Genomic DNA, 72,089 nt, shown 5'->3' with positions numbered 1-72,089 from the left:
TTGTTGCCTGCCAACTCTCCCTTACCAATGGCTAAGCTGCTGTGACATTGTGAAATGCTCTCAAATATTCCAATGTCCCAGACAAACAATATTCATAAAAACTTCCTTAATATCCGTATGTCCACTGCAATTCAGTGATGTTAATCAGCTGAGGGTGGGGAGAACCATTTGAGTTATAGCTGTTAAGACATAAGAACACCTATATGCTGATGAATGTATTGATGAAAGCCTTCTGTGACTTGGACACAGCTATCCACTCCTAGCATAAAACTGGAATAACCATAACTGATATTTTAACTAATACAAATAACCATAACTAATATATTTAACTAACACAGAACCAATCTGCATTCAAAAGCTGTGGGAACCATAACAATGTCAACTTTAGTCAACAAAAGAATGAAAGCAACACACACACACACACACACACATGCACAGCCCCACCCACCCCCTGAAAAGAAAGCTGAATGAACTCAAAGCAACACACACACAGCCCCCAACAGCCCCCACACGAAAAGAAAGCAGAATGAACTCAAAGCAGCACACATACACACACAGCCCCACCCACCCACCCCAATGAAAATAAAACAGAATGAACTCAAAGCAGCACACACATACATAGAAACCCCTGAATGAAATGAAAGCAGAATGAACTCAAAGCAGCTTAACCTCCTCTGCAGAGCCTGCAGGGCCAAAGGAGGAAGGAATCACATGGGTAGATTCTAGAGCTGCTGGAATGGCGTTCTGGAGCATTCCCCCTCAAAAAAGCCCTGGCTGTAATTCATACGTTCCACTACATTTACTGTCTGAATAAGATGTGAGATTGAGAAGGGAGGTGGGAATAGGAAAGAAGAAGTGCCCTAGTATTTTCTGACTAGGCAACCAAAACAAGACTTAACTTAGACATAGCCCAGCTTGATTTTTAAAAATGTCTTGTAATTAGTCATATATTCAAAGTACTGATTTTTAGTTATAAGACTTGGGGCTAGAGTACTATGAAGACTGCCTCCTCCCATATTGTCCACCGTCCGCCCTCCATGAAGATCCTCTTCCCAAATTCTGCTCTTTGTCCCCCTGCCTGCAGTGGTAAGTGGCAACAAGAGCAGGCTTCCCAGTTGCCCAGCAGTGGCAAGAAATCTCCTGGGAGTTTGCCCCGTTGCCTGCTGAACGCTGGCAGTTGGCGGGAGTTGGCAACCCCCCTGAGATTGCACATCATTGGCAGGCAGCCTGGGAAAGCATGCACAGAGTGTGCTTCCAAGGTGGGTGCAATGATGTCACTTCCTGAAGTGATGTTGTTGCGCCAGCCATGGGCATGTTCCTACACTTCACTGGAGCCAATTTTGGCCCCAAATTGGCCAGAATTAGCCCTGTGCAAAGTGCAGAAGCACGCCTCACGTGATGATGTCACTTCTTGGAAGTAATGTTATCGTGCCTCTCTGGGAGTGTGCGTATGCAACGCGCATGTCCAGGGAGCACAGAGCAGATAAGTCCCAGGTCTCCCCCCCTTGACAAGAGGGTATAGGGACTTGAGAACCCTAGACAATAGCCAGGGCTCCTTCAGTGATGGCACCTTGCCTACATGAGGCTCCCCTGGTACTTGCCTTATTCTCTTTAAGGTGTCAGGCCAAAACTCTTACTCTAACCCAGGCTTTTAACTGAAGAGTTCTATCGTTTTAATTGCTCTATGTTCTTCTTCTAGCCTCCATTGTATGGAAATCATTCAGGTGGCTTGCTGTTGCTTTAAACTGTTCTCCTGCCCTGCTGGAGTTTATGCTATTTTTATGCCTTGCCTGGATTATATGGTGTTTCTGTGCTAGTGCTGGGTTTTATGGCTGACTGTTATTCATTTTTGTGTTTCTAAATGATTTCACTGTATTATTTGACTTTGTGATCTCCTTTGAGCAGGTGCAGGAATTCCTGACCCCCAGAGCATTTTGTGTTAATAAACCACCAGGAATCTTGTTCAGGAGACCAGGTGGTGACAGTGGTCTCTGGAGAGGCAGGGTATATATTTTCTAAACAAACTGTCATGATCCTCAAGGAAGCTTGAGGCCTTGCTGTAAATTCCCAGGCCTGGCTGCCTGGGATCCTTCCCAGCTGAAAGATTGGACTTAGGGAAATTGGAGGGGAAGAGAACATCAGTTGGTACAGAGGAGGCTGGACCAAGGGAGAAACAATATCACCCCCCCCCCCAGTGATCCCCTTCCCTTGGTGGGGGAGGAGGATCCCTTACTCTCAGCTTCTGCCCTCTGCCAACTTTCACCTGGCTGGTGGAGGGGGGGGGGAGAGGTATGTGAACAGGTCAACAACCGTTATTCCTAGTGCGACGCAGAAACTCAGGGGAGCACTAGGCTTCCCAGTTGCCCACCAGTGGCAGGCAATCTCCCAGAAGTTTCCACTGTTGCCTGCCAATTGCAGCAATTGCTGGGAAGTAGCAAACCCCATGGAAAGCAACCCGGGAAAGTGCACATTGAGTGTGCTCCCAACGAGGCACAACAACCGCACTTCCTGAAGTGATGCCATTGTGCTGGCCATGGGAACGCTCCCGTCCTTTGCTGGGGCCAATTTTGGCACCAAATGGAGTGTGGGAGCATGCCCATGGCTGGTGAGATGGCATTACTTCCCAGAATAACATTCCCAGGATGTGACAGGTGAGTGCCAGTTCCCCCCTCCCACCAGGAATGTATAGGGATCTGGTAACCCTAGATAGCGCCAGGGGCCTACCCTGATGTGCCTCCAGAGGGCGCTACCATGGCGGGAGGCCCAGATGAGGCAGCCCGTCCCGCCAGAGAGCGTGCCGTGGTGGGAAGCCCAGGCCAGGATCAGGCACGGAGCAGGTGGCAATGCCTGTCCCCTGCCTTCACCCAGCTGGGAACAAGAGCAGACAAGGTGGTAATGCCCGACTCCCACCTTCACCCAGCTGGGATCATGAGCAGAGAACTGAAACAAAAGAGGCAGCCCAGAAGAATCGAACCCATAGAAAAGTGGGAAAGCCACTATCTGAGCAAAAACTAATGTTATCACTATGATGAATTCTCAACTAGTATATTAAGTTAACTAGTATATTAACTAGTATATTAAGTTAATATGTTCATAAAAACAGGAGAATAAATATCAATATCAATACATTCCACAACTATTTACAGCATATAAACAAGTTTAATAGTCGTTCTGTTAAAGGTAAAAAGTCCCATTATCCAGAAAGTAACTTTTTCTTCCTTTGAAGATACTAAGTTGAAGGTATTATCTAAGTTAACTAGGAGATGCCAATTGGTGCAAAATGCTGTGGCTCGACTGTGATCAGGAGCGAGCAGGAGCATGAACATCACTCCCATCCTACAGTTGCTCCATTGGCTACCCATCAGTTACCGTGCTCAGTTCAAGGTATTTGTTATTGCATACAAAGTTCTTCATGGCTTTGGTTCGGCATACCTATGGGACTGCCTCCCTCCCTATGTTCCTCCACGGCAGCTTCGCTCATCTGAACAGGGTCTCCTGCAGGTGCCAGGCTGCACACAGGTGAAGTCAGCAGCAGCCCGTACAAGGGCTTTCTCTGTGGTGGCCTCTACCCTGTGGAATGACCTGCCTGAGGAAGTCAGAAGAGCCCCCAATCTCCTGGCTTTCCACAAACAATGCAAAACCGAACTATTCAAAAAGGCTTTTTACTCAAATGGGAGGGCTGTATTGTACGGATGGGGTCTCAGATGCTTCGCTAATGAGTTAGGGACTGTAGACTTCATCATTATATTGCCTTACATATTATCTATTGCTTAAAATATGTACTCCTATGTACCACTGGGGCTCCATGTTGTCTAATAGAATTATGTTCTGTTTCAGTATTTTTTCTACTCTGTATTGGATTCTTGCTAATACAATACAGATTGGATCTATTTGTATCTTGTATCTATTTACCCTATGGCATTGTTTATGGAAATGTCCTTTACAGTACTGATTGTGCTAATCTCATACTGTGTAATCCGCCTTGAGTCTCAGTGAGAAAGGCGGACTATAAATGACATAAAGGATACATTGTAAGTTTGTAAAGCAATTTTTATTAACAAAATTACTTTCTGGATAATGGGACTTTTTACCTTTAACAGAATGGCTATTGAACTTGTTTATATGCTGTAAATAGTTGTGGAATGTATTGATATTGATATTTATTCTCTGCATTTATGAACATATGCACCTAGTCACTTTGTATATTAATATACTAGTTGAGAATTCATCATAATGATAACATTTTTTGCTCAGATAATGGCTTTTCCGCTTTTCTGTGGGATTAGAAGTAGTGCAGGTGGCAATGTCTGCACCCCGCCTTCACCCAGCTGGGATCAGGCATGGAGCAGGGGGCATTGCCCGCCCCTTCACCTAGCTGGGATCAGGAGCGGAGCAGGTGGCATTGCCCGCCCCCGCCTGCACCCAGCTGGGATTACGAGTGGAGTAGGTGGCACCCGACCAGGATCAGGCGTAGAGTATGCATCCATGCCCCTCCCCCTTCACCCAGCCGAGATCAGTCATGGAGGAGGAGGAGGAGGGAATGCCCACCTGCCCCCTCCCCTTTCTAGAGCCCTTTGTATATTTTCCCACAGCAAGCTTTGTTACTAGTAGCAAAATATTTAAATTATATTAAATTTTATGGCACACACTACTTTTTTTTTCACTGAATACAGCTTATGACGTGTTTACGTATGGGAGGAAAGAGATTAATCCACCGTCCCTGCTTTCACACAGCTTAAAAATGTCATCGGTGGAAAAAAATGTTCTAAGGATGGGCATTTGAGGAGATTGCAGAAGAGCAGTGAGAAGGACCAAGGAATGATTGGAGGTTATAGCGCTGCAGATGGATGAACCCTTTTCATTTAAGATGACGGCTTACATAAAAACCGGGATGTGGTTGACAGATGAAAGATCCAAGAAGCAGATTAACAAAAATGCTAGCAATGATTATTTCTGACAGAGAATGCATCACGTGGCAAGGAACGTGTGGACTTGCACCTGGAAGAGATTTTCCAGAGGATACAAACAGCATAGGCATTCCTGGTCCTGGAGCTGTGGAAGACACAGAAAGTGATTTGCTCTGCTGTAACTTTTCTGGTGTATTTGAATCGCTGAATCTGAGAGATCAGCCAGATCCCAATACTAACTTCTCCTACCAGAGGAATAAAGGACCAAAACCTGATGCATGCCGCAAGGTGGCCTCATTCAGAGGATGAATTTGATTGGAGAGAAAATCAGAAGTATCCCTCGGAAGAGGACCTGGTTGCTCTTTGGTGGTGGCAGCCCATGTCCCTCAGTGTGTTGCTCTATCCATGGCTAATGGGGACAAGCCAAAGTGCCTCTCCCTGCGGCAAAGAGTGCATTTCAGCACCTTCTTCTGGACCTCCAACCATCTGTTGACGCTTCCCCTCTTTGGGCTCCCTGCCTCAGTCTCAGTAGAAAGACAGAAGTCCTCCTTTACTTTACATGTAAAAAACCCGAATCTGTCTCTTGCACAGCAATTCCATATTTCAGCATCGAGAGGGTCCAGAGTCATCACTTGAAGACTCCAGCCACAGTTTTAATCTATAGTATTGCCATATGTGCAAATGCTGCAAGTAAGAGTCTGACTCTGCAAAATGAGCAGTTCATAACTCAGTTGTGTGGGTGGAATTAACTGCGTGGTTTTCCATGCAGGAAGCTAATGCTAGTAAAAAGGATCCTACTCTTTAGTTATCTAAAGTATTAAAATGTACTCTGCAATAAAACAAAATCTGTGTTGGTAAATGCATCAGAGATTTTAGTGGTGAATTAATGAGATAGGGATGCACCCCTCTGGCATCTCAAATGTCAACGTGCCAATCTCATAAATTCAACAACACCCCAGGAAGCCAGTCTTCAGGCTGGACAAGCAACAACCTCTGGAAGCATGTCTCAGTACATTGTAATTAATTGAAAAGACAAGGAAAACTGAATTTCGGAAGGCTTTAAATATATTTTCCCCCGTTTTCTGCTTCAGCCTACCAGAAAATTAAATTCTCTATCACTAGCAGTGCTGTGGCAATTTTCCAATTTCTATCATAATGATGAAGCCACCATTTTCAGCGGACTCTGTATATAGTGCTAACTGTGGATTTTGCTCACACTCCGCCTGGTATTTAGAGGACAGAATGGTCATTTGGAGAGAAATACTGACCGCAGCTGGCTGAAGTGAATGTCTACCAAGTCTCTCTCAATATTGTATTACCTGCCCATGTCTTCTCTCACAGCTCCAACTCATTGCAAGCCACAGCACGGCACTGGCTCCTCAGAGAGACTGTAATCTCCGCAACCAGGGGCCAAGTAAAAACTACGTCAATTGTGATTTTAAAAGGAAGCATGCTATACATATGCCCAATATGAAAACCAGCTGTATTCGGAAATAAATTTGGTAATAATTTATATTGGGTTGAATGGGAAACAGAGTAGAAATTAGCATTTGTAGTGAGATAAGAATCCTCTGTCTCTGTTCAGCCCCAGGGTCTCTATTGTTCTGAACTTGTTCAAAGTACAATTAAAATTAAAGCAAAAGAGTTTTCAGCTAAATGTCAGGAGGAACTTCCTGACAGAGCCGTTCCTAAGCAGAACAGGTTCCCTTGAGGAATGATGGGCTCTCCTGCCTTGAGGGCCTTAAAGGCTAGAGGGTCACCTGTCCGCTATGTTGATTCCATGGTTCAATATAAATGTATGCCGAGAGGAAGAGGGAGGTCATGAAGGCATGAACCACTGCAAGGCTCTTGTCACCCTTCCTCACCTGCCCAGGGTAATGCCGATCACCACTTGGGGGTCAGGAAAGAATTTTTCTCCAGGTCAGATTTGCCAGGGGTCCTGGAGGTGTTTTGCCTTCCTCTAAGCATGGAGCAGGGAGCACTGGGGGAGGTGACGGGGGGAGGGGGGAGATAGCTGTGAATTTCCTGCATTGTGCAGGGTTAGACTAGATGACCGTTGGGATACCTTTCAGCATTACGTTTCTAAGTATTTTTGAACTTGTAAATGAACTCAAGTTCAGCAATCTCATGTTGTAATCTGCCCTTGAAGCTTATTTGTCTGAGGATGGCTACTTTTAGGTCAGAACTGGAATATCCTAGAAGATTAAATTTATGTCTATTTATTCTTTTGTGTAGTGACTGAGCAGTTTGCCTAATGTAGAGAGTGGAAGGGCATTGCTGACACTTGACGGCATAGATAACATTGGAAGATGAGGAAGTAAATGAACCTGAGATGGCATAACTGGTGTTTTTGGGGTCAGTGATTGTACTGTCAGAGTGAATATGCGGGCACAGTTGGGTTCACAGTTTATTGCAGGCCCTTGTCCCAAAGTCCGTGCCCATGTTAGCAAGTACTTGATTGTGAGTGAGAAGCTCTTTAAAGTTAGGGGGCTGCCTGTGGAAAAGAAAAGGCTTCCCTCCCAACGCTTGTGAGAGAGGAGTATCATTGTTCAGCACAGGTTGCAAGTCACTAATGATGAGTTGAACTGGTTGTAGCTGAGAGCTGTACGTGTCCGCTGGTGTTGTTCTGTTGTTGTTTCATTTGGGCCAATCTTGTGGCAGGCTATCCCTTGGTATCATTTTGGCTTCATCAATTTGTTTCCTTGCTACACCAGGTGGGTATTGTAATGTCAAAAATGTCGGCTGTCGATCCTGCAGGTGAGAATCTCTGTCGGAGGGATTGGAACAGATGCGGCTGTCACAGAGGGCTTGGCAGTAGCTGAAGGATTGTTTAGGATGGTGACTGGAGGCCCAATATCACTACTATCGTTTATTACTGCGCTGGAAATTTTGGCAGCGAGAATCATACGAGACAGTAGAATCGCTGGAATAAAGGAGTGGAAAGAAATATATATGATGAAAAGCTACGCAGATGAGGTGGTCATATGAGTAACGAATCCACACACTTTCCTTATTTATGTACTGGAACAAATATTAAGATTTGGACAGTATTCTAGATACAAATTGAATAAGAAGAAAACAAAGATAATGTTACTTTTGACAACGACAGAGGAATCCCAGAATCACAGTGTTACGCTCCCTCTCACCTCCTGGAGGCGTCGGTGGGTCCTCCTCCGGCAGAGACTGGTCAAGTGGGTCCATCTCCCCGCCCCCCTCACAGCCTACTGCCAGCTGCTGACTCCGGGTTGTGCCATCTCTCCTCTGGGCACAGCCCGATGGGGCTCCCCTGTGGGCCTCAGAAAGGGTGGCCTGCCCTTGAGTTCTGGCACTCTTGAGTCATGGCTCACCACGGGCAAGCCCTGCCCCAGTTTAGAGGACGGGCTACCTTCTCTCTCCTCCCTGGCCCAGGTCTGGAGCCCTCCTAATATACCCTCCCCAGTTACCAGCCCCTACCAGCCTCCCACATGCCGCCCCCAAGGTGCTCCCCATCACCATCGCCAGCTGGGGCTACACCCTTGTCCCCCCCAGCCACTTGCCCCCATTGGCTGCCCTGTCTGCCTTTCCTCCCCCCCCCCCCATCGCTCTCTCCCTCCATGAGCAACAATTGCTCCTTCCAATCATGGGCTCATGGAGCCCTAGGCAGCCCTGACCTGCTGGAAAGGGGCGGCTGTCAGCACGCCTGTGCCCGGACACTTCCCAGCTGGGGAGGGTGCAAGTGGCCGGGCTGCACCTGTGCTGGGCACTCCTTCGGCTGGCTCCTGGTGTTGGCTGGGGAGGGGGCTTTGGAGTCCGAGGTGGGGAAAGCCGACCCCGGACAGACAGAATCACAGAGTTGGAAGGGGCCATACAGACCTTCTAGTACCAACCCCCTGCCCAAAGCAGGATGAGCCTAAAGCATCTCTGACAAGTATTCATCCAGCCTCTTCTTGAAAACTGCCAGTGAAGGTGAGCTCACCACCTCCCTAGGCAGCTGATTCCACTTTTGAACTACTCTGACCGTGAAAAAGTTTTTCCTAATATCCAGCCAATACCTTTCTGCATGTAATTTAAGCCCATTGCCTCGCGTCCTACCCTCTGCTGTCAACTGGAACAGCTCCCTGCCCTCCTCCAAATGACATCCTTTCAAATATTTAAAGAGAGCAATCATGTCCCCCCTCAACCTCCTCTTCTCCAAACTAAACATTCCCAAGGCCCTCAGCCTTCCCTCGTATGGCTCAGTCTCCAGACCCCTGATCATCCTCATCGCTCCCCTCTGCACCCTCTTGATTTTGGCCACATCCTTTTTGAAGTGAGGCCTCCAGAACTTCACACAATACTCCATGTGCGGCCTGACCAAGGCAGTATAGAGAGGGGCTATGACCTCCTGCGATTTCGACGCTATGGCCCCTTTGATACAACCCAAGATTGAATTAGCCTTTTTTGCCACCGCATCACACTGACTGCTCATATTTAGTTTACAGTCCACTCTTACCCCAAGATCCCTTTCACGTATACTACTGCCCAGAAGTGTATCCCCCATCCAGTATTTGTGTTTCCCATTTTTGTGGCCCAGATGTAATACTGTGCACTTGTCTTTGTTGAATTGCATCCTATTCACAGCTGCCCACTTCTCCAGAGTATTCAGGTCTTGTTGAATTTTAATTCTGTCTTCTTGAGTGTTTGCTACCCCTCCCAATTTGGTATCATCAGCAAATTTAATGAGCAGCCCTTCCACTCCTTCATCCAGATCATTGATAAAAATATTGAAAAGTACCGGGCCCAAAACTAAGCCCTGCGGCACCCCACTGGACACCTCCCTCCAATCTGATGAAACGCCATTGACCACCACTCTTTGGGTGCGGTCCTCTAACCAGTTCCCTATCCACCGAACTGTCCTATAGTCCACTCCACAGTCTTCCAGTTTGCCCATCAGAATGTCATGGGGGACCTTATCAAAAGCTTTACTGAAATCCAGATAAATCACGTCAACAGAGTTCCCCTGATCCATTAAGCTGGTCACTCGATCAAAGAAGGAAACGAGGTTGGTTTGGCAAGATCTGTTAGGAAAAAAACCATGCTGACTTCCCCAGATCACCAAGTGGTCCTTCAGATGCTTACAGATTGATCCCTTTAAAATCTGTTCTAATATCTTCCCAGCAACAGAAATCAGACTGACCGGCCTGTAGTTTCCCAGGTCATCCTTCCTCCCTTTCTTAAAGATTGGGATAACATTCGCTCTTCTCCAATCTTGTGGCACATTCCCAGTCCTCCAGGAGGCCTTGAAGATGATGGACAGGGGTTCTGCAAGTTCTCAGGAAAGTTCTTTCAGCACTCTTGGGTGCACCCCATCCGGCCCAGGGGATTTGTATTCATCCAGTGCAGCCAGGTGCCTCTCCACAACCTCTCTGTCAATGTCAATTAGCCACTCAGGTGTCCTGCCACATTTTCTACTATCTCTAGCTGTGCTTGAGTTCTTCAAGGAGAAAACAGAGGCAAAAAATCCATTAAGCCTGTCTGCTTTTTCTCTGTCCTGCATCAGAGTTTCTCCATCTACTCCCAACAATGGTCCAATTGCTTCTTTTACCTTGCGTTTGCTTCTCACATATCTGTAGAAGTTTTTCTTATTGTAGAGAGCCCTCCTGGCCAGACCCAGCTCTTACTGAGCTTTGGCCTCTCTGGTGGCTGATCTGCAGTGCCTATTAACCCTCATATACTTGTCAGGACTGTGACCCACAGCCCTTCCATCTTGCTTTCTCATTTGCTGTACTTTTCCAGTATTGTTTTTGTATGTAGGTTCACAGGAGCAGCTTTGGTTCCCAAGACAGGTTTATCTGAGATGGCTCACCGCAGCGACCTTGGAGCAGTTGCTTTCACATTCCCAGCTTCCATACTAACTTGGCAGACAAAGGGGGAGACGGACTGGAGGGTTTGATATACTGTAACCAGCCATTAACACGTCATTCTCAACAAGAGTTCTGTGTACAGCCAAAGCTTCTTTCAACCTTTGGATTATCTATGGACACTTGTGCCTTCTGAATATATATGCTCTCAAGAAATAATCTTTGATTCAAGAGACCTTGGATTTCTTGCTGCAAGGGGTGGGAGATGAAATCAGAGTATCCTGCTTTCCCTAGACTGACAATACTCCTCTTTAGAGGTCTGTCCTTCTCTCCATTTCTGGAACATTTCCTTTTTCTCCCTTAGCTTATTCTGGAGCTCTTTGTACATCCACATCGGTTTCTTGGAGCCCTTACCATGTTTCCGTCTTGCTGGGATAGTGAGGGCTTGAGCTTGCAAAAGCTCATGTTTGAGAATGGCCCACCCTTCACTCGCTCCTTTTCCTTCCAGCACACTCCCCCACGGAATGACTCTCATCAAGCCTCTGAGTTCATCGAAGTTGGCCCTACGAAAATCTAACCTACGAGTCTGGCTACGAACTTCCTTGGCCCCCCACAGCAACTGGAATTCAAGGAGGACATGGTCACTTCCCCCTAAGGTCCCCACCACCTTCATCTCATCTACCAATTCTTCCCTGTTGGTTAATATCAAGTCTAGTATGGCCGAGCCCCTTGTAGCTTCCTCCACCTTTCGAAAAAGGAAGTTATTGGCTAGGCAGGTCAGGAAATTGCGTGATTCATGACGCTTTGCTGAGCCTGTCTCCCAGCACACATCGGGGAAGTTGAAGTCACCCATAATTACAAGGTTCTGATGTTTGGATACTCTACCAATCTGTTCAAAGAGGGCAGCATCCATTTCTTCTCGCTGGGCAGGTGGTCTGCAGCAGACTCCAACAATAATACCCTTTGTCCTTCTTCCTCTTATTTCTACCCATATGCTTTCCACTGGGCTGTCCACCCCATTCTCCATGTATTCTAGACACTATACCAAATCCCTTCCAGGTGTGAAGGCCCCTCCCCCAGGCAATTTTAGCAGCACTTCCCATGGGTCTGAGAGTGAAAGGCTTCCCTCACATCCCCCAGGTCAGTGAGATGGGTCAACACCCGGAAAACCTCTCCACAAGACTCAGTGGCTCAGCATTAGCACAACAGGCTGGCTACCAGCACCTTTCGAAATGGTCCATGTCCTGAGGACCTTTTAGGACCCCACCGACCTCTTCCTCTCTTATGGCTACCACATTGTTGAGGTGGGTTTGGGAGGATGCTGCATTCCTTGCTGTTGGAAGGCTTCCCTTATGGATACGGGCACACCCTTTGACAATGTCCCGTTGAGCATGCAGCGCCCCAGACACCGCTGGGGAGATCTCTGTGTGGAAGCCATCCGTTCCATTCTGTTCCATTGGGGGAACCACATCGGTGAGGTGGGTCTTGCTGGTGCTGTCAGGTTCTGACAGGTGACCCTCCAGATACTCCACTGCATCAGACCAGGCTGAATGAGTTAAAGCTCTTTTATTGGATCACAAGTTTATGCCTCTAACAAGGAATTGACAGGAATACTGGTACAAAGCATTCTTCCAAGTGGTGTGTGTGTGTGTCAGGCGCTGCCAGTTAGATCCCCAGTTACTTCACTGAAGACACTTCCAGAGTCCAGTTAAAGTTCCTTCCTTAGAGATCCATCAGTATCAGGGCACTCAGACAGCAGCATTGGCGGAAGTGACATAAAGGGGAAAAGCAATGTTAGTTATAGGGCAGGGTTCCCACCCTGGGATAAAGACCATTAGAATTTAGGCTCGCAGGGCCTAGAAGGTTGGAGGAGGTAGGGGAGGGGGAGACAAAGATGAGCTCATTTCATGTCTCAGGGAGATAAGGCTCTGGCCGGTACCTCAAGGACACTTTCCCATGCTAGTCAAGAAAGTGAAAGCAGCCACCTGCAAGATAAGCGGCTCCTGGCTACACAGTTAGACAGCCTCACAGACAGTTCTTTACACATTCTCAGAGGCTACAGAGAATAATAGGTCCTCATGGCAGATTAGCAAGGCACATCTGACAGGGGGCAAAGTTTTCTTCCCCCAGGCATAGGTAGGTGTCCTCTTGAATAGGGGAGCCGAAGTCTCCTTCCCCCAGGCATGGGGAAGGGTCATCTTGAATAGGGGAGCACAAGCCTCCTTCCCCCAGGCATGGGGAAGGGTCCTTCTGAGTAGGGGGGCCAAGGTCTACTTCCTCCAGACGTGGAGAAGACACCCTTCAAAGGCAGATGTTCCATTCCTTCACAGCAACTGCATTGGCAAGGTGTCTTTTGCCATTGACCGTCCAAATAGGGGAGCCCAAGTCTCCTTCCCCCAGGTGTGGGGAAGGAACCCTCCTGGGCCCGCGAGGAGGGGGTGGCCACCGATGAAACCCACCTCAACAATGTGGTGTGGCCTCCTCTAGTCATAGGGGGTGTTTGCGGCCAGTCCATCTCCTGCCATAGGAGCCCGTGAACGCCTCCCAAGCCCTCAAGGAGGGGGCAGCCACTGACAAAAGTCACTTCATGAATGTGGTGGCTGCCACCCTGTCACAAAGGGGGGTTAGGGGCCACCCCACCCCCGCTACAGGAGACATTTGCCCCTGGGGGTTGGAATGGCAGTGGGCCCTTGAAGCCTCCCACATCCATGAGGAGGGGGCGGCTACCAAAGAAACCCACCTCTCCAATGCAGCAGCCGCCCCTCAGTCACAAGGGGTTTTTGGGAGGCACCCCACCCCCCACTACAGGAGCCTGTCGCCCCTGGGGAAGGAAGAGTGTCAGGCCCCTGACCTCTTCCATGGCCCTTGAGGAGGGGATGGCCATCAATAAAACCCACCTCACCTTGGTGGCCACCCCCACAACTGGAGCCCGTGGCCCACGGGGTAAGTAAGGGAGGCAGGCAGCACTTGACCGCCTCGTGGTCACGCGAAAAAGGGGCAAGGAAGTCATCTACTCCAGGTGGCCACCTCCCAGACACCTGGTGAGGTGTTGGGGGCCACCTCCACTTCAGGAGTCTGTAGGTCATGATGAAGGACCAGTAGTTGTCTTACAGGGTTGGGATGGGAAGGGTGACTGAACGGCTCTGGTGGTTATCTGGTTGCAATGCACAGGTTGTTCCCCCTCTTGAAAGTCTTCTAAGGGCCCCTTGCTCCTAGAGACATCAGCCACCTCCCCGCCAGTGCAACCTCCATTCCTCCTCGCACAGGTCCGGCTTCCTCCATTGGTGGAGCTTCTCATTATGGAATGAAATCTTGACATGCAATGGAGACCTGCTGATGCCTAGCTGTCCACATCTGCCTCCTCCCAGTCTTGGTCTGTCCTCCACAAAATCCTCACTTTCATTCTCCTTTCCACGTATGTCCCATAAAGATGTCTGCCCCCCAAGAGTCCTGTCTTTTAGTCTCCCCATGCCCAGGTCTGCCTCCTCATGATGATTGTTCTCCCTCCATTTCCTATACAGGGATATTCTTGTCTCCCAAAAGAAATCCACTCCCTCCCCCCAAATTTAACCTCCTCTCATAGATTGTCTCTGTCCTCCTGTCCTTTAAAAGAATACTTCTCCTACTGTCTCCCCAAAAACATCTGGACTGTCTCCTCAAAGAGTACTTCTCTCCTTCCCCATTCCAGCCCCAGAGCAGGTTTTCTGCTCTGAGGAACTGTCATTCCACTCTGAAGGCCGTCATTCCATTCTCAGAGGAAGATTCCCCAACTCCATCCCACGTTTTCATTACAATTTTTTGTTGCTGCAAGCCAATGCAAGTTACGGCTCCTATTCTATGTACAGGAAGTTTCTTGGGAGTGGCCGCTTTGGGGGTCTGTAACTCAGCCATCTGAACTGCAATTTTGGCCAAACTTGGAGGATGGTTGGAGGAGAGCCTGCTGAAGATTCTCGGTGAGTTTGGCATCTGTGAATGCGAAGGGGGTGGTCCCAGGGTCCCCAGAAATGATGGACCACAGACTGATGAAGCAGTCCACGAATTGGGGGTGGGTCCCTGAGTGGTCCATGGTCCGTAAAAATCGATGGACCACGGATCAATGGTCTGTGGGGTTTTCCCAGTACTAGGAAGAATCTCAGCTGTCAAAATGAATATTTTACCTAAATTGAAATTTTTATTTCAAATGATTCCAATTTATATAGAACAAAAGATTCTCAACAAGTGGCAGAAAGTAATAAATGACTTTATTTGGAAAGGAAAGAAATCAAGGATAAGATTTAAAGTACTACAGGATGATAAAAACCAAGAAGGACTGGAAGTACCGAATATCAAATTCTATTATCAAGCAGCGAAGTTAATTTGGATAACAGATTGGATTATAAATCCAAGTAGCAGACAGATCAGATTGGAGACAGTGGACTTAAAGAAGGCGTGCACAATTATTTATGGATCAAGAAATCATGGAAAACTATTCACAAACAGGATGGGACCCATATTATAAGGGATGGATTGCTTAAAATGTGGTTCCAATGTGGAAATAGATTTGAGTCCACTAATCTCCCCACTGAAATCGCCAATTAATGCTAACTATGATGCAGCCATGAGGAATAAAATAGATCATCTCAGCTATGAATCAATGATGGACAACAAAGGAAATGTAAAAACCAGGCTAGAAATCCAAGCTCATGGCAAAAATATTCCATGGCTGATGTATCATCAAACAGTATCAAGATTAAAGGAACAAACTCTTAAAGAACATGGTAGATTGAGAGAAAAAACGCAATATGAACTATTAATATCTGGAGATTGGAAGCATCTCTTGGGGAAGATTTACAAAATCTTATTGTAACATCACACAGAAACAGAGCAAGTTAAAACTTGTATGATAAAATGGATGGAAAACTGGAGAAACTATCTGATTGAACGTATGGGAAAATTTATGGTCTAAGGACATAAAATTAATAGATTGTCAGTTATTGAGAGAGAATTGGTATAAAATGTTCTTCAGATGGTACACTAACACCAAAGACATTGCGAGAATTAGAAAGGGTTACAGAGGATACTGTTGGAAATGTCAAAGCATGGATACAATATTTTATCATACGTGGTGGAAAATATTGGATAAAGATACATGAAGAGATGCAGAAGATTCTCAAACTTAGATATGAATTAAATCCAAAAAATAAGCTCTTAAATATCCTACCAACTTAGAAAAGAACAGGGAGAACTTTTCTGTTACATAGTGACAGCACCAAGAGTATTATTTCCAGGAAAATGGAAAATAGATATCTGTCCTGATGTGTTAGAGTGGAGAGATAAGATTCATGAATATGCATCAATAGATAAACTCACTATCTACATAACAGACTGATAGCCAAATTTGGGGGGAAATGGAAGGATTTCTTTGACTACTTAGGTAGAAATTAACTTAAGGCAACTTAGTATAAAGACAAAACTGATATTATAGTTTGTAGGGGTGAAACTAACCAAGGAGAGGGAAGGAGGGATGGAGAGGGGAGGAAAACTGTATGCAACTGTTTAGGTATATCAAATTTTGAATGTATTCCTTTATTAGTTTAATGTAAGTTTAAGTGTAGTGCTTATACAAGTCTTAAAACAATTTTATATGTACTGTTTATATAAGATTGTATAAGTCTCAACTCAATTTTCAATCTAGTATTTGTATAATCTTTTATTATGCACTTTCTATTTTCACATATTCTTTTAAAAATAAAATCTTTTTAATTTTTTTTTTAAGTATGTCTTGTGTGGATTGATTCATGCTGAAGTTGATGGTGGGATGGAAGTTGCTGAAGTCCTGGCAATATTCCTCCAGGTCTTATTTCCTGTGTATCCAGATGATAAAAATGTCATCAATAAATCTCAAGTGCAGGAGAAGAATCAGCGGGTGGGAGCTGAAGAAGCATTTCAGGATATTAATCTACGGATTACAAGGCAAAAAGTTTCTCCAAGAAAGAAATGCATATTAGATTTAAACTCTTTTCTCTGTTTTGTTTTGTAAACTTAAATTCTAAGCACAACCCCCCTTACTATAAAAAGGGAAAACAAATATTCCAAAGGTCTGTTTTTTAAGACAACAGAAACGCAGACTGGTAGAATACTCAAGAGTCCAGGGGAAAGAAGCTCTGCAATCTGAAAAGCTGTCTAACTCAAATACAGGGAGTACCGAAACACAAAAGGCATATTGTTTTCTCTGTCAGTTTATTTCTCCCTGTACCATTGTTTGACTTAGTTTTCTGCATATAGTGAGACATTTGAGACAAAAGCATTCCCTCCAGAAGCCTCAGCATTAAATATATTTGCATATGTAAATTCATTTATCACTGAGCCTTCAAGGAAGAATGCCTTTTTTGCTTCAAATTCCTTACTGTTAGGGGAAAGCTGAACCAGGCAAAGATAAGAAGACAGGGAGAAAATAAAGGCCCTTTGTTGTTGCTTTACTGTGGGAAGTTTCTAGGCCCTTGATTAGACAAGTTCTTGCATTTTATTGCCCCCTCCCACCCCATGCACACACAATGTACATCAGTGGTATTCACTCCATGGCTTGCAACGCCACATTCACAACTGCCATTATCCCAAAGAGCCATCTTTACTTTTGTCAGAACTGTGGCTAGATAAAATCCTTACTCCAGGCTGCCTTCTGCAATTAGACAAAAGTCCATTGTTTCCAAAAAGCATTTAATGAAGAAAAAGATTATTATAGTCCACTGGCCTGAATGCAATATCCAGGTTGGTACATATGCATTGTTACCAATGCCAGGCAAAGCAAGAGATACATATTAAATATCATAGCTGGCCCATCCTCCCCCCACAGTTCCCAAAATATTCCCTTTGAAGCTGCAAAAGCGAAAGCTTCCCCAAGGCCGGTTCTTGGTGGAACGTCGGTAGCCAAAATAATGCTGGTCTGTGAGATAGCTGCCTGGGAACCTCTGCACCTGGGGAAAAAAGCACTGAATACTGACAGGATTAAATATGGAGTCGGTTAAGCATAGGTATACAAAAGAGCATTCTGATCCTGACATTCTGCCCCCCCTAAGAACCCCCCCCCCGGCTTATGTGGGTAGCGAGAGTGGAATGCTTTCACCAGTCTAGGGGCATGGACATGTACAGCACTGACCCACTCATCAAACCCAGAATCAAAGTCCTTCCACCTAATTAGGTAAAACAGCTGGTTCCGTTTAATTTTTGAGTCCAGTATTTGTTGTACTTCGTAGTGGGTCTGGTCATCGATTAACGTTGGAATGGGGGGGCCTTTGATGTGCCACTGGTTATCTGTTGGAGCCTTTTTTAGGAGGCTGACGTGGAAAGTATCATGCACGTAGCGTAGGTTCTTTGGCAAATTTACAGCAACAGTCACTTTGTTGATTACTTTACGCACTGGGAAAGGTCCTAAAAACTTCAAAGCTAGCTTCCTGCTGGTTTGAGATAATTTTAGGTTTTTTGTAGACAGATAGACAAGATCGCCTGGTTGTAAATCCCATTCCGCCGCACGGTGGCGGTCTGCGTATTTCTTGTAGTCTTGCTTGGCTTTGTCGAGGTGTTTTTTGATTAGAGTCCATTGTTGAGCTGCTTCCCCCCACCACTCGGTGACGTCCTGAGAAGCTGTAGTTGGCGGGGGGAGCGCTTCGAACGGGAACGGCTTGAAGTGGAAGCCATAAACTACTTTGAAGGGAGTTTCTCCTGTAGACGTGTGTACACTGTTATTATAAGAGAACTCTGCTAACGGGAGCAAATCAACCCAATTGTCTTGTTGGAAGTTGATGTAGCATCTTAAAAATTGCTCTAATATCTGGTTAGTTTTTTCGGATTGTCCGTCTGTTTCTGGGTGATGGCTTGAACTGAGCCCTTGTTCAATTCCCAGTAGTTGCAAAAGCTCCCGCCAGAAGTTGGCAACGAATTGCCCGCCGCGATCCGAAATCACCTTGGGCCACGATGTTGAGTAGATCTTTGATGAGTGGAATGGGGTAGGCGTTGCTAGCGGACACAGTGTTTAGTCCCCGAAAATCAGTACACAGTCTCAAGCCCCCATCCTTCTTTTTCACGAACAACACTGGGGCTGCATGGGGACTATTTGCTGGGCGGATGAACCCCCTTCGCAAATTGAGATCAATGAACTTTCTAAGTTTGTCTCTTTCGTTGGGGCTCATAGGGTATAACCGACCCTTTGGCAGTGAAGCCCCTGGTAAGATTTCCACAGCACAGTCTGTCCTCCTATGCGGAGGGAGTGTATTGGCCTCTTCTTCGGTGAAGGCTTGAGTGAATGCCCTATATTGTTTAGGTATTTGGTTAATTTCTTCTTGGGTAAGTAGAGCTGAATCAGGTGTAGTGGGATTTCTTCCCCAGTTTTGATCCCAACGATGATTTTTACAAGATTCATGGGTGAAAGTAATACTCCCTTCTGCCCAATCGATGTGGGGGTTGTGATCACATAACCATCGGCTTCCCAGTATCAGGGGATATTTAGCTGTGGCACTAATGACAAAGGATCTGATTTCCCAATGTGATCCCAAGCCGGTTATGATCGGAGCAGTCTCTGTGGTAACCGGATTCATGTTAGTGCCATCCATTTGTTCAAAAATGACGGGTATATCCAATTCTTTCACTGGGAGCACTAGTCCATTAACTAAGGCAGGTGCAATAATGTCTCTAGAGCAGCCCGAATCAATGAGGGCTTGCACACGGATGTGCATCTTCTTATCCGCATTTACTAGCGTTACAGGAATGAACAGTATGGACCCCGGGGGTCGGTTTAACACCGGACCAGACTTACGTGTGATCTGCCGTTTGGGTCCTTTCATGACAGATCTATTTCGTTTCCCGACTCCGGGCTCTCGGGATTTCCTTCCCCGCTCAGGGCTGTTTGACCGTCTTCGGTGATCTCCTCCATCTCTAGTCCTCTGTCTGGGAAACTTTTTCTTGGCGCTCCTCTACTCCTTGGGGCAGTTCTGGGTACCGGAGAAGGGCGCGGCAGTGCCGGGCTGGTTAGGGGAGCTGGGCGTCGTAATTGGAGCGGAGGTCTTTGCACAGGCTGATATGGGCATTGCGCTGCGAAATGGCCACACTGGCCGCACTGTAAGCACAATCCCTGTTGCCATCTAGCATCTCGCGCTCCCCGGGTGGCATACCCAGTTCCCCTGCTCCCTCTCAGAGACAAAGGTGTGGAGGAGCGTCTTTGGCTCGGAGGTTGCTGATGTTGTTCTGCTAGACAAACTTCCAGGAGCCGATTTTCAACTTCGCAAGTCAACTGTATCCATCCTAACAGTGTAGGCGGATTGTCTTGCATGAGCGCTCGGTCTAGTAATTTTGGATTCAATCCTTGTTTATACAAGATGATCTTGGTGGACTCCTCGCACCTCGGGCATTTGGCAGCGAGCTGTCGGAATTGTGTGGCATAGTCTCTAGCCGACATGCTGCCTTGCCTAATTGCTTGCAACTCCGTCCTAGCCCGAGTTTCCTCCAAGGGATCTTCATATTGCGCCCGAATAGCATCTACTAACCCTTGGAGAGTTTCTAACTCGGGGGCCCCCACATTATATAGCCCCACGTACCAGTCAGCAGCTTTACCTTGGAGACGCGATCCCAGATGCTCTATCTGGCTGGCTTCGCTTCCAAACAGGTGCCCCCAACGATTAAAAAATTGCACCACTTGTACCAGGAAAAATCCCAATTTGGAAGGGTCTCCATCAAACGTAGCGTCCAGTTTGACCCATCCCATGGGTAAATCTTGTCTGGGGGTTTGGTCTGGCATGGGATAAACGTCCATTGGCCCCGGTTGCAGCGGAGGCTGGTGAGGGTGTGGATGCGGTTGAGGTTGGGGGACCGGTTGCCTTGGCGTCGGCTGCGGGTGCAGAGGTTGTAGGGGCGGAGGGGCCACCGGCCCCGTTAGCGGTATTGACCCCGGAGACGGCAGGGGTCCCCTCGGCGTCGGCTGGCGAGGCGTCGGTCAGGTTGGCGCTGGTCGAGTGGGGCGAGGTCCCCTCGGCGAGGTCTGCGTTCCTTGAACCATCCGCAGCGTAATTGGTTGACTTGCTTGGGTTGTCGGTGGGTAAACTATCGGGGAAGTTGGCCCGCGTGGTTGTGCCGGCAAAGTTCCTGGAATCACCGTCGGTGTGGTGGGCTGACTCGCTTGGGTGGTTGGGGGAGGAATTATAGGGGAAGCCGGTCTGCGTGGCGGTTCTTCCTCCTCCTCCGTCTCCTCGCTGCTGCTGGTATCGGTGGTTGTAGGCTGGTCTGGGTACCGGTCCTCCGGACGCGGTTCACCACCTTCTCCCATCAAGAGGGATCCCCCTCCAGTGGCCCCAATCTCCTCACCCGTTTCCGACGGTTGCTGCGGCCATATCTGGTCTTGCAAATCAGCCAGACTCTGGCTAATGCCAGACAGGCCCGTTGGCGGGGCCCTGTCTCTGTCTCCCGCCACTAAAACTGAAAGCAGATGTACAGCGTTGGCTAGACTCTCCTCCATATTCTGTAGTCTGTTCTCCAACCTCTGTACTCTGTCTGTAGACTGCTGCGGATCCCCCATATCCCCAGTAGCTGGAGGGGTTGTCGGGTGGTCCGTGCTCAGCGTCTGTTGCCACGGTAGGGGTGCTTCTACCCCTTGTTCCTCCTGCGACCGCGCAGCAAGTACACCTTTGGTTAATCCAGTGATTGCTGAAATCCCCGAATCGATGGCAATAGTTCTACTCTGGAGCTGTGCCCATTGATGCTCTCCAACATCTGGTTCCCCCGCTCTCGGGGTGACTTCGGTATAGTCCCAGCTCAGAGCACTTTGTTGGGAAGTATCCCCTTCCATTCACTCGGCCGTCCGGTTCCAGAACAGCCATGGACGGCCCTCAGCTTGCTCCGGTATAGATCCCAGGCTACGCCGGCTATCCAACTGTATTTGGGTGAACATCGCGCTAATCCTCCGCTCCCTCGTTTCTCTGGGCCGGGCACCCCACTGCGTCGGGGTCGGCACGCTGAACAATGGAATGGCTGATGCGCTGGGCCTCGTTCCCTCCGTACTGGGAGCGAGGGTAAAAATGGTTGTAACCGTGGATCCTTGTCTCCTTGGCACAACTTGAGAAGATTCCGAGCCTCGAGGACCGGGAGAGACATACGGATCGAACAAAGGATCCCGGGGCGGGACAGCTTTGGAGTCCGTTTGATCCGGTTGAGGCATTGGAAAGATGATTGGTAACAAAATGTCAGAACTGTGGCTAGATAAAATCCTTACTCCAGGCTGCCTTCTGCAATTAGACAAAAGTCCATTGTTTCCAAAAAGCATTTAATGAAGAAAAAGATTATTATAGTCCACTGGCCTGAATGCAATATCCAGGTTGGTACATATGCATTGTTACCAATGCCAGGCAAAGCAAGAGATACATATTAAATATCATAGCTGACCCATCCTCCCCCCACAGTTCTCAAAATATTCCCTTTGAAGCTGCAAAAGCGAAAGCTTCCCCAAGGCCGGTTCGTGGTGGAACGTCGGTAGCCAAAACAATGCTGGTCTGTGAGATAGCTGCCTGGGAACCTCTGCACCTGGGGAAAAAAGCACTGAATACTGACAGGATTAAATATGGAGTCGGTTAAGCATAGGTATACAAAAGAGCATTCTGATCCTGACAACTTTCACCCCTGTCATGAAGCTGCACTCTAACTTGTTCCTGCAGCAGTGGCTATTTCAGAGTGGAAACCATCTGCCAACCCCAAGCCCCACCAGGGAAGGGACTTTTCTGAAACAAGGGGCAGGTACCACACTGGGGAACAGTGTTCAAAAGAGCCACCAGCGGCTCCTGAGTAGAGATGGGCACGAACAGCATTATGAATGCAAAAAAGTGACGAACAGCCCGATCGGCGGTTTGTGAACAAGCTGTTTGTGAGACCCCATTCTAGACGAACAAGTGGTTGTCGCAAGCCTCGTTCGTTGCGTTCGTCCGCTGTTCATGAAGCCAGACAGTCAGGCACATTCAATCAATTCCCTTGGCAACAGAGGCAGGGACTGCCTGAACTCTGTCTGCACTCCTGTCACCCTGGAAACCCCAATCTTAGCCCAATTTAGCTTGATGGGCAGGTCTTCCTTCCAAGTGTGGACTGGAGCTCCAAATTGGTTACAATTGGTTACATGACACCAGAAGACACCAGGGGGGAGGGAGGGGGAGGGGTGTTTTGTGGCCATGGGAACTCCAATCTCATCCCTGCAAACCCTATTAGGCAGTTCTGACTGCCAACCACAGACCTGTGTTGCTCTATGGGACCTCTGGTGATAAAAGGCACTGTGCTACCAGGCTGGCTTTCAGTTTCAGCAGGCAGTGGAGTGGGACAGAGCTGTTGCAAGCCTTTTGGGAGAGAGACAGGGAGTGTGCATTGGAGCTGGGATTTTTTGTGTGTGTGGTGGGATAGAGATCTAGCCCCTCTGGTTCCAGGGCTGCTGCCAGGCCCTGGGGCCAACCTCAGTGGGCACCTCAGCTGAGGGCTCACACTGACTATTATTATTATTAGTGCCTGATTTGATCAGGTTTCTGGGACTGCTGGGCTAGGGCTCTAGCCCCTCCCTCTGGTTCCAGGGCTGCTGCCAAGTCCTGGGGCCAAGCTCAGTGGGCACCTCAGCTGAGGGCTCACAGTGTTCTCTCCTTTTCTTTCCTCCTTAATTCTTGTTTGCTGGCACAATGAGGCTTCAGGCAGGGACCAAAGGTGGTTGTGGGGGAAGTAAAAAGATTGTCCCGGTTGCCCCGCAGGAAGCAGTACTGGGCAGGGCTCTGGGGCAGCAGAGACTCCTGCTCCCCAAAATTCACCTGTGGAGGCTGTGGAGGGGGCCGAAGAGCTCTTGCTGCCAGGGGAAGAGGAACTCTTTAAACTGTTTGAGGAGGAGGAGGGCAAGGGATTCGTAGAGGAATGGTTGGGGTTCGATGAAACATCCATCCCGTCTCCATCCCAAATTCCTGGTGCTGTCCCTGCCTGCAGTCCACCCCTCACTCCGTTTTCCGTTGCCAGCTCCACAGCATGACCAGTAAACCTTCGTCCTCCTTCCCCTGGAACAGTTAGTGGGCCACGGTTCAAACTCTCTGTACGGAGGCACTTTAGGACTCTTCTGATTAACCCCCTTGTGGTGCAGTCCCGTGCCTATGATGGCCTGGTGTGCAGGGGCAATGACCTGAAGCACCTCTCATTGACGGTCCTGACCAGGCACCTGAAGACGCGCCACCTGAGCCTGTAGTCTCTGTCCTTGGCCAGCAAAACATCCAGTGGGGGGAGACAGAAGGCTACCAGCTCCTCTGAGCAGGGATCAGTGGGAGGGCCATAGAATCCACCCCAAGCAAGAAGGGGAGGGGGACCCCGAGCACCACCTCTTCCAGGACCTGCCCACCCACTGGAACTCCACCTATGATATGAAAAGTCATCTGTTGGAGCAGAAGGGCCCGTTGCAGGACATCCTGTCATCTATGGACGTTCTGAGGAAGGGAGAGGAGCTCAGCCTCAGCTCCGTGGAATGGAGAGTCTTTGAAAAGCTGCCCTGGATGCTGAAACCCTTTCAGGAGGCCACCGAGCTCTTGTTCTTGTACGAGGCAAGCCTGGGTTGGGTCATCCCTCTGATCCATGGGCTCGACCAGTTCCTGGCCCAGGAGCTCGAGCACGAGGAAGAGCTGCTCTCTAGGGTCAGGGACTTTGTGAGGAGGATGCAGGCATGTGTGGCTGAGCGCTTGCATCCTCTCTGCCACGAGGTGATGTACCAAATGGCCTCCATCTTTGACCCCCAGATCAAGGGCAGCATCGCCATGCGGGAGGGTCAGATGTAGCTCTGGAAAAAGGAGCTCCGCACAGCAGTGCTCTGTTTCCAGAAAGAGAATACAGAATGGAGGGAACCAGTCATGGGCGAGGGGCAGGTGGCGGAGAAGGAGGAGGAGAAGGATGAGGGGGAGGAGGAGGGAAGAGAGCCACGCCAGGAGAGACCCACCCAAACGGCCCCACTTGATCTCTGGGCCTCGTTGGTGGGCTGTGTGGTTGGCCACAGGACAGTGGGCCGTCTCTCGCAGTGGAGGACTCGGCGGGGCTATGGAGCAAGAGTATCTTGCAGAGCCCATCAAGCCCCCCCCCATTCCAACCCCTTGGAGTATTGGGCGAGTAAATCTGCCGTATGGCCGGACCTGTCCATTGTGGCAACCAACATTCTGTCCTGCCCTTCCACCAGCATGCAGAGCGAGTGGATGTTCTCCAACCTGGGAGACCTCCTCCATTCCCGCCGTGTACATGTGAACCCGGACCTAGTGGACATGTTGACCTTCATCAAGGTCAACCTCAACGTATTTGGGTATCCCTCCGGGGACCTGAAACTACGTGGGCTCTGAGCCACCCCAAGTCTACCATGGTTCTAGGCCAAGCTCCTCTGCAGTGGGCTCTAGCCCTCCTCAGTTCTCGGGGCTGCTTCCACGGCTGGTAATCCTCTGTCCTCCTCTCCCAGACAAGTTGTTGTTCCCTCTTTCAATCTCTCCCTCTGGATGGCACTAATATGACCCTTCCCCACACCTTGTCCTGCCGATCGCATCCTCTCCCTGACAAGTTCCCAGACAGTCCCTCTTTCAACCCCTCACTCTCTGGATGGCACCAATATGACCCTTCCCCATGACTTGTCCTGCCCATCACATCCTCTCCCTGACAAGTTCCCGCATGGTCCCTCTTTCATCCTTGCCCTCTGTGGATGGAACCAATAGGACCCTTCCCAATGACCTCTCCTGTCCTTCCCATCCCGTCCTGTCCGCGAAGGCGGGAAGGTTGGTCATGTCAGCTGCCGCTGCCTTTGGGCATGAGAGACTACCATGGCACTGCCGCCGCATTTGGGCCTTCCCTGTCCCGCTCCAGAATGCAGCTGTAACAACCCTTTGTCCTCCTCTCCCTGACAGGGTCTTGGACATTCCCTCTTTCAACCTCTCCCTCTCTGGATGGAACCAATATAACCCTTCCCAATGACTTCTCCTGTCCTGCCCATGCAGTCCTTTCTGCAAAGGCAGGAAGGGGGGTCATGTCAGCTGCCGCTGCTTTTGGCCACGAGGGGCAGATCAGCTGCTGTTGCACATGTGGTTGTACAGTACCACACGGTGCCCCCTATCCATGGCGCCTTCTGTCCCCTCTGAGCAGGAAGGAATGGGTTCTGCACCTAGACTCATGTCCTTTCTGTGAAGGCAGGAAGGTGGGTCATGTCGTCTGCCGCTGCTGTCCCACGACTCAGTGGGTTTCTCGGCTCATGGCTCGCCAATGAAGGGGTCTTCCCGGTCCTGCTCCACAATGTCGCCGGTAACCCTTTGTTCTCATCTCCCTGACAAGTTCCCCGATAATCCCTCTTTCAACCTCTTCCTCTCCAGAACCACTCAGACACCTCCAACCTCTCCTGTCCTGCCCATCCTATCCTTTCTGCAAAGGCAGGAAGGTGGGTCATGTCAGCTGCTGCCACTGCCCTGCAACTCAGTGGGTTTCTTGGCTCATGGCTCACCAATGAAGGGGTCTTCCCGGTCCTGCTCCTTGATGCGGCTGGTAACCCTTTGTCCCTCTCTCCCTGACAAGTTCCTGGTCCCTCTTTCAACCTCTCCCTCTCTGGATGGTTCCCAAACAACCCTTCCCCGCAACTTATCCTGCCCATTGCATCCTCTCACTGACAAGTTCCCGGTACCTCTTTCAACCTTGCCCTCTCTGGATGGAACCACTACAATGCTTCCCCACAACTTCTCCTGCCCATCTCGCCCTTTCCACGAAGGCAGGAAGGTGGTTTAGGTCTGCAGTGACTGCTTTTGGGCACGAAGGGTAGTTCAAAAGCTGTTGCTGATACGGTTGTGCCTCATGGTGCCCTCCATTCCATGACACCTGCTGTCCCCTCTGAGCAGGGGGAATGGGTCCCTCCCACCCTTTCCGTGAAGGCAGGAAGGGGTGCTTTTGGGCACAAAGGGCTGCTGCCGCCCCCTCATGCCCACCCTTCAACCACCGACCCCCACCCCAATGTTCCCAGGGGTAAGACAGGACTTTCCTTTGCACAGTGAGGGGGGGAAGCAGACTCGTACCCAGCCCCAGCTCAGCTGAGAAGTGCCGAGCCAGGCCTCGGCTGGGACAGTGGCTCTCCTGTTCCCAGGGGACTGCAGAGCAGGACAGCAGCTGCCCTAGCCAAGCCCTGGTCTCAGACTGTGGCTTACTAAAAGTTGCAACTCAGCCTGCCTCTTGCAATAAGACAAAAGTCCATTGATTTCAAAAGGCTTTACTGGAGATAAACAACAATTAGAGTACACATTCCAAGATACACAGATCTTAGCTGAACCAAGAATATTGTTACGAATGCCAAGCAAAGGCTGAGGTACAGAATAAGCAGTTCCCTGCAGGCCCCATCCTCCCCCACAGTTCTCAAAACAAACAGCCTGAGGGTGAGAAAGTGAAAGTTTCTCAAGGGTGTCAGAAAGGCAGATATATGTAGACACAACATTCCTCTTCTCTCTGTAAGCTTCCATCGATAGGCTTCCCACCTGCAAAAGAAATACTTAATACACTGACAAGATTAAAATGGAGTCTCTTTGGTTTAAACACCATCAGAACCTGACATTCTGCCCCGTCTAAAATGCTCCTCCCCCAGGTTTAAGAGGATATTGAGTGTGGAAAGCTTTCAGCAATTTAGGGGCACGAATATGGATAGATTCTACCCATTCGTCATGTCCAGAGTCAAAGTCTTTCCATCTAATAAGGTAAAACAACTTGTTGTGTCAAATCTTGGAATCCAGAACTTCTTGCACTTCATAGTGGATCTGGTCATCAATTAAAGTAGGCATTTGTGGAGTAGTGGTGTGCCATTGAGTTGGAGGGGGGACCTTTTTTAATAAGCTAATGTGGAATGTAGGATGGGCTTGACGTAAATTTTTTGGTAAGTCAAGGGCTACAGTGACTTTATTGATTACTCTGCGGACAGGAAAAGGCCCCAGAAATTTGAGAGCTAATTTACGGCTTGTTTGAGTAACTCTTTAAGTTTTTTGTTGAAAGATAAACAAGATCTCCTGGATGCAATTCCCATTCGGCCACATGATGGCGATCAGCGTATTTTTTATAATCCTGTTTGGCTTTTTCAAGATTTGCCTGGATTAGAGTCCATTGCTGCACAGCATCTCCCCACCACTCTGCTACATCTTTGGGCGCTGTTGGAGGGGGAAGAGCTTCAAAAGGAAAAGGTTTAAAATCATAGACATAAACTACTTTGAAGGGCATCTCCCCTGTAGAAGGATGCACACTGTTGTTATAGGATTATTCTGCCAAAGGCAACAGATCAGCCCAGTTATCTTGTTGGAAATTAATATAACAGCGGAGGAATTGTTCTAATATTTGATTAGTTTTTTCTGATTGTCCGTCGGTTTGTGGGTGGTGGACGGAGCCAAGTCCTTGTTCCAGTCCCATAAGCTGGAGAAGCTCCCGCCAGAAGTTGGCAACGAACTGTCCGCCGCGGTCAGATCTCACCTTTGATGGAAAAGAATGTAATTTTACAATATGCTTCATAAAAATGTCCGCTAATTTCTTTGCTGAAGGTATGGTGGTACAAGGAATGAAGTGGGCTTGTTTAGAGAATAAATCCACCACGACTAGTATACAGGTGTGGTTCTTTGAGGGAGGGAGATCAGTGATAAAGTCCATAGAAATGATTTCCCAAGGTCTGCTTGGGGTTTCAAGGGGTTGTAACAGTCCTGGAGGCTTTCCTTTTCTAGTCTTGGCGCTGAGACAAGTTGGGCAGGACGCAACATATTGGGAAACATTTTTGCGTAAACCTGGCCACCAAAATTGCCTTTGTAACAAATGAAGTGTTTTTAAATACCCATAGTGGCCAGCAGTTGGAGCATCATGACAACGCTGCAACACTTCTTTTCTTAAGCTAGCTGGTACATAAAAACGATCGTTCCATAGCCATTCCCCTTGTTCAGATTGAGAGAGTTTTTCTTTGGGTATATCCTCCCCCTCCTTTTCCACTTCGTTTTTCAGTTTTTGTCTCCACCCCTGATCTGCTCGAGTATGCTGTGCTGCGCGACTGCGTGTTGTGACCACGCCTCCGAGTTGCTTTGGCGAAAATACTGTGGCTACTGTTTCCTCCCGCTTGCTTTTTTGTTGGGGCATGCGCAACAGAGCATCAGCTAAAAAATTAGTTTTGCCAGGCAAAAACTTTAGGGTGAAATTGAATTTGGAAAAATATTCAGCCCATATTCAGTGTGTTTCAACTGAGCCAGGGCTGAGTATGAGTCTGCTCGCCCCGCCCTTGCAAAGGGAAGTCCTTTCTTACTATTGAGAACAGTGGGGTGGGGGTGGGTGGTTGACATAAGGGTGGGAATGGGGGTCCTTGTCAGTCAGAAGATGTAGTAATGTTGAAATGTTACTACGCATGCTCAAAGTTAGAAAAAAGGTGATGTGCACTGCAACACCCCCAAAGTCCGAAACTGAACAGGCTTCAAGGCAGGTCTGAAAGGAATCACAAGAGGCCAAATCAAAACTGCCAGGAACTGTGTGAAAGGAGTGGGTGCCAAGCCAAAGCCATTGCAATCACCCCGACTGCTCAGAAACAGCACTTTAAACTGTAAGTGCAAAAGGGCCTCTGTCTGATTCCATTTGTTTTTTTTTTCCCCTGCCAGTGCCATTCTAGACATCTCCTGGTCTTCTTCAGGTCACCCAACTCATCACACAACTAGAAGACCTTAACTATGCATAATATAATTACTTAATTAAATTTATTAATGAATTATGATGTGTAAAGTACTTTGTACATCTTCAGTGACAAGTGGTAGCCCAATTCAGTCTTTTCCACTCTATGTGTCTGGCGTTACCTGGAAATGCTGGTTCTACTTAGAAATGTCAAAAAAGGGAAACCATGTTTCCTTAGCATATCTGGTCTGTTGAGGATGCTGGATGACTGTGAACTCTGGATCACTGTGTGTTTCAAGGGCAAGGCTATATCAGGGCAATGGGAAAACTATGGTCAGCGTGAGAAGGAAGACCAGGAGCCAGGTTTTTTAAAAGACATGTAAAGCTATGGCGAAAGAAGCAGCTTTCCCTGTGTGTGCTCAATAGGCATTCAGAAAGCAATATCCCATTTGGTCCACACAAAACAGGCGGTGCGTCTTTCTATATACATGGGGGGGGGGGGTGCACAGGTGACATGGGTTTTGGCTAAACTGTGCCCCAAGTCAGTGATTCTTAAAATATGAGTCTGGGCACAACAGTGAGTCATGAGTCCAGAAGGGAGGAGGACAGAGCTGGGAAAGGAGGTGTTAGAAGGCTCAATAGGAAATTTGGGTTTCCCTTCAGGATGAACAAAATGACTATTAATGTGTATGTATATTAAAAATACAATATTTTTGTTCAGTTAATTGATATGAGATTCTTGAACTGTAAGTTGAGGGGAGGGACAGTGGCATAGATTTACTGCGCAAGCAGGTCATGAAAAGTGGGTTCTCTCAAAAGGTTCTCGTACAATGGCCAACCAGCTGCCCTGGAGAGCTGAGGGACAGAGCTTGGAGGCGTTACTGCTGCCTCCAAACACTAGCATTCAGAGGTTACTGCTACTGGACATGGAGGTTTGCTTCAGTCATCATGGCCAGTAGCAGCTGATGGATCTGTCAAAATGCCTTGTGAAGCCATGTTAGGCTAGGGGCCATCATTACACCCAGAGGCAGTGAATCCCACTAATAATTTATGCTAGAGCGGACATCCGGTGGGCCATCTGCTTTAAGGCGGCAGCAGAACTTTAAAGGAGGCTATTGGCCGTGTAATCACACTGCAGCTCTTTGCTGAGCCCTAAAATCTTACAAAGAGTACCACCACTAAGCAGCTGAGAAACAAGGTGCCCCAGTGAATTCATGTCACAGGACCCAGAAGTATGAATCAGGTTTTAGCTCAGAGCTGGGTACTCTCTGTGGGCACTTGGAAGTTATTAACTTCCACGGTTGAAACCTTTCAAAGCACCTGATATCCATCAAACGATAAATTACTGTAGAATATCTCAGTGGTGCTACCAAAACGACAAAGTGAAGCCATGCTCAGCATTTCATGTATTTATTTCTCAGCTATTATATAATGACACAACAGTTTCATTAATGTGTGAAAAATGAGATTTCATCATTGCATCTGCAAGAATACCATCTAGACCACTGTCAAAATAAATAAAAAATTACTAGACATGACAATCCTGAATACATGGAATCACTGATACCAATTAGACTTCAAAGCACATATGAGATTTACTAAGTACCCAGATGGGACTGGAGCCCATGGGCAGGCAGCACAGCTCTGAACGGGAATCTGGAGCAGCAGGCACCAATCACCAGCAACTGAATTTCAATGGCTTCCCTGTGCAGTCTGACAAAGTAGTTGGAGGTGTTGTCAAGTATTTTAGTGTCCTGGAATAGGATACTGTGTCCTCTTTGAGTTAGGCTATGTTCAGCCACTGCTGATTTTTCCGGTTGTCCAAGTCTGCAGTGTCTTTCATGTTCTTTTATTCTTGTCTGGATGCTACGCTTTGTGGTCCCGATGTAAACTTGTCCATAGCTGCAGGGTATACGGTATACTCCTGCCGAGGTGAGGGGGTCTCTACTGTCTTTTGCTGATCGTAGCATCTGTTGTATTTTTCAGGTGGGTCTGAATACTACTTGAAGGTTATGGTTTTTCATAAGCTTTCCCATCTGATCAGTAATTCCTTTGATAAATGGCAAAAACACTTTTCCTGTAGCAGACTGTTTTTCCTTGGTTGTTTGATTCATCCTGGGTTTGATTGCTCTTCGGATTTCATTTCTGGAGTAGCCATTTGCCTGAAGTGCGTGGTTTAGATGATTAATTTCCTCATTGAGAAAGTGCGGTTCACATATCCATCATGCACGGTCTACTAATGTTTTTATTATGCCTCTTTTCTGTTGAGGGTGGTGACTGGAGTTTTTGTGTAAGTACCTATCTGTGTGAGTTGGTTTCCTGTAGACCTTGTGACCTAACTGAAAGTTTGCTTTGCGGATGACCAAGGTATCTAGAAATGGAAGTTTCCCCCTGATTTCTTTCTCCATGGTGAATGGTATGTTCAGGTGGATATTGTTGAGGTGGTTTAAAAACTCCATCAATTCTTCCTCCAAATGATAAAGGTATCATCTACGAACCGGAACCAGACTGTAGGAAAATCCACAACAACCATCATTCTCTGGCCGTGAAAGCCTTTGATAATACATAGAAATATATTTTTTTAAAAATTAAATCAACGAGCACAAAACAACAGTAGCAAGGAATAAAATCCAAAACCATCAGCATCACCAACCTTCTTGAATATTATTCCACTGGTACTCACCCTGCAGCTGGCAAAGACTCATTCATATTTTCCATAAACCAAAAGAGCCACATGACTACTGTGAGCTCTATGTGCCAGTTCACCAAATGTAGATATATAAAATACAAGTAAGAATATTAAATACAAAATTATAACCTTTTTAATTAACAGAATACCTTTGAACATACATCTCTCCTCACCACTGTAGAGCCTTAACCAGCCCATTTGCACCTGAGGAGAGGGGAAGGACTTCGCTTTCAGCCTTTCTGCTATCTCCTCAGTGTGAGCCATAGCAATTCAGGTGAGAAGGTGAGATTTTAAAGGTGCCTGGAGGAGAGCTATTTGGCTACAGAGAAAGGAGAGTAAAACCGCCTCCATTCCACTTAGCCCAGCTTGTTCTTCTCCTAGGTGGCTGCCATGGTGGTGGTTTTACTCTTTCTTCTCTGGCCAGCAGGCTCTCCCCTGAGCAGCCACTCAGATACTAGAGTTGCTGTCCTGGCCCAGCAACTGGGGGGAGTCCAGGTTGCAGGGTCATTGTGTGGGTGCTGTCAGTGATGCCATGATGTCACTTCAGCGAAAAACCTGGAAGTGATGTGTAGTGTACAAAGGCCAGGCTCATGCTGGCCTGGCCATCCCTGCTTAGTCCCTCACTGTGAGGTAGATTTTCCCACCAAAACAGACGAGGTTGTTTACTGGTGCTGGGAAGCCTCTGGTAGCATGTATTTGGGGTGTGACTTGGACTTCCTGTTGTCCCACACTTCAAGCATGTATATAGAGTTGGTTTACTACCCAACCCAAATTTAAGTTGAGGAAAAGCAGAGGCCCACACTTTTAAAATGAAGTGGCACTAGAGGCTAAGTAAGGTTAAAAAAGGCAACATCAGATTTATTCAACTGACAGGGTTGATATGAAGATAAGCAGTGAAAGAAAAACTGAGATAAAGTTTTGTTTGTTGATCAGAATACTTCACTAGCATGAGGCACAACAGTCTTCTTCAAGCATAGTTTCAAATGTTTACCATACTTAAATGTGAGATGTTGGTATTTTCAGACTTAAGTTACTTAAAGCAAAGTTCACTACTTTGTACTTCACAGCTTAGGTGTACAGACTTTTACACACAATACTCTTTTCCTTTTACTGTAGACCCAGGGTACACCACAGAGACCAAAACCTGCTTTCCAGACACTGGGCAGAAAGGGCTTGAAGGCAAGCCCTCATGGTGGATGGACGACCTCATCATGAAGTGGAAGAGGTGATAGACTCAAAACAGAGAAGTGAAAAAATATTTTACTTGATAAAATGGAAGTACTTTGACCAGTGTCAAAATGAGTGGGTTCAAGCTAAAGATGTAAAAGCTCAAAGACTCATCAAAGACTTTCACAAACGTTATCAGGAGAAACTGAGGGAAGGGGGATCTTGTAGATGTAGTTTGGGGAGGGGGGAGAATAATGTGAATGCATATCTACTGTGTGTGTGGCGGGGGGGAGATAAGCTTTCTTCCTGTAGTGTAGCTTTCTTCCTTTACTGGACTCGGCTATGCTTTGCTAAGAGGCCTCTTCAGTACAGCTGGCAGCATGTGGGAACCAGCCATGGGAAATTCAGCTTTGCATCTTCTGCAGGACTTTCACTGACTTCAACTGACTTGTTTGGACTGGGGGGAGGGGGGGCTGGGCTATAACCTCTCAGGGAAGACTTTACTTCAGCAATCTAGGCAATCTCTATGTATCAGTGCATTTCTAGGGAGTTTTATCTGAATAAAGATCTTTAACTCATACAACCATGTTGGATGAAGTGGAGAGTCTGTGAATCCCCTAGGCAGGCTTGACAGTGGGTGGGGCTGCGAGGGCCTGAGAGAGCTGTGACTGACCCAAGGTCACCCAACTGGCTTAAAGAGGAGGAGAGTGAAATCCAACCTGGTTCTCCAGATTAGAGTTCTGCCGCTCTTAACCAGTACACCAAACTGACTGACAGGGAGTCTTTTCTATTACCCACTTCCTCTGCCAACCACACACTCCCAGTTCTACGCTGTCTCAGTAAAATTAGTGCTGGCTTTCCCACTTTAGTTCTTCAGCTAAAAGCTGTTTATCCCCCATAAGCAGTCACAGTAAGGGCAAACTTTTCCCTCCTTTTCCTCACACAGGGAATTCTCTGTCTGACCCTCCCCGGTCAGAGCCCAAGCTTCGACTCTCCCCTGACAATCCTGTCAGTGCCAATTTGTTACCTTCTCACTGGCCAATCCCAGAGAGGGGGGAGCAGCATGCCAATCCTCCTCCCTTCAGGCAGTTGTTTTAACCCTCTGCCTGCCTCTCTCTGGATGCAGCAGTTGGTAATCCTTGCATGTAATGCCCATTCCGTCACGTGATTTCACACTGCTTTAGGGATTGTTGGAAATAGGTGGGAATTGCCTAGTAAACCCAGGTCCTTCCAGATAATGGCCTTGCCCATTTTCCTGAAACATGGCGGCTGACACTATATTGGGGGACTGTGCTCAGAAGAGCCACAGGTGACATGTCAAGGAACGACGTGTGACTCCTGAGGTACTGAGTACCACTGTGTTATTCTTTTAAAATATAGCCATAGCATGCACATGTTGTATTTGGCTTGGTGGATTACAGGTTACAAGAGCCTTTTGTGAAGTAACGAGAGGATACAGTACAGTCTTCCTTGACAATTTGAGAGGGGAGAAGTGTATGTATATATTTCTGTTTCTACTGGTAAGCGTTGGAGAGCATTGCAGCCTGAATTTCTCCTAACTCGGCTCTAGAAGTGAAACGTGGATTGCCAGATGAGTATTGTGTGCTATAGGAATCTTAGCAATCAGTAGGCCTGCCCTGGAATTTTATGTAAAACATGAAATATATGTAGGCTTTGTTTCGGAGCGTAATTTAGCCTGTCAAGCAGGCCTGTGACCTCCCTGCCATACCCAGTGATTTCTTTTACTGGGGGGATGGGGGGGTGTAGGTTTGCTCTTCTCTTACTATCTTCTCTGTTGTTGCTGTTCTGTACTCGGCTGCCTTGTGTCAAGGTGCTTGGGAACCAGCCGAGTGACCTTGGTGCCTGCCTCTCTTTTCCTTCCAGCTTTCCCCTGAGAAACTGTACGCCAAGACTAATGGGCTTTTGCTTGAAAAGGGAGGAGGAGAAACGAGGGTATAACTGGCCCACTGGGCCTTCCCCTGGTATTCCTGGCAATTGAGTTGTACTGTGCTCTAATGGTGGTGATCTCTTAAATAAAGATCTTTCACTCATCCAGCCTGGTTTGGTGAAGTGAAGCAGTCTAGGAGAATCCTCTAGCAGAGCCTGAGAGGATCACTAATGGCTCGTTAAATCTGTTTATGACTTCCTGTAGCAAATCCAAACAGGTATTTTCATTCCCATGGTTCTGATGCCTAGTTAGAGTCCTTGAGAATTCAGCTAGCACCAACCAGTTCTGAAGTAACTTCTTACAAATAGCTTTTGTTTGCACAAATCCTAGGAAACAGAATAGACACTATAGACAGCAATTTGACTTTAGCATCTATATTAATGCTTTAGAATAACTCATATGCTCAAAGAAGCATCATGAAACAGACAATTCAACAGAAACATGGTTCTTCATACACGCACTTGATGTAAGCTCCCCATGCCTTGTGACGAATGAACATCTCCAGTCTGGATTCAGTAAACGTGCCCTTTTTCTGCATACACTTGCATAAGAGATTTAGAATTTGGATTCATTCTTAGATTTAATTAAGGTAGAACAGGAATGCCAAATGTACTCATTTATTTCAATAACTTTTACTTATTTCAGTTGCCCTGTTTTCTCATAGGACCTGGAATAAATAAACTGATTTTCTCTTAAAGTCAAAGGACTGGGCCCTGGAAAGTGGCAAATTTCAGAAGGGGAATTCAGCTCACTACTCAGCATTGTGACTTAGTAGTTAGTATGTTGCTAAAAATCAGTCAAAGAGATGTCTTCTGTGTGGTTGGGTTGGGTTTTTTTTTTTTGGTATTAGCCACTCATAAGTGGATCTCATAGATTGGCATAGGTCCTAATTTGTAATCTGCTCCATCTTTAGACCAGACATGATTTACAATTGGCTGACTGAGAACTCACAGGAAATGGGGTATGTTTATTCATTTACACATGAACTTTAGCTGCTGAGGGAAACACCATCCATGCCAAGAACTGGACCTCTTGGGTGCATTGAACTTAATTTACTCCATTTTGTTGGGATTTTTGCATGTGTCCTACGCTCAGTCATGAAAGAGTTAAATTGTTATTCTGTTTGCTTAGTCAGATAGCTAGTTAGCATAGGACCACTTAGGCCTTGAGAAAAATTTCCTGCCATAGAAAGGGGTGTCTTTAGTCTAAATGAAGGAATCTGGGGTTGTCTATTGGATGAACCAGTTTATTGCAGGGCAATTAGCTAGCAACATATACTAAGGTTTTATTGCTCTTTGTTTCAGTCAGTCTAAGTCTTTGCTCAGTCTCAGAGTGGAACCACAAGTGACAAAAGGCACAGGTTGGACACTTGTCAGCTTCCCTCAAGCAGCTTGGCGGAATGTTGGACAAGTGACAGTTGAAAAGTCCATTGGACAGCAGTCGGAGAGCCAAGCTGCAAGACCAGGACACCTACATTTCCCATCAAAACTTGAGGGAAGCTGACAAGTGTCCAACCTGTGCCTTTTGTCACTTGTGGTTCCGCTCTCAGTCTATAAGTGTCTTTCTCTAAGATCCTAGTCTAGTCATCAAGATGTAGTTAGTCAGCTCTTCTTTATTTTCTTACCAAATGTACTCTTTTTCCTTGTTATATAGTAAAGTACTTTTATAGAGCTACAACCACAGGGGTCTGTCTACTTATTTCCAATGTGCTATTATCAAACTCTGCTATTTCACTTATCCTTTTTTAAATTCTTAACCCCGCCCCCCCCACACACATTTATATCCTGCCTTTCTCGCCAACAGGGCCCAAAGTGCTCTCCTCTCTTCAATTTTATCCTCACAACAACCCTATGAGATAGTTTAGGCTGAGTGCATGTGACTGGCCGAAGGCTACCCACTGAGCTTCCACAGCAGAACGGGGATTTGAACCTGGCTCTCTCAGAACCTAGACTGGCACTCTAACCACTATACCAGGCTGGTTCTGTACCTTATCAAATGCTAGCAAGAGGAGGAAAGTAAGGCTGAGCTATTTATCAACTTGAGGGCTGGAATGCTTTTTGGACAGCTATCAATTTTCTGTTGTATTAGCTTAAATTGTGGGTTGTATATCTGGTGAGTTTTGACCTTCTTTGCAATCTACTTTCAGTCCTGTGATAGGAGGAAGGCAGATTTAAAACTGATGGAATAAATCAAGGGCAGTCAGTCCAGCAAGGAAGCCTCCAGTCCTAGTATCAGTAGGCTAGAATGGGTCAGCGGATACTCCTTGATCCTACAGAAAGTTCTGTGGGTCTGAAAACCTCCTCCATCTTTACTGGGCCCCACTCTCAACTGCAGAAGAGCTGAGTCTACCAAGCCACATTCCTGTGTGCCAGACTAAGCCAAAAGTGGACTGTGCAGGTATCATACCTGTGACAAAAGTAGAATCGTCCTATATTCCACCATACGTTTCTATCCTCCATTCAGCTGTTTATTTCCTTCAGAAAAAAGAAAGTGCTATTTCCTGAACATATTCTTCTACCGAGAGAATTTTGGAGAACCAGTTGCAATTGTTGCCATGGTAATGCTAGTTTTAGAAGAGCTGTTTTACATATAGTCCTTCCTCCAGCAACTGGAAAACCTTTGAAAGCAATGCTAATTTTCTACTACTGTTGAGTATCTATTGTATACGATGGGAGTGAAGGTCAATAGGATACTTATCATTTGTAATAAATAGATGCTTTGAGGAAACACGACACCAGATAAAGCAAATGCTCTGGTGTATGCAGACAAATCCGCCTGCCCGTAATGGTGACATGAACTTTAAAAACGGGTGCGTTAAAAAGAAAAAAAAAACAAGTTGCGATATAATGAGTAAGATAATTGAATTAAAATGAATTTAATAATGGGGAGGCTTATGAAAAATGCCTGACCCCTGAAAGCAAGAAGTGTCTAGTGATAGTCACAAGACAGATGTTTCTCTCAGCCTGAATTGCAGTTTTCAAACCCTGGGGAAAACGGGAACTCTCTGAATCACTGCACTGCGCATTGTGGGTAACAGTATCTGACATCCCTGTCCGGCCAGCTTATCTGCCTCACCTAAGTCACACAGGTGTGTAACAGCCAAGTAGGATCTGTGTCCACACAACTCAGCGTGCGTGCAAGCAGATCATGCAGGGGCTCGCCAAAAATTGTAGGGAAACAGACTACTTGACGAAGGCTATTGTGCCTGGGATTTACCTTATTTGAACATGATGCTGCGTCTCAAGGCTGGGAATGTTCTGGGTGAAGTCAGGGAGGCTTTACTTCCCCCTCCCGCCGCAGCTCCCCACCCCATACCTGGGAAATGATCCACGGAAACACTGCCCAATGTGCTTCTGCTTTTAGGAAATGCAACCTGACTCCAGTTGAGTGATTGATTGATTGAAATTTACGTGTTTAAAATATTCATATCGTGCTTTTTTCCCACATAATGGAACTCAAAGCAGCTTGTTTTATTTATTTATTTTTTCTGAAGAGGGAAAAAAAACACACAAGAGGTGAAGGGCAAAGTTGAAAAACATCATCCTAGCAGGATTACAACTTACCTGGAGTGCATTTGTCTCTCTGAGGTCGAAGTCTGGGGCTCTGGAAAGGCCAGGCAGTGCTGGTAATGGGTTGGTGATGAGGAAGGAGGGTCAACAGCAGCAGAGTAGCCTTTTACAGGGAACCCTGTGCTTTTATACGTGTGTGTATACGTCCGCAGGAAAGGGCCAATGCACGGTCACTCTGCAAATGAAACCGGGGACCAGTACCTGGATGAATGTGGGGTTTCAATCACATGTCCAGCTGTACATGCATTGAATGTGACATGGAAATTACTCCCTGCACATATAAAGAAAAACAAAGTGTCCACTGTGCTTGGAATGCACGTGCAGTCACTGTAATTTGTGTTGCTCATGTGTCTATAGGGTGAGAGAGACTCTATACCATGTAGAGCTGACCTGCTAGCACACGCTCCTAGCCCATCGCCATCCAGTCCGACATCCCGTTCACTGCAGCGGCCAACCAGATGTCCCCAGGTGACCCACAAGCAGGACAAGAAGAGAATAATCATCCAGCGGTGGCATATACACCACTTAACTTGGAGCTTCTCTGGCAATCACGTCTGCTGTTGAAAAATGACAAGAATTTGTCTAAGCCTTTTTTAAAGCCACTGAATCTACCTGGTCCTACCTGATGACAATTTGGGTTATTAATTTGTAGAATATGATGCACTGTATGAAGAGGTACCTCCTTTTCTTTGTCCTTGTTTCCTTTCGGTTGCCATTTTCTGCACTTTTCCAGTGATACGGGTTTTTTTTCTTTTTGAGGTGGGGTGGACAGAACTGAGCCTAGTATTTCAAATGTCTGGAACAGCAATATGATACTGGCAGTTTTATTTTCTGTCTCTTTCCACCATCCCCAGACACGTAATTGGCTTTTTGCACAGGTGCCACAAAATAAGTTAATGTTTTCTTGGAGCTATCCACCACAATCCCAAGATCATCTTGGATATTCATTGCCAGTACAACCCCTACCAATATACAGATGGCCACGATGATTTGCCTCTCTATACCTTACTAGCATATTTAGAATTAGCCCTATTTGGCATTCTGTTGCCTAATCAACCAGCACAGGTCATTTGGGAGCTTTCCGAAGTTAACTTATGTTTCCACCGTATGGAATAATTTCAGGTAGGTAGCTGTGCTGGTCTGCAGCAGAACAGCAGGATTTGAATCCAGTGACAGCTTCGAGACCAACAAGATTTTCAGGGTTGTAAGCTTTTGAGAGTATCTGAAGAAGGGAGTTTTCACTCTCGAAAGCTTATACCCTGGAAATGTTGTTGGTATCTAAGTGCCACTAGACTCAAATCCTGTTGAAGAATTTAGTGTCATCTGGAAACTTAGCCAACTCACTACTTGCTAATTCGACTATTTATGATCCAGTTGTAGCGGGACACCATATCTTATTTCCCTCCAGTATAAGAGATAATCCTAATTTACTTATGCACTTTGCTGTTTAATCAGGTACCAATCCAGAGACTTTTATCCTAAGACTGGTAAACTGAAGGGACTTTGATGTCTACTCAATCACTTTACCCATATGCTTGCTAACATTCTCAAAAAAAATCTTATTTGAGAGGCTGAGGAGACAGGATTTCGCTTGCAGAAGCCACTGATAAAGCAATGATGCAATTATTTCAGTTAACACAATGGGTTACAGTCAGGGCTTTTTTGAGGGGGAAAGAGGTGGTGGAACTCAGTGGGTTGCCTTCGGAGAAAATGGTCACATGGCGGGTGGCCCCGCCTCCTGATCTCCAGACAGAGGGGAGTTTAGATTGCTATCTAAACTCCTCTCTGTCTGGAGATCAGGGGGTGGGGCCACTGGCCACGTGACCATTCTCAAGAGGTTCCGGAACTCTGTTCCACCCTGTTCCAGCTGAAAAAAAGCCCTGGTTACAGTAGATGGTGAAAGCAATGAAATTATTTATATACTATGATGCAATTATTTCAATTAACACAATGGATTAGATGGTGAAAGCAATGAAATTATATACCTTAAAGGGCAAACCTTTAAAGGGCAAAGGGTAAGAGCTCCGTGGTGCAGAGTCGTAAGCGGCAGTACTGCAGCCCAAGCTCTGCTCACAACCTGAGTTCGATCCTGGCAGAAGCCAGGTTCAGGAGGCTGGCTCAAGGTTGACTCAGCCTTCCATCCTTCCAAGGTCGGTAAAATGAGTACCCAGTGTCCTGGGGGTAAAGTGTAGATGACCGGGGAAGGCAATGGCAAACCACCCTGTAACAAAAGTCTGCCAAGAAAACGTCGTGATGCGACGCCCCCCCCCCCCCCATGAGTCAGTAATGACTCGGTGCTTGCAGAGGGGACTACATTTACCTTTACCTAAAGGGCAAACCTATGCAAGTTTACTCAAAATTCATTGTATCCACAGAACTCTGTGTAAACAATAGAGATCTTTAAAACAGTCCCAAGAAACGTGAATGGCAAACACAAGATGGACAAAGGGAGTTCCTCCTTTATTCAATGAGTGATTACAATGTGGAATTCACTACCAGAGGAGGTACTGATGGTCTCAGGCAGGGATGGGTTTAAAAGGGCTTTTAAAAAGACAGATTCATGGAGGAGAGGTTTATTGATGGCTACTAGCCATGCCGACTGTAGTGACAGCTTATGCTTTTAAGACGTTGCCTTATATTACCCTATCGTTTTACAGATAAAACTTACACCAATAGCATACAGAACGCTGTGGACAGCCTGCTCCCTTATGAACCAAGCTGACCAGTCCAGTCATCGTCAGAGGCCCTGCCGTAAGTGCCCCTGACAGCTGAGGCTAGACAAGCGGCAATCTGAGAAACGGCCTTCCCGGTCATGGCTCCAGAACTGTGCAACTCCTTCCTCAGAGAGATTCATCGGTCTCCTTCTATCATTGGCTGTTGTCACACGTCTTCCAGGCACAATTTCCTGGTTCTCGTGCGAAATCGTGCCAGGAAGACACTGTCCTTGCAGGAGCTTTGCGCAACATACCGGAGTCGGTAAGATGTGTGAAAATGGCCATTGTCTTCTGCCAACCGGTTAAGACTTTTTGTTTTGTTTAGAATTCTCTCTTTAACACTCGTTGGTCCTTCGCCTTGATTGTGTGCCTGTGTGTTTATATGTATATATGATTATATAAATGTATATCTGTTTTATTTGTTTTAAATAAATTGTTTTAAATATTTTAATCCGTGTATTAAACATTGTTTTCATTCTTTGCCACGTTGAGGGCCCTAAATTGGGTGGAAAGGCAGCATACAAATGTTTTAAATAAATAAATGATAAATATTTGGCACATGGACATAATCTCCTTTTATATTATAAGAGAATTTAGAACTTTTCAGAGAAGTGGTGGTCAATTCACAATGATATATGTGAGCAAGACAGGCAAGTTTATACTGTGAACCAGAGCAAGATTTGGGTCCAACAACACCTTAGAGACCAACTAGATTTCCAAAGTATGAGCTTTCAAGAGTCAAAGCTGTCAAGGAGTTCCAAGCCCCTGGGCCCCAACCCAGCTGAGGGGAAGGGACACAGGCTGCCTGGAAGATCCTTTTGCAAACAATATACAAGTTAAGCTGCCACCATCTCCCCTATCTATCCCTAGGCTGAGGAGTCAGGGAGCAAAGCTCCAGAGCCTGTTAGGGAATTAACCAAAGCAAAGTCTACTTTGCAAGGATAAGGTTGCAGGTAGAGTTCACAGCAAAAGAGTATTTGTATGGTAGATGGTTCACAAGTACACACAGGGTGAGTTCAGCAAAGATTTTATAACTTTGAGGCTTCAGAGTCTCAATAACCCACACAAGGTAAAAATACAAAGGTTTATTGATCAAAGTGCAAGGTTATTACAAGCACAAGACAAAATGTGAGAACAAAAAAAGAAACCTATAGCTGTTAGCTCTACATACCACAGTAATTCCGTAGGAAGCAAAGCAAGTTGGTTTCACAAACATAGCAAGCAAAGTCCCTGGACAAGGGTCCACAAAAGCAAGTAGCGATCTCAAAGATGGGAGCTTCAGTCCCTCTTAAAAAACAAAGCCAGAAGCAGAACAAAAGGGGCAAGGGCAGTTGTCTGTTGCTGACACTCACCACAAGTTCAGACTCCATCTTTTTTAGCAGCCAATTTATGTTGGTTAGAAGCTGGAACCAGAGTGGTGCAGGCCTTTACCGCCAATCCGGTCACAGCTTAACAATATCACCTGAGCATAGTTGTCCAGTGCAAAAGGGAAGTGTGTCTTGGCACACGACCCCCAAATCCACAGGTGCGAATCTGATTACCAATTAACTCACACACACACCAAAAAAGTTCAGCTTGGCACCAGCGAGAACAGCTTATCTTGACTCACGGACAGAAGCTGAGAAACGCAAGCAGCCTGCTGCAAGTAAAAAGCAAGAAGGCCTCTCAGAGGGGAAAAAGTTTCTCCGCATGAACAGAGCGTTTTTTCTTCACAAAAGCTCCCTTCGTCAGATACCTGAGCCTGCAGTAGAGTGCTTCGGACTCCCTGGGCTGGTGCTGCTGGTGCCGGCTCAACTTGTAGCAGGCCTCAAGGAAAATGTTTTATATTATATTGATTATTAACTAATAAGTGTTATAATATTGTTCTGATTAACTAACATTTAGAAAGATTAAATAAAATCCTTCTTCAGAGTAAAATATAACTGTCAAGTCAGCTAGATACTGTTGAAACAGGAAACCTGTAGCTCGAAAAAAGAGGAAGTTACAGCATTGTGTATCTCAGAATAGACTGCTTGAAAGATAAGACTGATGATTTAAGAGAATTTGTCTGAATTTATGCCGCACTAAGAAAAGGTCATGTCTGGAGCAATGATCTTGATGATAAGGATCTTGTTATCTAAAATAGCCTGCACTCAAAGTGAAAGCAGAAGCAATGTAGACATGTTTATCTAAAATGTCAGTTGAAGTGCCTCGCTGTTAGATGGGAAAACAGATGTATTCTAGATGAAATGAGCTTAGCTTACCGGATACCAACACCATGTGATGTGTCTATATGCTGGATGTATAAAATGAGGAACTGTGAATGAATCGGGAGCTCAGTTCTTTGTGGCACTAGTCACGCTGAGCTCTGCCGGCAATAAACATCATTCCTTCCTGAAGATTCTGTCTGGTCTCAATTCTTAGGAACACGATACCCTGCTACATTTTGGGGGCTCGTTCGTCCGGGATTGAGGGGACCATTGGGGTGCCCCCTTGACCCCCAGTCCGTGGCCACTGGTTCTAGACTGGTAGTGGACCTGTGGGCGCCCCCTGAGTTTTTCAGGAGCAGGCCCTGCCTTCCTCGGGTGTCAGCGGTGCGCCACTGGGGCGTCAACGACCCGGTGACGGAATCAGGAACGAGTGATCCAGGACAGTGATCCAGGACAGTGATCCCGGGACAAGTAAGTATGGAGTAACTGGGGTTACCGTTTCCTTTTGAAACGAAGAGGGGCTTGATCACCCCCTAGCACGGCCCAAGTAGGGGAGTCGGTGGGACTCTTCCGAACCCGCTGTTGCTGTAGGTACTAGGTTGGAAACTTGTCGTGTGAATGACATGAATGGAACGCCATAGGGCGATCGGTGTATTGAATCTCTGAGACGCAGTTCCTGGCTGGGCGACTTCGTCAGGTCGTCAAAGACGAGAAGCGAGTGCGTAGGGCCTCCTGAGAAGCAGACCCCTTACTGCTTTCTCACTGTTATTAATCCCTAGACTGTCTTGTCTTGTCTGGGCTCTGTGTTGATAATGGGAGGTTCATGCTCATCCTCAGAAAATACCCCCTTGGCATTGATGTTGAAACATTTCCAGGAGGTGTATGGAGGATGGGTCCAGTCAGGGGAGAATCCAACCCCTGAGCTGTTGGAAATTTTCTGTACCTTAGAGTGGCCTACATTTGATTTAGGCAGGCCAAAGGAAGGGACTTTTGATGAAACAACTTCCCTAGATGTTTATCACTTTACTCTTAAGTATCATGATGATCAGATTATATATGCACAGTCATGGTTTGATACTTGTTTGAATCCCCCTCCCTGGGTAAAGAACTGGCCGGGGTACCGGGCTAGGAAGAAGGAGGTGCAGCTTATGGCCCTAGGGAAAGGAAGGAGGATGAATCCACAGTCAAGAAGGCAACCACCAAAGGGAGGCATCTACCCAGTGGTGCCAGTAAAGTGAGATACTGCCTGCCCCACTGCCCCTCTAGAAGCTAGGCTCCAGCCGAAGGCTAAACCTGTTAAACAAACCCAAGAAGAAGAGGTGCCCCCACCACCATATGCTCCCTCACTGCCTAGAGGAGGAGAGAGAGCGGAAGGGCCTGTAGAAGAGCAAGTAGGGGGAGCTGGGGGTGGACTAAGAAACCCCTCCAATGCTACCCCTGCCAAAACCAGATCTTAGACATGGAAAGAAGATGCAGAGGCAGAAGATGAGTATAAAGATATCCCAGAGCTAGAAAAAGAAGGGGAAGAGAGCAATGTCTATCCCTTGAAGGAAACTAAAGCCTGTCTCCTAAGAGAGACAATGGACCCTCGCTCTGGGACCTTGCACTTAATATATATACCATTTACAACTACTGATCTGTACAATTGGAAGACTCAAACACCTCCATTCTCAGATCAGCCAGAACCGGTGACTACTTTGTTTCAGTCCATAATTAACAGCCATAAACCCACTTGGCAGGACTGTAACCAGCTCCTGATCACATTCTTCAATATAGAGGAACGCAAACGTATTATACAAGGAGCTAGGAAATACCTAGCAAAGCTAGTGAAAGAAGGGGAGGATGCAGAAACAAAAGGTGAAAGAGGCATTTCCTATGGCAAATCCGAACTGGGATGCCAATGAAGAGGGAGGCATGGCTAAACTAACCAGGTACCAGCAGGCCCTGATGTAAGGAATAAAGGTTGCAGGAAAAAAGGGAACTGATATGAGAAAAATACAAGAGTGTCAACAAGGACCAAATGAGCCTCCTGGTGCTTTCCTAGAAAGGGTCTACCAGACCTGCCGTCAATACACTCCCTATGTCCCAGAAGCAGAAGAAAATAGGAGAATGGTTTTGAACACGTTTGTCACCCAAGCAGCAGGGGACATTAGAAGGAAAATACAGAAGCAAGAAGGGTTCCTGGGAATGAATATAGAGCAGCTGCTTAAAATTGCCCATAAAGTTTTTTCTAATCAAGAACAGGAAGCACAAAGAGAGACTGATAGGAAAATGAAAAAGAAGGCAGAATTGTTGGCTGTAGCACCGGCCCAGCAGCCCCAACAGGGACAGTACCCCCCTGGAAGGGGACGTATGGGGGGTACCCTGAGAGAGAGAAGAAGAGGCAAGCAGCCCCTAGATTTTAAAACATGTGCGTGGTGTTTTAAAAGAGGGCATTGGAAAGATGAGTGCAAAGAGAGGCTACAGAGTATCAGGGGATGTGGAAGAGGACGAGATGATAGAAGAAGGAAGAGATGGGACCCCCAGAGCCGAGGGGAAGTCCGAGATGGAATGTATAAAAGATGAGGACCAGCCATGGAAGCAGCATTAAGAGAAAACAAATATGGATGGCAAATAGACTCTGAATGGGACGAAGAATGGGAGGCATAGGCCAGACTGAGCACCTTCAATCTTGGCCCCCAGGAGCCCATGGTTGAAATTTGCGTGGAGAGCCAAAATATTTCTTTCTTAGTGGACACTGGAGCTGAACGTTCAGTAGTAACTCAGCCAGTAGTCCCAGTGACAGATAAAACAATCATTGTAAGGGGATTTGTTATGAGGCTACCCAGAAGTTGCTAAAGGTGCTATACAAAGCTGGCTACAAAGTGTCACAGAAGAAAGCACAGCTCTGTCAGCCCCAAGTAAAATATTTGGGATTTGATATATCAGAAGGAATCAGGTCCCTCGGCCATGAATGTAAAGAAGCAGTCTGCTCCATTCCAGAGCCCTCCTCCAGAAGGCGAGTGCGAGAATTTCTAGGGTCTACAGGGTATTGCCAAATTTGGATTCCCAACTTTGCAGAAACAGCAAAGCCCCTTTATAAAGCTACAAAGGGGGGAGAACGGGATCCTTTTTCTGTGGGGAAAAGAGCAGAAGCAAGCATTCCAGACTCTTAAAGGACAGTTGCTAGAAGCCCCTGCCCTGGGTCTGCCAGACCTTATGAAGCCTTTTTGCTCTTCTGTGCATGAGAGGAATGGCACAGCAGCTGGAGTATTAACCCAGCGCCTAAGAAATTAGGAAAGGCCAGTAGCATACCTGTCTAAGCAGTTGGATGCTGTAGCAAAAGGCTGGCCAGCTTGTATCCGTGCTGTAGCAGCCACAGCAGAGCTAGTCAAAGATTCGCAGAAGCTGACTTTGGGACAGAAGGTCTGTGTTAAAGTCCCACATTCTGTGCTCGCCCTGATGGACTACAGGGAAGAGATTTGTTCACAAATATATGCATGACCATGTATCAGAGATTGCTGAAAACCCACAAGTGAAGCTAACTGTAATTAGTGCTCTCAACTCAGCATCCTTACTACTAGTAGATGAGGAGAGCCCAACCCTTGATTGTCTCCGAACCATGGATGAAGTTTACTCTAGCCAAAAGGACCTGACTGATGTCCCATGCCAAACCCAGATATTGATTATTTTACTGATGGCAGCAGCTTTGTCGAAAATGGGGTGAGAAACGCAAGGTATGCAGTAGTAACTTGGACAAAGAATATAGAAGCTAAACCCTTGCCACCCAATACCTCTGCTCAAGAAGCTGAACTTACTGCTTTAGCCAGAGCTCTTCAGTTAGCAAAAGGATTAAAAGGTTAACATTTGGACAGATTCTAAATACGCATTTCTTACTCTGCATGCTCATAGAGCTTTATATAAAGAGAAAGGTCTCATCACTGCTTCACGAAAACGAATTAAAAATGGACCTGAGATTTTGCAATTGCTCCAAGCCTTTAAAAAGTAACTGTCATGCATTGCAGCGGCCAGAGAAGAATTTTTGCAGCCATCCCATTTTCAATGTCCTTTTCCAAGTCCAGATGTCTGATTGGACTCCAAAGTATTCCCATGAGGAGGAGGACTAGGCTAGTCCTCAGAATACCCAGAGATGTAATGGCTAGCTTCAGTTTCCAGATAGAAGACTCTTTAAGCCAGAATCAATTGCTCATGCAGTAGTAAAAGCTGCCCATGAAGCCACTCATTATGGAAAGTCAGCACTAGCAGAGTTACTAAACAAGGATTTGTATATAAACTACATGGACTGTGTGCAGCTGTTTCCAGAAGTTGTGTCGTGTGTGCCAGAAACAACCCCCGACAAGGACCAGGTCCACCTCCTGGGTTCCAACCCCCGGGGTCTCTGCCATTTCAGTCACTAGTTGTAGATTTTACTGAATTGCCACGGTACCAAGTATTCCGATACTTGTTAGTGTTTGTTAACTCATATTCTGGGTGAGTAGAAGCGTTTCCTTGTAAAACTGAAAAGGCCAAAGAGGTAGTTCGGTGTCTCTTAAAGGAAATTGTAAGACGGTGGGGTCTGCCAGCAGTTATTTTAAGTGAAAATGTCCCCATTTGAGTTAATGTTTGGTAGGCCACCTCCTATTTTACAAGGTGTTACAGGAAACCCTTGTCAGTTGAGAGATCTGATACTCAGGGAACAAGTTATAGCCCTGGGTAAAACTTTGCAGAAAATTCAAAAGTATGTAGGAGAACAATAGCCTTTGCCAGTGTTTAATCCAGTCCATAAGTTTCAGCCAAAAGATGAGATTTGGGTAAAGGACTGGCAAGTAATTCTGCTAGGACCTAAATAGAAGGGCCCATACACTGTCCTGTTAGCAACTCCTACTGCTGCGAAGGTAAAAGGCATTGCAGTTTGAGTTCATTGGACTAATATTAAACCTGCTGCCACGCCTTGAGTTTCAGAGATCTGTCCAGACGATCCCCCCCGTCTCTGATTGAAGAAGCTACCCTCTGGATCTCAGCCTACCGGAAAAGGCTAAGATTCACAGGCAACAGTTCCAGGTACCTGAGCACTCCAGGAGGCTGTTCAGGTTCAAGGCTGAAGAAGACACTCTGGTCTAGCCACTCCTGGGCTGGCTAGTCTACCCACAGCTGAAGCTTTGATCGACGGTGGATTTAATTAGTTACTTAATGTTTTCTTATATTCCTTCGTATATTTTTTTCTGGCTGTGCACTTTTCCTGTGTTTTGTTTTCCTTTTCTATTGCTTCTATAAGTTTAGGACAGGTATCCAAGAAATAGTTTGTCCTGACTGTGGCTGTCAGCATTATGATAATATACCTTGTCCTCGTTGTTTCCTGTCTACTCCCCCTGCTCTCCCACTCCAGGACATGCCATCACAAGAGAGGCATCCTAACATTATATCCAAACTTAGTTTTTGATCAATGCCATAAGTATCTTACTGGTGTGTGTTATCTTAAGGGAAAGCTGGTAGAAAAAAGGCTTTGCTTTTAGTGGAGGTGTGCTCTAACTGAAATTATATTTCTTCCTTGTTATATTTCATGCATTATTTGCTTAATACAGTCTATTGTTTCAAAAACTAACAATGTTGGCAACTCCAGTCTATGATCTCTTCCTGCAGCACAGTTAATGACAGTTACTTTACTGTCACCTGAAAGAGTGCGCTTGATTAAAATGCATAGCCTGAAATTCTCTCCAGTAGATAAATAAGAGGGTAAAATATAAAACTGCAGGAAGATAATACTTTATTAGCTGCTGAAAGTTTAGCCCTTTAATATATTATTCGGGCTAAAAAGGGGGGAGTATGTAGCAGGCCTCAAGGAAAATGTTTTATATTATATTGATTATTAACTAATAAGTGTTATAATATTGTTCTGATTAACTAACATTTAGAAAGATTAAATAAAATCCTTCTTCAGAGTAAAATATAACTGTCAAGTCAGCTAGATACTGTTGAAACAGGAAACCTGTAGCTCGAAAAAAGAGGAAGTTACAGCATTGTGTATCTCAGAATAGACTGCTTGAAAGATAAGACTGATGATTTAAGAGAATTTGTCTGAATTTATGCCGCACTAAGAAAAGGTCATGTCTGGAGCAATGATCTTGATGATAAGGATCTTGTTATCTAAAATAGCCTGCACTCAAAGTGAAAGCAGAAGCAATGTAGACATGTTTATCTAAAATGTCAGTTGAAGTGCCTCGCTGTTAGATGGGAAAACAGATGTATTCTAGATGAAATGAGCTTAGCTTACCGGATACCAACACCATGTGATGTGTCTATATGCTGGATGTATAAAATGAGGAACTGTGAATGAATCGGGAGCTCAGTTCTTTGTGGCACTAGTCACGCTGAGCTCTGCCGGCAATAAACATCATTCCTTCCTGAAGATTCTGTCTGGTCTCAATTCTTAGGAACACGATACCCTGCTACAAACTCACCAATGACCACAAGCTAAGAACCGAGCCTCTCCCCCTCCCAACTCCTGCCCCAAAGGCCTTTAACCACATCCAGGCTAAGTACCTGTAGCCAAAAAGGCAGCAGCAGCTTAGCTCGGGTCTCCTTCAGTCCTCACAATGTTCCCAACCCCCCTTCACTGCTATGTGCTTCATAATTGTCTCTAATAACTATCTTGACCAATTGGCTGAGAACCAGCTTGTAATTTCTCAGAACTGAACTAGATTCCTTTTTAAAACAAACAAACAAAGTGTTATTCACTGCCTTCCAATCCTCTGAAAGCAAGAGCAATTTGAGTAACACGTTGAATATTTTTATAGGAAGATTTAGAATTCAGAAATCCAGTGCAAGGTAGTGGTTAGAGCATCAGACACAGGCTCTGGGAGACAAAGAGCAGAACCACAAGTGACAAAAGGCACAGATTGGACACTTGTCAGCTTCCCTCAAGTTTTGATGGGAAATGTAGGCAGCTTGGCGGAATGTTGGACAAGTGACAGTTGAAAAGTCCATTGGACAGCAGTCAGAGAGTGAAGCGGCGAGACCAGGATGCCTACATTTCCCATCAAAACTTGAGGGAAGCTGACAAGTGTCCAATCTGTGCCTTTTGTCACTTGTGGTTCTGCTCAAAGTTGCAAAATCCCCACCCTACCATGGAAGCTAGCTGATTGACTGTGGGCCAGTCATACACTCTCAACCTGTAAGACTTTAGACTGTTACTTACTTCCTATTTTGACTCAATTCTTACAACAACCAGGGCTTTTTTTCAGCTGGAATGCGGTGGAACGGAGTTCCGGAACCTCTTGAAAATGGTCACATGGCTGGTGGCCCTGCCTCCTGATCTCCAGACAGAGGGGAGTTGAGATTGCCCTCCGCCCCTCTGTCTGGAGATCAGGGGGTGGGGCCACCAGCCATGTGACCATTTTCTTCGAGGGCAACCCACTGAGTTCCACCACCTCTTTTCCCAGAAAGAAAGCCTTGACAACAACCTCCCCCAAAGTAGGGGCTTGTGCATGGGTAACCACCCCACGTTTTCCCCACTGAAAACTAACACAAAGAATTATTTCTATTTCCCTGCCATCTCCTCATCTCCATTTAGAAATACTATTGCCTATTTGTCATCTAAGGGCCCCACTGATTCTGTGGCTGGTTTCTTGTTCCTTTTGTATTTCAAGACATTTGTATTTTTTGACTTAAGAGTTTAGTAATACTTGTCTCATATTCTCTTTTTTGCCCATCTTCTTGTCAGCTTACCTTTTTCCTGGAACAATGAAGAAGAAATGTCTCTTCATCGCCATCACCACCGCCTTACATGGTGCCTTCTGTCTTACGTAGTCTAGGGATACTCCATCAGCTGCTGGTTTGGTTCACATCCTGTTTTCCAGTCACAACCAGGCAGCCAATTTATCAACAGGCTGCTTAGCTGTTTATGACCGACTCATGCCTGTGTGGCATGTTTGTTTTGTCCCTCACACTTTCAATTGGTTGTATTGAGATTTTTCTTTCAATCGATACTGACTTTTCTTTATTGGTATGTGCTTGGTTTGATTTGTATTGATTTAATGCTATTTTATGGGGAAGATGAGGATTATATTGTGTGTGTGTGTGTGTGATACTTTTTTCAGCCTGAAGCCTGATGAAATTCAATCACAGATTCCATGGAGGCCTTAGCATGAATGGTGAGGCCCCGCACAGCCTTTTTGTACTTCATTTCATAGTATTTTGCCTGTCCCTGAATCCATAAAGTTCTGGAAAACAGCCCCGCAATTTAGATGGAATCTGGGGGGAAAGAACCTCGTTCCACCAAAACGTTTCAGGTTTGATTCATCTCTATGTATTTGCTTTTATGGAAACTGATGGTGGGTTCACACATGTGCACATCAAAAAACAAAACAAAACTCGGTAACTCACTGAGGAATGTTATGAGCTCATGCCAATGAAAGTTGTGTCTGATGTCAGTAGTGGTGATATGAATGTTTTATATGGAGCGCTTGAGCCATTTGCACATGCAGTTCAGTCTTTGACTCTGGCTGTCATGCACTGACTTTAGCCTCCTTCAGAGTCTTTTGTAACCATCCACAGCTAAGATGCTTTGTGCATTGAAGGTGAAGCAAGATTCATGGAAATCCAAGGGTCTTATTTCTAGATAGGATTCTTTGGGATCCAAATACTGATCTATTTTTCAAAGTATCTCACAAGCTTGCAATTTGAATCATATTAAATAAAGCAGTATGGAAATGAGAAACGTTATATAACACATTTCCCCTGCCCCAACTCTCAGTGGGAAGCTCCATGGAAATGGGCAAAACAACTGTGGTTTGCTCCCCTTTGAGTAAGTTTGACAGTGAGCAAAAAGCTGTCATTGCTACCCGCAGGGGAGAGAAATTGTTTGGTGTGTGCAAAGCTTAAGGTACAAAGAGTAGCTGGTTGGTTTTATTTTCCTTGCAAATTTCAGAGAGTAGCATGGAAAATGTCACATCAGACACACTTTCAATATCTCTTTCCGATCACTTTATCCCCTAAATAATATTTCTGCCTCCTTATTTCATGTTGGAAAGCATGGCTGTTGGAAAACGACAGCTGGGAAAAAAAGCAACTTAATTTGTTTCCTGGTTTTAGGGGGGGGGGAGCAGAAGAAATATAAGAAAAAGGAGAGGAGAGAGTAACCCCCCATCTATTTTTTCTGTAATGATGGGAGACCTTAGTAAATTTCATTGTATTTTGCTACTAGACAATTCCTTGGAGAAAATGTTTGAAAGTTCTCAATTTAAAGTTGATACAAGGAGCTGCACACCTCAAGTGTGCTACCTCCACCTGGCCCTGCAGAGAGGTTCTTCACCTTTATGAATGTGGCAAACTAATGGAAGATTCACGCCCACTCATTAGAAACACAAATTGGTGGACTGGATAAGCTCCATCTGGCATTAATTCAGATTAATCGGATTATTGAACTGGAGTATCTAGTGTGTTTTCTGGTGTTTACATATATCCCATATACAGCCCGGAAAACCCCCAACAACCAACTATCCCACGAGTCTTGGCAAGTGCCAGCAGACATAAGCTGTGCAGCCCTGTGGCAAGGAGCATTGGTCCCCCATGGGTTGTGCCTTGCACTTTAAGACTTATAACAGCACCTTGCACTTTATTATAAATTATTTATCATACAAGCATTGTTTAGATTTAATTGATTTAGCAACCCATGGGGGACCAACATCCCTCTTGTGTTTATGTAGGATCTGTGGCAGTCTCTTTTTGTGACTGTGACAGGGAGGAAGCAGCACAACCATTCGAATCACTCTGAGGCAGGGCCACGAATGACTGACTCCGGAGCCCAGGAATTCTACCTTGTTTTATTTTGCCTGTTGGTATATTTCTTTTCGGCTATTCTAGCTCTAACAAATGCCCAACAGCTCACTGCCAATCACTCTTGCAGACTTTCAATAAGCTTTTCACGCACTTTTTCTTCTCCAAGAACCAGACTGCAATCTGACTCACAGGAGCAGCCTACCCTCGTGCCTATTTTGAGTATAGGTCTTACCAGGTGTTTGAGGATTTTTGAAAGGACTTAGAAGTTTGTAAAGAGCCAGTTCGGTGTAGTGGTTAAGAGCAGTGGGCCTCTAATCTGGAGAGCCGTGTTTGATTCCCCAACTCCTTCGTTTGATGCCAGCTGGGTGACTTTGGGTCAGTCACAACTCTCGGGAGCTCTCTCAGCCCCACCCACCTCACAGGGTGTTTGTTGTGGGGATAACAACAACACACTTTGTAAACTGCTTTGGCTGGGCATTAAGTTGTCCTGAAGGGCTGTACATAAATTGAATGTTAGTTAAAAGTTAGTGGTTAAGAGTGGCAGGACTCTAATCTGGAGAAGCAGGTTTGATTCCCCACTCCTCCGCTTGAAGCTAGCTGGGTAACCTTGGGACAGTCACAGCTCTCTCAGAGCTCTCTCAGCCCCACCCACCTCAAAGGGTGATTGTTGTGAGGATAATAATAACATACTTTGTAAACCGCTCTGAGTGGGTGTTAAGTTGTCATAAAGGGTGGTATATAAATCTAATGTTATTGTTATTGTTTGTTATTGTTATTTTTAGAAGGGGCTGGCTGTGAAACAAGGCTGCATACTTACTCTTTGATTATTCAATTTTTACATACATTCCATGGTACAGTCCCTATATTATCCAGATTTCCATCCCCCTGCCCTTGAGAATACACCCATTCCTATCCTTTTATACGCAGATGGCACAGCTATTCTGTCATACTCCGTGTCAGCCTATGGAAGACAGGATACGTTGAAGTTGACTCCCGACCCTTGCAGCAAGAAATCCAAGCTCTCTTGAGTAAATAGGTCTTTATTGAGATATCACAGGCTTCTTGGTACATATGTCCATAGGTTACACAGAAGCAATTAAAGGCGTCTGGCTGTACACAGGTCTCTTGTTAAGAATGATGCATTGAGTACACGATACATTATATCAACCCTTCCACATGTTCCCCCCCACCGGCCCTCCCAGCCGAACACAATCAGTAGCGGGACCGAAGGAGCTGTCCCAAGGCCACTGCGGCAAGCCATCCGAGATAAGGGCTCGCTCGTCTCGGGATCTGGAAAGCAACAGGGAGCAGGTGCAAGAGGCTATTGCAACATATCACACACAGAATAACAATACAGAGGGACAGCGGGCAACAGACCTGACACTCCGAGGCAGGGCTGAGAAGAGCTCTCCCAGCACTTTTGGCCTATTGCTATGAGGAACATTTAACTATAAATTTCACTAAAACTAAAGTACTTGTTTTTGCCAAAAGACCCATGATGCACAGGGGGCAAATAGATGGACGTAAGACTGAACAAGTCAAAGTGTTTAGGTACTGAATGTGTTTTTCTAGATGCTAAAATGAAAGTAAAGGGTTCTGGAAAACACACTGGGAAGTTCAGTTTTAATAATGTGTATTTTTTCATTAGTTTGTAATTTATAATTTACTGAGGCTAATTATCTCACAGCTGTTATAGTAGATCTGAGTAAACAATGAAAAGCAGTATGACATGAACGCAAAATAGAACCAAGATTCTATATTGCCCAATTCCTCTCTCTCAAGCAGCAGCAGCAATCAAGCAGAATATTGTCCCCTTTTGCAAACAGCAGTCGTTTGCTCTAACAGTGACTTCAGTACCTCGTGGCACAGGGTCTGGAGTGCCAACATATTTTAGTTCCCAATAAGTGCAGACTTTACAGAATGGGAAACTTTACTGCTTAAGTGTCAGGTGCTTAGCATCACCCGTCATGCCCAGTAACACCCTGCTATGATGACTGTGGTCTAATGCTTTGTGTTATGGTTATTGTTAAATCCTGAGGCTATTCCTTGACTGGATTGCTAATGTTACTCACCCCTTGTTTCTCAGACCCGCAGTGTGAAACTATGCTTGTTCCTGCTGTTATCTATGTACTCCTCTGACCTGCACCAGGAGCCTCTCTCCCTAGTCTGGGATGAGGTGTTTGCACAAACACCACGATCTTGAAAATCTCATACATAATTTCTGCTGTTTTCCCACTTAGATGATTTCTCGCTGAGCTTAGCTGACTGTTAGACTGGGAGGAGGGATTTTAGAATTTGCCTGTGTTTGGGAAGCCTATATATGTTTGACGCCTGCATGTAAACAGTATTCCTGGCAAAGATGGCGTAAGCTAGCAGTTTTTCAATAAAGTTCTTTTACTGCCTGCAGTGTTTTGAGAGCTGCTTGGCAGATCATGACAGATTTCCAGGAATCACTTCCCCTCAGATCTGAGTAACCGCAGAATCCTGACATCCATGCCATGGAGGCCGAAGGGAACAAGGATACTAGTGCTACAGAGAAGATGGAGGAAAAACTTGAAGACCTCACGAATGCGTGTCGGCCCAACGTGCACGCATTGGCTGAGGCTGGGGTGCGGCCCCGCACTAGTTTTCCCTGATGGGATATCAGCTACAGAGACTGGCTGTAAGACACTTCGCTGGGATGGAACACACACACACACACCCCGCCCCCGTGTGGTGTCGGCCAGGAGGGAGATCGAGATGAAGGATTGTCAGTGGAGCCATCTGTATAGACAGAGTCTGTTCCTGGGGAAAGGACTCCTCAAGAGGGTGGAGAAAGAGTATGAGGAACCAGAGTGGATGTGGTCATTGGGAGCGACGTCTGCTGATGTGGTGCAAGAGCTCCGGGCTGAGATGGGGGAGCTGAGGTGCAACATGCACGCCTTCATGGAAAATATCCAAGGGAGACCAAGGCAACGGCTGGCAGCCTATCCCTCCTCCAGATGATCAAGGGAACCAAGTGCCGGTACAGCTACGGGACCAACCCATTCACCCAGACAGAGCCCCAGCAGCGCCAGTCCTAGGACCTCAACCTCAACAGCCACTGGGGCTATGCAAGCCAAAAGCCCGTTTTCACGAGGACCCTGAGGAATTGGGTACTTCCTAGTGAAGGTGGGAGAGTTTTTGAGGGAATGGGGCCCCACCTCAACCAGGTGAACTACCTAGCTGGGAGGAGCAGCAGTGAAATGGTATGTGACTCTCTATGCAGCCAGAGCCCTGGAACTCCGGAGCATGAAGACCTTCATGTGTGAACTCAGAGAGCAATATGAGGATTCCCTCGAAGAAGAGGGGGCATGAACCAAGCTGAAGCACATGAGGCAGGGAAACTGCTCAGTTTGAGAGTTTGCGGCAGAATTCAGGGCATATGCAACCAAAGTGCAAGACAGGACTGAGTTCTTCCATGCTCACCTTGGCCTGGTGGCCAAGGACATGGTCCAAGATGATCTGCGCACCCTGCTGGGGTGGATTCAACTGGAGTTTGAGATTGAAAATAGGGAAGAGGTCAAGAAATTGCTCTGTTTCCAACATCAAGCAGGCCAACGGTGAAGAACAGCAAAGTAGAGAGGGGGAGACAAGCCCCATCCAAAAGGGCTGACTACTCCAGCTGAAAAGGAGAGGAGAATGAAACAAGGACTGTGCCTAAAGTATGGGGGCACCAGCCACTTTGCCGTGGAATGCCCGAGCATGAAGAAGGCTCTCCCTGAGAGAAAGGCGAGACCCAAATGAGGCTTGCCCAGCCACTCTAAGATGGGAGGAGCAGTATTGCAAGCCAATGAGGAACGGCAGGAATGAGCAGAGGACCCAAGAGTTCAGGGGATGGTACACTACCCAACAGCAAAGGAGAAGATGCGTAGCTAGTGAGGAACAGCAGAGACCTGCTGTGAAGGCCACCAGCCAGCTGATTCGAGCGGAGCCAATGCCACCTATGATGAGGCCAAAATGAACTTTATTCAATTCAATCACTACAGTCATAGGACCAGCAATTACAAATTAACCACCAAAGGTTGAAGTTTAAAATACATTTTAAAACAGAACAGTTACAAGTTATAAAATCAAACCATACATCTGACTGTGAAAAAGTTTTTCCTAATATCCAGCTGGTACCTTTCTACATGCAATTTAAGCCTGTTGCTTCAAGTTCTATCCTCTGCTGCTACCTGGAACAGCTCTTTGCCCTCCTCCAAATGACAGCCTTTCAAATATTTAAAGAGAGCAATCATGTCCCCCCTCAGTCTCCTCCAAACTAAACATTCCCCAGGCTCTCAGCCTTTCCTCATAGGGCTCAGTCTCCAGTCCCCGAATCATTCTTGTCGCTATCTTCTGCACCCTCTCGATTTTGTCTACATCCTTTTTGAAGTGAGGCCTCCAGAACTGCCCACAGTACTCCAGGTGCAGCCTGAACAAGGCAGTATAGAGAGGGACTATGACCTACTGTGATTTCGATGCAAAGGCCCTTTTGATACAACCCAAGACTGAATTTGACATTTTTGCCATCGCATCACACTGACTACTCATATTTAGTTTACAGTCCACTCTTACCCCAAGATCTCTTTCGCATACACTACTACCCAGAAGTGTATCCCCCATCCACTATTTGTGCTTCACATTTTTGTGGCCCAGATGTAATTCTGTGCACTTATCTATGTTGGATTGCATTCTGTTCACAACTGCCCACTTCTCCAGAGTATTCAGGTCTTGTTGAATTTTAACTCTCTCTTCTTGGGTATTTGCCACTCCTCTCAATTTGGTATCGTCAACAAATTTAATGAGTAGCCCATTTACCCCTTCATCCAAATCATTGATAAAAATATTGAAAAGTACCGGGCCTAAAACCGAGCCCTGTGGCACCCCACTGGACACCTCCCTCCAATCTGATGAATCACCATTGACCACCACTCTTTGGGTGAGGTCCTCTAACCAGTTCCCTGTCCACCGAACTGTCCTATAGTACAGTCCGCAGTCTTCCAGAATGTCATGGAAGACCTTGAAAATTTGGTAATTTCTGCATTGATTAGATTGATTTTAAATAAGTCTTAAAAGGCAACATCAAGTGATTATTGGCTGGGGCACTTGGTGTTCACTTGATACCTGGAAAATAAACTTCTGACTTCTCTTCAGTCAGAGAGCTATCAGCCTGTTAGAAAGAGTTTGAGGAAGAGAACAGCCATTTCTATACATCTCTGTGTTTTAGTGTTTAGAACGTTATTTGAAACAGAGGCAGCTGCCACATGTTCTTTTTGGGGCAGGCTTTCTCTGTTCCAAAGCCGAGTCTTCCCGATCTGCTTCAAGAACTCACCTTTCACACGCATCATCCTAATGCATTTTTTGTGGGTGTTCGTCGTGGGGGAAAAATGGACCAAAAACAAAAAGCACATTTTTTTCTGCGCTTCATCACAAATGACATTAGTGCATTCCTGTCCAAAATTCCCTTTTTATTTTGAGTGCATGCAGGATTGGGCTGTACCGTTGTGTATTTCATGGTCTATTTTTGAAGGACCACCCAAAGGAAATGCTGTGTTTGGCTGCCAGCGGTCCCGCCTCAATAACTGCAATTTCATTGGAGCATGCTTTTTGTGCTTTTCACACAATCTGATTTTCAAAATCAGATATACAGCACATTTGAGCAGTGACCCCTTTGTCCAAGGTGTTTTTATTTTGCTACAGTCATGGACCACAGACAGCAGTTCTGCTTCTGATGGCACAGTTAGTCGTCAGCGTTTTCCAGTGCTCCCTCAAATTCTGTATGCTGTACCTAAGGCATATTTATATGGGAAAAGAGGGCTCTGATGGAGACTGGTTGTCGTTTCAGATGGATATTCCTTGATGATGATTCTTTCTCCAGCAGTTCACGATGTACCAGATTTCGGTCACAGGAACACGTTCTGCAGTTCTAATGGGTATATCCCCGAAGTCACAACTGGTGAGAGAGATTCATCCTACAAATCAAGGAAGACCAACGGTGGATAGAGAGTTTCAGCATAACAAGGACAACCTTCATGGACATTGTAGACGTGCTTCGTCCAATACTACAGTGGCAGGCCATGAGAACACCTATATCTGTGGAAAAAAGAATTGCAGCTGCTATCTGGTATCTGGCTAAAGCAAACTGCTAAAGACAGGTGTGGGAGCAGTTTGGCATCGATCTTTCAATGGTGGGAGAAGTCATCCTCGAGGTGTGTTTTACCATGGAGATTGATTTGCTTTGAAAGACAGTGTGCCTTGGAATCGAGAGCGGCAAGGTAGGTCTGCTTCTGCCTTTTAATTTTTTTTATTTAGACTATCATTTCAGTGCAAAACTGTGACAATAATTTGTTCTTATTTCAGCTGAAGAATCAATGATACAATGTGTTGTTTTCTGTAAATGAATGTATGTTGGAAAGTTAACTAGTAGGGTTCTACAGTACGCAACTCTAAATTGAAATGTCCCCCCCCCCCAACCGTAGGTCATGAATGGATTCGGAGGACTAGGATTTCTGCTCTGCACAGGGGCTATATCCCAAACTGTTCTCCAGGTGGATATCCAGAACCATATGGAAATTGCAAATACTACTCCTCCATCCTTCTGCAGGGAACTGTGGATCATACTGTTCGATTTATTGATGCAGAGGTGGGATGGAGTGGGAAAAATCATGATGACTTTGTGTTTGAGAACTCTGCAATCCGTGCAGTGATGGACGTTGGCTCCTTCGTCCCCAGGAACCCAACACTGAGTTTAGATGGAGTCTCTGTGCCCACACCAATAATTTCTGATGGTGCCTATCCCATGTGGAGAAGACTAATGAAACCTTAAGGATGGACTGCTCACCCATCAGACACTGTCAATTTGATCATGCCCTTTATCGTTCTAGATCTGTGGTTGAGCATGCCTTTGGATGTTTGAAGAGCTGCTGGTGATTCCTGGCCACATGTCTCAATGTGCGTGAGAAAAATAGTGTTGCACTTACCTGTAACTGTTGTTCACTGAGGTCTTCTGTGCAGGCACACATTGGACTGCGGATGTGCAGGCCTGCCATTTCAGAGGGTTTTTTAGCTAAACTTCCAGCAGGGGGCACTCCTGCCACCCAAAGCGCCTGCGTGGCTGCTTTCCTGCCGAAACCGGCCCTGAAGAGACAGGGTGTCCCCTGCTACCCTCAGTTCCCTTTTGCTGCCATACTGTCCAATGCCTAGAAGAGCCTAAGCGGGGAAGGAGGGAGGGTATGTGTGCTTGCACAGAAGACCTCAATGAACAACAGTTACAGTTAAGTGCAACACTGTTTTTCATCTTCGGTCTTCTGTGCAGTCCCACATGGGACATCCATGCTAAGTGTTCAAAATCAGGCCCAGGTCAGGAATGTATAGCTTCCCTGGCAACCCTGGGCCTCTCTCAAATAGTGTCAGGCCCTACAAATGAAACAGGCCATGTACTAGACTTAATATTTTGCACTCTGAGGGAAAGTCTTATTTCAACTTTACAGCTGCGGCCTGAACCATGGTCAGATCATCATCTGCTGAAGGCAACAGTGAATATAGCCCCAACACCCCACAAAATAGGGGGTCCAGTTAAAATGATCCATCCACATAGGCTCATAGACCCTTCCAGATTCCAAAATGCCTTGGGGGATTTTAGAATTCCAAATGCATGCTCCACAGAACCTGCTGTAGGTGTGAGGAACACAAAGCTCCTTGAAGCTATTAACACCATTGCTCCTTGTCAACCCCTCCGGCCCTTGTGACAGAAGCGAGCACCATGGTTTACCACAGAGCTGGCTGACCTGAAGAGGGCTGGAACACATCTAGAAAGACACTGACAAAAAACTTGCACAGAAGCTGATACAACTTGCTACAGAATGCACTGGAGGATCTATGAAACAGAAATGAAAACAGCAAAGAAACGTTACTTCTTGGCAACCATTGTGTCAGCTAATTCACGACCATCCCAATTGTTCAGGGTATCCAGATACCTTCTAAGCCCTAAATCTGAACCTTTACAGTCCCAAAAACAGACAATTAGCTGTGAGGCTTTTGCTAAGTTTTTCGCTGACAAAATAGCATCTACCCTATGACACTGTTTATGGAAATGTCCTTGCTACTGATTGTACTGATCTCACACTATGTAATCTACCTTGAGTCTCAGTAAGAAAGGCAGACTACAAATGACATAAACAAACAAGCAAGCTATTTACCTGGGCAGTGGAGCTTCTATCCATTCACATGAAGATTGACTGGAGCGCTGCCGTACCCACTGCGGTTTCTCTTCTATCCAGGACATCTAAGGCGTAATGCTTAAAGAACATGTCTGCTGATGACCACATCACTGCCCAGCAAATGTCCTGGATTGGGACCCCTCTCAGTAGAGCTGCGGAGGACGCCTGTGACCTTGTGGAATGTGCATGCACCTCCAGAGGACAAGGTAGGTTAGCACTGTCATAACAAGACTTGATGGCCTGGACCACCCACCTAGCAATAGTCTGTGAACTGACTTTTTTGCCCTTATTAGGTCCCGCAAAACAAACAAAAAGTTGGGAATCCACCCTAAACGACTTGGTACGGTCCAAGTAAAAAAGGAGTGCCCTCCTGACATCTAGCATACGTAAGGACTGTTCGGCCATGTTACTCTGCTCTTGAAAGAAGACAGGCAGAATTATTTCTTGTGACATATGGAACTTGGATGCAACCTTGGGGAGAAACTCCAATTTGGTCCGTAATACCACCTTCTCAGGGGGAATCTTAAGGAAAGGTGGTTCACTACTGAGTGCAGCCAACTCGCTTATCCTCCTAGCTGACGTAAGGGCTACTAACAGAGCCACTTTCAGTGACAAATACCTCAGCTGGCAACTAGCTTGTGGTTCAAAAGGTCTGCTGATCAGTCTCGTAAGAACCACATTCAAGGACCACGTGGTACAACCGTATGCACAGAAGGGAACATATTATCAAGGCTCTTTAGAAACATCTTGGATGTAAAGTGGGAGAAAAATGTCTTATTGTCCATGGATGTGTGGAAGGCCGAGATAGCGGCCAAGTAAACTCGGACAGATGAATTCGAGAGTCCCTTTTGTTTCAATCCCAACAAATATTCTAGTAACGCATTCAAGGGACAATCTGAGGTCCATGCCTTTCCCTGATGCCCACAGAACAAACTTATCCCATTTAATCTTGTAGGATTGCCTGGTGGAGAGGCGCCTGGCATTCAAAAGTACCTGAGCTACTCCCTCAGATAATGTCCCTGTGGCTGAACTAGCCACACAGTCAGTCTGAGTTTCTCTATCTTGTGGTGGAGAACCCCGTTCCATGACAGAAGGTCTGGTACCTGTGGAAAGTGATGTACCTTGCTTGCCAACCTCAGTAGCCTGTGGAACCAGGGCTGTCTCAGCCAATATGGCACTATCAAGATGGCCCGTGTTCCTACTACCTGTAGCTTGCTTATCACCCTGGCCAACTGTGGAATAGGCAGAAAAGCATACAGGAAGTGGCTGGACCAGGAGAACTGGGAGGCATCTCTTAATGATCTTAGCCCTATACCTCCCCTTGAGCAGAAGAGGTCCACCTTGCAGTTCTCTCTAGTGGCAAACAAATTTATCTCAGGGTACCCCCACTGATGAAAGTCAGTGTCTAGATACTCGTCCTTCATGGATCACTTTTGAGGATTGTCATCTAATCTGCTCGGACAATCTGCAATGACGTTGTCCTCCTCTGGAATGTGCACTGCGGTCAGCTGCACCTTGTTCCGTATCGCCCTGTTCCATATGGACATGGCCTTTCTGCAGAGACTCTCAGACGTGGTTCCCCCTTGTTTACTGAGGCAGAACATTGTTGTGGAATTGTCCATGAGAACCAGTACAGACTTGTGTCTTACCACATCTGAAAAGGACATTAAGGCGTTACGTACCGCTCTCAGTTCAAGGAGGTTAGAATGTTCCCCCTTCTCACCGCCGTCCCATAGCCCATGGGCATACAACTCTGCACAATGTGCCCCCCACCCTAGATTGGAGGTGTCTGCAGCAATAGAGAGGTCTAGCTGTACCTGGCCAAAGGGAACCCTGGCTAACAGGTGTGGCTCTTCCGTCCACCACTGCAAGGTTCTAAGTATCGATCTAGGTACATTGAACTTTCACTCCTGCAGGTCCCTCTTGCTATGGTAGACAGAAATGAACCACAGTTGCAATTCCTGCATGTACAAATGGGTGTGCAGAACCACTGTGGTAGTAGAGGCCATAAGGCCTAAAAGTATCTGAACCTGTCTGGCAGTCTGAAAATGGCAATGTTGGAACAGCCTGACCAAGGACCTAATTTTTTCCATTCTATCTATGGGCAAAAAGGCCCTGCACTCCCCGCTGTCCAGGACAGGTCCTATGAACAGCATCCTCTGAGTGGGAATCAACTTAGATTTCTTCTGTTTCATGAGCAAGCCAAGCTCCTGACTGGTATGTAAAGTAAGTTGTACTTGCCTGTCTGGGGCTGCTTCCACACACATTGGATAATCTACTTTCAATACTCTTTAGTGAACATTTGGAACTGCTTTTCCATGTGTGGAACAAAAAATCCACTTCCAAAGGATTGCTAAAGTGCATTGAAAGTGCATTATTCAATGTATGTGGAAATAGCCTATATCTTCCTTCAATTGGCCAGTAATTAACCAATCATCAAGGTAGGGATAAACACAGCAACCTCTAGTGCGCAGATAAGCAATGGCCACCGCTATACATTTTGTGAAAACGTGGGGTGCTGTAGATAAGCCAAAAGGTAACACCCTGTATTGGTAAAGCTTCCCCTCAAATGTAAACCTGAGGAACTTCCTGTGTGAACAATGTATTGATATATGAAAATATGCATCCTTAAGATCAAGGACTGCAAACCAACAGGTAGGGGAGAGGAGTGCCGGAACAGTGTGAAGGGTGGCCATGTGAAATGTATGGCTCACAACAAGTTTGTTAAAATTTCGTAAGTCCAATATATGCTTCTTTCTCTCATCCTTCTTTTCCACAAGGAAAAATCTGGAGTAAAAGCCCAGCTTAGATTCTCTGTCTGGCAGGGATTGTACAGCATCCTTCTCCAGTAACACATGCAACTCAGCCCTCAATTGAGGGCACGACTGAGAATCTGAAAGGTTAGGAGGGATCAGACTCGGAAAACTTTCAAACTCAAATTTATAACCAGCATAAATGATTCTTAACACCCAAATATCAGATGTAACCCACTGCCAAGCCAGGATAAAAATCACACAGCCATTCCCCCAAAACTGGGGACAGCCCCTGGCCTAGTCAGAACTGCTTAGATGCAGAAGCCTGGTTAAGGCTTAAGTGGTTAAGTGCTGCAGACGAGTACATCTTGCGTCCCAGGATATTATGTTTCTTGCCCTCCTTGTCTGAGGGAGTGGTGAATGAACCCTGATGCCGCTTGGCCTGTAGCTCCTCAGTCACCAGAGATGATGGCGGTGGATGGGTAGCCAGGTAAGGACAGGAATTGTCCTTGGTCTTGTACAGACCTTCTGCTCTTTTGGTTGTGGCCATAAGCGATGGTGGTTTCTCGTATAGGGCCGTAATCATCTCCATGAAGCCCTCTATGACAGGGAATGCCACACTCGTCGTTGAACTGGAGGAGATATGCTGAAGGCTCTTGTCCTTCGATTTTGGTTCAGCAGAGATGTTGAACTCCAGCACCTTGGCCATCCGGATAAGCAGCTCTGTGTAAGAGCAAAAATCATCAGTGGGAGACACCTCACCCGACTCCTACAGCCTCCTCTGGTGTTTCTGAAGGTGGGGACCCACCAAGAGAGGGACCCAGTATGGGTATGGGTCCCTCTCCGAACCTGACAGCTGGAAGGCCATGCAGGAACTAGTGAGGGAGTGTCGACTCCTTGATGGGGTAACTGACACAATTACAGAATCACAGAACTGGAAAGGGCCATACAGACCTTCTAGTCCAACCCCCTGCCCAATGCAGGATGAGCCTAAAGCATCCCTGACAAATATTCATCCAGCCTCTTCTTGAAAACTGCCAGTGAGGGGGAGCTCACTGCTTTTTTTCCCACCGCTAAGGATTTATTGCCATTGTTATGGTCTCTGGCCGCAAATAAATTCATTCATTCACCGCATCACACTGACTTCTCATATTTAGTTTACAATCCACTCTTACTCCAAGATCTCTTTCGCAGACGCTACTACCCATGCAAAGGCCCTTTTGATACAACCCAAGACTGAATTTGCCTTTTTTGCCATCGCATCACACTGACTACTCATATTTAGTTTACAGTCCACTCTTACCCCAAGATCTCTTTCGCATACACTACTACCTGGAAGCCTATCCCCCATCCAGTATTTGTGCTTCACATTTTTGTGGCCCAGATGTAATACTGTGCACTTATCTATGTTGAATTGCATCCTGTTCACAACTGCCCACTTCTCCAGAGTATTCACGTCTTGTTGAATTTTAACTCTATCTTCTTGGGTGTTTACCACTCCTCCCAATTTGGTATCAGCAGCAAATTTAATGAGTAGCCCATTTACCCCTTCATCCAAATCATTGATAAAAATATTGAAAAGTACCGGGCCCAAAACCAAGCCCTGTAGTACCTCACTGGACACCTCCCTCCAATCTGATGAATTGCCATTGACCACCACACCAGTCTTCCAGTTTACACATTAGAATGTTTTGTGTGACCTTATCAAAGGCTTTACTGAAATCCAGGTAAATCACGTCGACACAGTTCCCATGATCCAGTAAACTTGTCACTCGATCAAAGACGGAAACCCTGGAAAAGACCTCAGTATGATAAGGACATCCCAAGTCGACCTCGTAAGGAGAGTCGGAGAGATACCATTTCTCTCTCTCATGGTAGTGCTTTTGTGAAGCAGAGCGCCTGGATGAGCGCCTCCATGGTATTTCGCCCTCTTCCTCAGAAGAGACTGTGGAACGCAACTTGGATCAAGGAGACAGGGACCTGATTGTAGAGAAGGCGTGCGGGGTTGTTCCACTACCACCACGTCCTCGTCCTGAGATGCTCTATCTGCAATCTTGCCAGATGGACCCTTAGAGCAGAGGTTTGTCTTTTTAGTATGCTTTCATGGAGGCTCTTCCCACGAGGATGCTGCAGCAGTCAGAACTGAGCGAGCCTTTGGCAGGTTTGATGAGGTGGAGACCTTTGGCTTCAATCGACAAGCTCTCATCGGGTCCAATCATGATGGAGACCTCGGATCCGAAGTAGCCCAATCCTGGCTCGGTCTGGTCTGAATTACCTCAGATGAGACAGATGGGTGCTCGGCTCAGAGGCATCTTTTAACCCAACAAGGTAGTTCTCAGCACCAACGACAGTCTCGGGGTCGAGGAAGGTCTCGGTTCTGACAGTGCGGCCTCTCTGGGGGCTGCCGGGTCTTTCGCCGCGGGCATGGGTTCCTCCATGGCTTTTGCCCATAATGCCACCTTCAGCCGGCTAGAACTCTCTGCCCTGACTTTAGGACTAAACTTCTAGCAATATTTACAACTCTTCGGCTGGTGACCTTCGCCGAGGCACATCAGGCAGAGAGAATGACCATCAGTCTTGGTCGTTTTAGCGATGCACTCAACACATCGCTTGAAAAGAGCTTTCTCAGACATTTCATAGAGAAACGATCAACACACGAACGGAAGAAAGCAGAATACTTAACTCCCGACAACGAGCTGGAACCTCTCAGCACAGCAGCGAAAGAGAAACTGATGGTAGCAGGGGATGCCCTGCCTCTTCAGGGCCAGTTTTGGCAGGAAAGCAGCCACACAGGGGCTTTGGGAGGTGAGAGTGCCCCCTGCTGGAAGTTTAGCTTAAAAAAACCCTCTAAAACAGCAGGCCTGCACATGCACAGTCCCATGTGGGACTGCACAGAAGACTAAAGATGAACATCGTATCAGTGGTGACTGCTTGTGTTATCTTGCATAAAATATGTGAAGTAAGGGGGGAAATGGTTCTTGGCAACTTGCTGGCACCTGCCATACTTTCGGTGCAATGTGAACCAGATAACATCTGCAGCACTGAATACAGTAATTTGGATGAGTGAAAGGAGGTCCAATGGGTTTTGGCAAACTTTATGTATCAACACAGAAATTAGTAGTTGTTTACAGCTTGCATTGACACATTTACAGTTTCTGGTTCTACTAGTTTCATTGGTGTGAACAGTCGTATTTGTTGAATTGATCAAGTATTGTTAACTGAAGCTACCGTGTGATATGTCATCCTTGTTGAATGTGGGGTTGATGGTTCAGTTCAAACTATAAAAAAAATCTATGGCTATGGGGGCGGATTGTGGGATTCATGGGATCGGGTATACGACAAAGTAAAGCACGTTCATCTATAGAGAGTTGCACCAAGGTCATCGCAGGGGTTCCTTAACGCATGCTCGTTAGCATTATTGCAGGTTTCTGCGAAATGTTGTCTTGTAGGAGAGGCGTGTTCTGGAAAGATGAGGAGGTGAAGCAGCTTCTGCTTGTCCTTCTCCAGACAGGGAAGGCAAGCAAACCGATGTCCAGCACACACCTTCTGACGGAAGCCATTTTTGTGGCAGCGGCGAGAAGGCTCACCAGCCTGGGTTATCAGTGTACTGCTGTACAATGCAGATCAAAATTCAAACTCATCAAGGGGGCCTTTTTTGACGTGCTTGAGGCCTGGCAGGGGATCCCTAGGCAGAGCAGCAAGCTGCTGTACTTTACCTCCACAATGCGGCTTTGGGAACAAGCAGGGAGGCCGAGCTGGCATGACCGGAGACATTCTTGTAAGTTGACAGGGCAATAGCATTCTTGATCTCGAAGAAATTAAACAACCTTCTGATGTCTAGGAACACAAGTTCAACAAAAGTACCAATAAAACATTATACGCTCCTTACTTTGCAATTATCTTTCCCACTGAACAAATGCCAATATTGTTTGGCACATTGCCCTACTAGGGAGGAGTCAATGCATATCTTCGCGCTCTAATCAAAAATCTCAACAGATAAGTGGGTTGCTTGAATGCCCATTATGAGGTACAGCCGTTATAGCAGATGGTTCACTGAACATTCACACAGTGATCCAATCACAGTTGCTCGGCTGGATTCTCATTTGGCCTAGTGACTTTTCCAAGTAAGATGAGTAAGTGTAAAAATGGCCCATTGCCCAGAGTGTTGTTAAACAGAGGTGGATCCCTTGAAAGAAGATGTTTCTTAATTATCCTAGACTATAGCAATCAAAGATAATAGAAACCATGTCTGCACAGCAGCAGCAGAGCAATAGCCTTTCCATGTCATGATAACCTTGTAAGTTTATTACAAAGAAAGCAAGTTGGGGAAGGTGTAGGTTTGAAAGCCGCTCATTGCCTATTTTCAGCCGTTCTGCATAGCCGAGAGACAGCTGAACGCTCACAACAGCAGACAGACAGCGGTGGCGTAGAGGAGTACGAAGCTGTTGTAGACGAGGCTCCAAACGCCCCATTTGAAGACACAATGGAGAACGTGGCCGAGTCATCTGGTAACTACATGTAACATATCTATACTCTCCTTAGACTGCTAGGTTTTGTATACAGTGACCAAGAGAACTGCTTCTGAATCTAATCAGGATGCATGTTTGCTCTGATCGGGACTAATCTCCCTTCTCCACTGACTGTCACTGTCTTGAGCCACTATCCTGGCCTGCAAGGCAGCGTTTGTCTGGTGCCTCCACAGCTCCCAGCGTAAGCGGCCACTGCTGCATTTCTGCGGAGGGACCCCCAACAAAAACTGTTTAAATTCTTGCACAAATGAGAACTGCAAAGGGTGGATTTGAACAGTTCATTTCCAGGGGACCCCTCTACCTGGTTAAAAACGAATTTATAAAATGGACTACGAATACCAAAATGGTGCACCTGCAGTTTCTGGGTCCATCAAGGCAAAAAAGGAAGTATGGTTTACATCACCTCCCTCTTAAAGGCAGCTTGCACTGAAACTGTTAGAAAGCTGTTACGCTCTATCCAAAGTTGTCAGAGAACATAAAATCCCTAAGCTGAAAAATACTCAGAAATTGCCGTTTCAAATCATGACCTTGATTTGCCAGAATGGTAACTCAAACATATTATTGTGTGATCTACCAGTTGCTTTGCATCTCCTCCTGCTAATTACCACAAAAAAGGCACTGAAAACATATTCTTTGCTAATACCAGGATCTGTTCCAGCCATCTTCTGAGACAACAGCAAAGCTTGTCTGAGAGAGAGAGAGAGAGAGAGAGAGAGAGAGAGAGAGAGAGAGAGAGAGAGAGAGAGAAAGAAAGAAAGAAAGAAAGAAAGAAAGAAAGAAAGAAAGAAAGAAAGAAAGAAAGAAAGAAAGAAAGAAAGAAAGAAAGAAAGAAAGAAAGAAAGAAAGAAAGAAAGAAAGAAAGAAAGAAGTCCCCAGACCTGCCAGGCTCTGCTTTTGCGGCTCCAGCAGAACTCGGCTCTGCTGCAATTAACATGTAGCTGAAGGTCCTGGGTAAGACCTTGAGGCTGGGCAGTAAAATTCTAAACCCACAGACACTTGTAGCCCTTAGCTTGAGGTGTACAGCTTTAAGCACTATACATAGAAGCCACACTGGCTGCATCTGTACACATGTCCTTCCTTAATTTCAATGGGGCGTCATGAATTTCCAGGACACTTGCTGGCAATAGGACTGCACCTTAAAGCTAAATCCTAATTTACTCAGAAGTAAACACAATCCATTTAAATGGGGCTAACTCCCAGACAAGTGTGCATAGTAATGCAGCCTTAAAACTGTCACAAAGATGTGCAGTAACAATGAGACCAAGAGTGTCTCTGCAGAAACTATTATGAAACTGCTATGGCAGCCCATAGCTTTGTCCAGTTAACTGAGACCCAAGAAGGGCTGCCTGTCAGGCTCCTTGACAACAGGCTGCTCCGCCCCCCACCCCCAGTGTACAGAACTTGAATACGTTTTTTACTGGCATAACCCAGGAGGGCCTGTGCTGGAGATCAGGATATGGAAGATCATCAGGTAACAGGAATGATGCTCTCTCTGCAAGCAGGCAGCTAAAAGGAAGAGTGTCCTTCTGTGCAAAAAGTCTAGTCTGGACCTCAAAGTTTTTGTAGCCATTCAGGCCGTTACTGAATCTTGCCCCGCCCGCCCCCCCCCCCACACACAAGTCTTTGAAACTTGAAAGGGTAGAAAGAAAATAACTACAAGCTTGTCACTTTTATTTCAGTTCTTAGGTAAGCCAAAATTCTTTCCCATCCCCACAACTTCCAAAGCTAAATATAACCCTATATGAATTAGCAACAAAGGAAATGGATTTTCCAAGTAAGTCCCCTATAAATTTGGGACTCATTACATGCCCTTTACCCAGTAGGTAATGCCACCCCACCAGGCACATGAACTTCTTGGTGATGGAAAGTGCCGCCAAGTCACAGCTGACTGATAGTGACCCCTGGTGGGGTTTTCATGGGAAGAGACTAACAGAAGTGGTTTGCCATTGCTTGCCTCTGGATAGCAACCCTGGCTCTCTTTGGAGGTCTCCCATCCAATTACTAACTGAAGCCAAACCTACTTAGCTTCCCAGATCTGACGAGATCAGGCTTGCTTCGGCAATCCCGGTAAGGGCATGTGAACCTCTTAATAGAAAGATATTGTGTGTGTGTTTTAGTACTCAAGCCAAAAGGTTGTCTCCTCTCTTATGAAATTTCAGCCAACCCAGGCTTTTCTTGCTCACTCCCATTGCTGTGCTGGCATGAACTGTTTTGCAAGTGCAGAAGGAGTCGGTTGCAAACATATTACAATGAGCCGGCGTAACTCAGGAATAGGGTCACACCTAGTGGGGTGCGATCTTGGGGTATGAGTGCTGTTTATTTAAATGGAACTTACTCCTCAATCAGTCAAAAAGATAAATAAGTGGGTACTAGATCACATCAAGCCTGAATTCTCCCTAGAAGCTAAAATGACAAGACTAAAGCTATCGTATTTTGGTCATATCATGAGAAGACAAGATTCTCTGGAAAAGTCAATAATGCTAGGAAAAGCGGAAGGCAGTAGAAGAGGAAGACCTAAAAGGAGATAGCTTGACTCAAAAAAAGAAGCCACGTCCTCCAGTTTGCAGGATCTGAGCAAGTCAATTAATGATAGGATGTTTAAGAATAAAGGTGGGCATGAAGCGTGAAAAAAATGAACCGTGTGGTTCGTGGTTTTTCACAAACCACGAACTTCCACAAACTGGTACAATTTAGAACCAGTTCATGGTTCGTGGGGTTTAAATGCCCCTTTCCGTGCCGCTTTGCAGCGGCACAGAAAGGGGCATTTAGACCCGCTGATCAGCTGCTTGTCGGAGAGATCCCTGACAAGCAGCTGAACATTTAAAAAGCGGGGCTTGGCTGCCTGGCCAGGAGTTCCCGGCCGGCCAGCCAAGCCCCACCTGCAGTTTAAACGGCCATTTCCCTGCCACTCTGAGCAGTGGGGAAATGGCCATTTAAACTGCAGGTGGGGCTTGGCTGGCCGGCCGGGAACTCCAAGCCCCACCTGCAGTTTAAATTATCAGCTGCTTGTCGGGGATCTCCCCAACAAGCAGCTGATCCATGGGTTTAAATGCCCCTTTCCGTGCTGCTGCAGGGGCATTTAAAATGAACCAAATGAACCAGCAGACCAGTTTGGAAGTTCGTGGAAATGAGCTTCCACAAACTGCTGGTTCGGGAACCACGAACCGGGCTGGTTCATGGTTCTT

Source organism: Eublepharis macularius, chromosome 11 (genome assembly GCF_028583425.1).
Source record: "Eublepharis macularius isolate TG4126 chromosome 11, MPM_Emac_v1.0, whole genome shotgun sequence".
In the NCBI taxonomy this organism is placed as follows: Eukaryota; Metazoa; Chordata; class Lepidosauria; order Squamata; family Eublepharidae; genus Eublepharis; species Eublepharis macularius.
Note: the sequence above shows the minus strand (reverse complement) of the source record.